The sequence below is a fragment of the Cupressus sempervirens genome, chromosome 6 (genome assembly GCF_028749045.1).
Source record: "Cupressus sempervirens isolate cs-2001-9-10 chromosome 6, ASM2874904v1, whole genome shotgun sequence".
NCBI lineage: Eukaryota > Viridiplantae > Streptophyta > Pinopsida > Cupressales > Cupressaceae > Cupressus > Cupressus sempervirens.
The window spans coordinates 161,990,411-162,062,499 of record NC_143123.1 but is presented as its reverse complement, the minus strand read 5'-3'; positions in this window follow the sequence as shown (position 1 = coordinate 162,062,499).

Sequence of the window (72,089 nt, the reverse complement as noted above, 5' to 3'; positions counted from 1 at the left end):
TGTCTATCTTGAGGTTTATGTTAATTTAGTTAATGTTAATGCTTTTGTTTCATTAAGTGAAGTGTTTACTTGCATACTAAATTAGTGTAAATAGGAGGGATTGACAGAGATAGGGCCAAAGGCACACCTAACTATTCAATCACCTTGTTGAGTAACAGAAAAGAAGAAAACAACACAGAGAACAACACTAAGGAGAGAAAGAAATTCAAAATTCTTTATTGATTCTTCAAATTATTAGCATGCATGCCCAGCTATAAGGCCTTCTAGGTTACAACCAATAAGATTTTATGAAATCCTAGACATAGAGTTTCTACAGGTCCTCAATTCGAATTTCTGGTTCTTCTACTTTGCATTCCCATCCAAACTCTCTAAGTGATACCTAACCTAAACCTAAAAATCCCTTTTATTCTTGCAAAAATAGCTTATAGAAGATTCTAGATCTTTACATAATGAAAGTTGACCTTAAAATGGTCTACACACATCCCAAGACAAGATCACTACATTAAATTCATGATTCAAATTGAATACATAAGGCATCTCAAACTAAGAACCAATCATAGACAAACTCGGTTGAAGAAGGAACCAATAATAAACAAACAACACTTACCCACCAAAGCACTTAGTCAATACTGGACAACTCGGCCAATACTGAATAAATCGGCCAACACTAAACAACTCGGCCAACACTGAACAACTTAGCAACAACCATTGGAACTTGGCACTAACAGGTAAAATGAATAAGGATGATCATGATAGCAAGGCGACCTAGGATGCTCCTACATCATTCACATTAATCAAGATAATTTACAAAATGATAAACTTGTCCAAAACCTTCAAAATATACAAGCTTGTTTAAAACCTTCGAAAACATTTTGCAAACATAAAATTCTCAAACTCGTCCCAAAACATGGAAACAAAAACTAATTACTTTAGGATCTTGTGGCATGAATCTTAGATTCTATTTTTAATATTCATCTTGTATTTTTCATTATCATGTCCTTATCATAGTCCTTGCATGCTTTCCATTTTGCACTTAGAAACTCTTTGCCTATTGCATAGTCCTTATTTTGAACCCCACACTATCCTCATTTTCTATTTAGCACCCCTTTTACATATTCTAATACTCGTTTTGATCCCATCATGATCTTCAATTTTCATATAGGTCCTTTCATATCCCTCATTTTGATCCTATCATAACCCTCATTTTCAGCATAGAACCCTCTAGTTTTTTTAAAAATCCAAACAAAATATGAGTCCTAGAGTATTCTCTTATTTGGATGAATAAAGGATCTTGACCTTGGTCTTTTTTATCATTTTCATTGAGTCAAATTTTATCTATGTCCTAATGGATTTGACTTGGTTCTTTTTTATCAAAGTTGTCCTTCTCATTTCATCCTTTTTTTTTCTTACTCAAGATCCAATATTCATCCTTGTAAGGTTAGACTCTTAGCCTTCTATTTTTCAAAGATATTTCTTAAAATTAAAACCTTCATTTGCATGTCCTTAGTTTTCATAGTCCTTATTTTAGATAACACTAGGTTGCATAACATTGTCCTTGCATTATCCTAGTTGTCAAAAACCATAGTTGTGTAAACCTTGGTTTGCATATCATTTATTGATTCCAAAGATCCAAAAAACATAGCTTCATTTTGCATTATCATTTTCAAAAATTTGCATATAATATCCCAAACATTTTTCATATCAAATCCAACAAAAAATTCCAAACATAAAAAGCCTCCAAAGTCCAAGGAGCGCCATCCAAACACCAAGATCATCCAAGTCCACTAACATTTCCAAACCTAATGTTGTTTTGCATAGTCAACCTTTTTCATAGTCTCATATTGCACTTGAGACCTTGCATATCCTAAAATATCATTAACCCCTTTTGCATAGTTGTATACATAAACCCTTAGTCTCATTTTCATAACTTGAAGTCCAAAAATTCTCAAAATACCTTATATGCACATCTCCTTAGTTGCATTTCCATAATCCAAAGTTCAAAATACCCAAAAAATTTCATACATAACCTTAGTGTGCATTTTTCATACTCCTATATTTAAAAAAAAAATAAAATAAAATACTTGCATTTGCATACATCCTTGGACACCATGCCAATTTTTGCAAGATCACAAACTTCCACAAGGCAACAAGGTCCATACCAAACCATGTACATTTCAAGTGACAAGAACTCATAGACATTTTTTGCTCCAAGATTGAACATACATTTGAAACAACAAGGCTTTGACCCAAACATCATGGGCACTTCCCAAACACCTTTTGTTCCAAAATAAGGTTTTGACCCCAACATAGCATACACTTCACATGAAGTTATCTATTTTGATCAAATTAAAATGACACCCTCAACATCTTATGATTAATCACTTGAATCTCACATTCTCCTTATTGAAAATTTGAAAATGAAACTAGACAAGGAGTCTGAAAAGGTTCAAAAGAAAATAGAATCTAATGCAAAAAGAGCCTATAACATGGCTAAATTTTATAATTGTCCAATAAAAAAATTCTAAAGCTCACATAAAATATCTCTTGGAAAAATTAAAAAAGCCAAAACTTATTGCACAACTTGTAGAGGAAAATAAAAACTTCTACCAAATATTTCTCAATCAAAACCTTAAATATGATCAATCCAATCCCATTCCATTTGGATCAAGTGATCCTCCAATAGATTTACAAACCTTTGTGTAAAAAATATAACCAACACCAAGTCCACAAACAACTTGGCCTTCAACAATACCTCAAACTGATAAAAAACACTTTGTGTCCTAAAATCCAATAAGTTTCTCTCAAACAAACACCAAATCAAACATGACAACTTTTCCACATCAAAAAAATACAATCAATCAAAATCCTTTTGAGGAACATGCTAAACCTAAAAAAATTGTACAACATGAAAATATCAATTCTATAACACCAAAAAGATAAACCAATAAACATAAATCCAAATCATATACTTTGAAGAAAACATTTCAAGATTTTATTTGAAAAATATGAGTATGAAAACTCACTCATGTCTAGAAATGGATCATCCCAAAACATTCATATAGATGCAATACATATTTCCACTCAAGAAATCAACTTTCAAGAAACATCCATGTCTTCCAATTTTCCTTCATCTCCCAAAGAATCATATGAGTATTTTCCTTCATCACCCTCAAATTTCACTTCCAATGTTGAAACCTCCCAAGGATTGTCCATACAAGGATTTCCAACTAGTCCCATTCTTGATCCAAGTTTCTTTCATGATTCCCATGTCCTATATCCAATAACATTATGTCCTCCATCTCCAAGAAATCCTATTTCAAATGTCCATCTCAAAATCCAAATTCATCGTATCCAAATACTAATCCCTTTTCAAACTTTCATACCCCATGGAAAGAGGATGATTTCAAGAGCACATAAATGAATCCTAAAATAAATCAAGATCAAGATCTTATTAATGTCCAAGCCAGTCCAATCTTTTACAAATACCTCATTTCCCTTGACCCTAACAATAACCCCATTATCCAAGATATTATGTTTCCCCTTGACCTTTCACTTTCTAAGAAAGATAAAGATTACCCTTCCTTATTTCCTAATGATCCAAATCCAAGTCAAGGTCAAAGTATCCCTTCACTCCTAGATCCTTCAAAAGATCCCTTCCTTCCTTCATGTCTACCACATGATCCCATTATTCTTATGGATCTACCACAAGATCACATAATTCCTCCATATCCTCCACAAGATCCTATCCTACTAAATGGTCCTATTACTACTCCCATTTCATTGTAGGATCTTATTATTCTTCCTATCCCCCTAATGGTTTACACAAATTTGTGCAAGATGTTCATGAACCCCTTGCACTTCAAATGGGTTCCCCTAGTTCTATTGAGTCTAGTACAATTCATTGTCCTATAAATTATTCCATATCATATACGCCCAAACATAAAATTGCATCTAGTAGTAAGTATCACCCCAGTCAAAAGCATTATCAAATCAAAGGGTCTAACACTAAAGAACAAAGTATGTCAAAACCCTTACATGTCAAAGAAGTTTCTAAAGGTAATAACCTCGGTCCTAAACCTCACTCTCAAGGAATTTGTATCCCTTCCAACTCTAGATGCAAACAATATACCTCCTCCTTCACCCCTTCCATCCACTTTAGGTCCATATATTCCTCCATTCACTAGTTCATAGTCCACTTACGCTCTCCTATATGCAAGTAAAAAAAGGCACACATCCTAGAGGCCCTTCCATCCATTCAAAAGTCCTCCACATAATTCCTATCCATCCATGAATTCAATTCCATTTCCAAGTAATTTAGATGCCAAGAATAAGATATATATCCCAATGAACCCATATGTAGTCAAAGATCAACATGTCTAGTCTAATCGACATGTAAAAATAAAGAAACACATGATCCAAAATGAAATAGAAATATCAAAAAGAAAAGTCAAAAACAATATGGGTTCCTAAATCTCTTTTATAAATAATACAATCGAAGGACCCACAAAAGAATGAAAACTCAAAGTCCATGTGGATTCCTATGACGATTCATGAAGCCCAAAGTCCCAAAGAAAGATTAAAGTTGGCATCCAAAATTTTTATCCCTCCATCAAAACCCCTTCCATCTTCCAAATCTATTTTGGGTCATTTTGTCCCAAAATCCACATTCTTTCTTCTGTCAAATCCAAAATCCTCGTTTTCTCCATCATTTCATCACCCTTCAAGGTGTGTGTCAGTGTTGTTCTTGCATCCACTTGTGTCCACCTAACATCAATCCTTCTTTCACTGTCTCCATCCTCCTACATATTTTTCCTATCCTTTTATTGAGCCTATCCAATCTCTAGCATAAATCTATTTCATCTCCATTTGTTTCATTCACTTACCAACATCTATAAGCATACTATCATGATCACGGTCCATTAGTATATATCTTCCAAGAGCCAAGCACTTGATTCCTTCATGCATGTCATGCCACACATCCATTATCTTCCAAAAAGTGTCAAACAAAGTCGAAAAATCTAAAAAAACAAAAAATAATTGCCTTGATGAAAACCTAGAAAACATGTGTCTTGGCACAAAAAAAAAGAATAAAGATAAATAATTTCATCCAATAGTGAAAACCTAGCAAACATGCACTTTGGACAAGTGCCATGATGAAACCTGGCAAATAGGTGTCATGTGTAGTCTATGAGCACCTTGCATTCCATACTTGGAGATAGGTTTCACCCATGATATCCCCTATTATTTCCTTCAATTTATCACATGTACCTTATACCATTATCCTATTAGCTTGCACATTCCTATTTTCCTTTTTGATCTTGACAAGGATACAAATAACACTAGAAGCCCTCATGTTCTATCTTCTTTACACTATCCTTATCCCTTTAGTCCATATTTGCCTATCATGTCATAACTTATATTCCATATCCCCTTTTCCATTAATGTTCTATCAAAATCCTATCCATGTCCTATCAAAATCATATCTCAATCCTTGTCTTGGTCTTGATCAGGACACAAAAATGCAAAAATATATTTTCAAAACCTCTTGGCATGTCCATCCCCATGCATCACATAACATTCCTTGAACATAGTTTCAATAGACTATCATTATCATATCTAGTCCTTGAGCTTTCATAAATCATGTCCTCCCATTCTATGGATAGTCATTTATTCTTTATCCTTTGTCCATCTAGTTTTCCACTCATCCATCCATAATTCCCTTACCTTGTTAGACACTAGGGGCATTTCTTTCTCTATACATACCTTAAAGAAGTGAAGATTTCAAAAAACAAATCAAATATGATCTTGAAGAAATTAAAAAAATCACATTTGATTCTAAAAAAATCCAAAAAATCAAATATGATTCTAAAAAACCCCCTAAAAAATCAAATAAGAACCTTAAAAAAACAAAAACTGAAAAAATGCAAAAAGTCCTAAAAATTTGGAACACAAAAGAAAGTCAAATATTTTTGAAAACCCAAAAAAATTGCAAACCCCATAGAAAATGTGCAATAAACCTTGTAAATAATCACTCCTTTTGCTAAATACTTGCACATATAGACTAAAACTTAAACATTGTGCTTCAATGAAATCATGCTTTGATGAGGTCCACACATAACTGCTTGAACCACCCTTCAAAAATGAACTTCCCAAACATCGATCAAACAAGAAAACTTTGATATCCCAAGCAAAAGTTAATAAAGTAAGTAATAATAGATCAGAATGGTTATTGGCTCATGTTTTTTAGTGAGTTTTTTATTTTTGCTTTATTTTCTTTTCATTATGTTCCTCTACTACTCGATGATAAAAACTAATTTATGAGAGTGGTCGGGATGGTTTATGATCATTTTTTTCTTTTTTTTAAATGTCCTTTGATAGTTTGGGGTACAACTCTATGTCTATGGGTAGATAAAGTCATTATTTGTCTGCATTGTGTTTGTTTATGTGAAAGGCTTACATTTTTTCTCAGGCTTCTATGCCATGATACATTGCATTCCATTTTCCATATCAAAATAAAACTCATATGACATAAAGTGCACCTATAAAAGAAAATTTTCATCTTTTAGTAACTCTCCCGAGTCTCATTTCCATCTTCCTACTAATAATTCTTCCATCAATATATCTCCTCTACATCTTTTCTTTTGAAAAAATTGTCCTTGAGTGCATTTCTTGCACAATTTTTTGAGGGGGCATCCTACCTCCTTTCAATTTCACTGGGGCATGATTTTCTTTTATCTTCATTCTTTGACACAATGCTCATAATAGTGTTGTATCAAAGAGGAGACAAATGTAGAGACTCAAAAATGGTTTGTGCCTACTCTTTTATCACTCTTTCATCCTAACTTGTCCCATTTTCTCATTTCACTAACTTTGATCTTTTGGCCAACTTGATCATCATTCAATCAAAATGAAAATCATCCTAGAATCAATTTAGAACCATTTCAATGTCATCATCTTATCATCATCGATCCTTTAGGAATTTTTACTGTATTACCTATGAATCCTTAGAGTCAATGACATACAATGATTAGACAAAGCATTAAACAAAAATAATAAGGTTAACACCTATGAGTGGAGAAAAGGAAACAAATTAAAAGACAATGCGAACCCTACAATCAACATTAAAGCATCCTTTGATGGGTAGATGTTTCCAATGATGGAGATGTATGATTAGACATGCTTCAAGCCTTCAATGGATGGAATGTGGTGTATGGCGTGAGTGTGAATTCCTACATTGTAATGACATGATTGAGTGATTTGTTCTCCAAAGGGACATTATAAGTTTTCATGAGAGTTGATACTTAAACTGTGAAGGGAGAGGGTTTCATTTATAGGCCAAGGATGGAGGGCCAAGGTGTAAGGATGGATGAAGGATGAGGGAAGGCTAGGATTGAAGGAGAAGGAAGCACATGGACTATGCTTCTTCAAATCTATAGCCATTTGAAAAACAACCTTGCTCTTTCCCCAAGCAATCTTAACATCTCCTTAGGCCAAGTACTTGACCTAGATATGGTTTCTACTTCCCTATGCTTCCTAGGAATCTATTCAATTGTTCCTAATCATTCAGTTGGCATACACCAATAAGGTATAACAACTCGCTTGTATTTATCATTCACGCAAATAACCCCAAATGGATGGATAACCATCTTGATATGTTTTTGGACTTTTTAAAAGCTTCCACACCAAAAATCATACTGAAACCCTAATCAAGTTACAATTCACAAGTCAAATCGCACTCATATGCTTGGAAAAAGGCTACAAGGATTACCCCTCCAAATGCACAAAAAGCAAGACAACTTGAAAAATCCCTTAACACTGGACAAAAAAAACTATCATTATAGATACCCTTTCCATAGATCTTGAATATTTTGAAATTCTTAAGTACCCAACTTGGCTGTACAGTGCAAGCATAATTTTAGCCTTATTTTGAGAGTTTCAAGGGTTTTAGTGTTATTTGGTGTAAAAACCTCCTTAGGGTCATTACCAAGACTTCTCCTTCAGATTGGGGTATCACATGCCTCCTTCTCACTCACCACATGCTTGGATTGATGTCTTAGTACTCTCAATCCTCTCCATAACTCATTTGCTGAGGTCTGTGATCCCTAGCCAAACTGCAATGACCTTCCTAGGGTATCACCCTAAAAATAGTTGTTTTGCTTCCCATGGGCTCTCCTTTGCTATATATTGTTTACATTAATTCTATTTCAAATCCCAAGATTCTATAGAATTCATATGGTGGGAAGTGGCCTTAGAACCCCATTTGCCCAAGTAGCTCTATTTAGAACAACAAACTATTGATTCACAAAACAATAAACTTAAACACACAAAGCTTGCTAAAATGACAAAAAAAAGAAGTAAATAATCTTTTAACAATATACCCTAACTATTCCAACACAAAAATATGTATATTTAATCCACTTTCATGCTATTAACATCGAAAACACAAAATTGCCATTCACTTGTTGTTTGCACAATCCGTACACAATCAATTCTAGTTTTTCCAACCCATGGAAAAGAATGAGTTTGGCCTTATAAAGGAATTAAAAGAGTACTTAAACCTTGTTCAAGTAGTTAAAAATATCTAACTAATAATTTTCTCTTGTTTCAAGAAAATTGCACAAAGTTGTCAATGACAACTTTTCAAGAATTGATCAATTTTTGTAATTTTGCATATTTGCTTCTCAAAATTTCTCCATGTGCTACCAACCTATCAAAAAGGCCTTATATAGGTACAAAACACCTAATAAGGACCTCCAAAAACTTCCTTTTCCTATTTATCCCTCAAAACCCAAAAATGCTCTATTAAACCAAATGAGCAATTTTTGATCAATTTCAACAACATTGTCATTTTGGGGTCTTCCAACCTATCTATCCACACCCTAGGACCAATTTGGTCCCCTTATCTATCTAGTTATATGGATAGAATCAGTACAAGCCAAACATCAAAGAATCCCTAGGTCTACCCTTAGCCTACCTAGGTGCTCCTGCACCTATAGCCTTGTGACAAGTGTCACAAGGGGATTGAATGTGAGGGGATAGTCAAAGTGGGTGATAGTGTGCAAGATTTATTTAAGAGGCCTTAAACATACTTTAAGTCATTTGAATAGGAATCCAAGATGGATGGGATATAATTTTGACTTTGGTTTTTCTTAGGACTTCTTAACCCTTGGTTAAAGTTGTGCCCATGTTTAGAGTAGGATTAGGCTTAGCTTATGAGGGAATTAGGATGAAAGTGACATGTTAGAGGGATGAAATTGGGTTGGAAATCATGAGTTGAGTTAAATAGTTTGTTAAGAGAGGTTAGCATGGGTGAATAGGTTGGATTTAGCTAATAATAGGGATTTAGGAATAGTTAGAGGTTGGTGATTTGATTTAAAATGATTTGTTAAATCAAAGGGGATTTTAGGATTAAATTAAATGTATATTATACATTTATTTCATTTAATAGGAGAATAGGGATTTAATTGATAATTTATACTTTTGATTTTTCATTTGATTATATCAATTGGACTATAGCTGATTAACTTAATTAATTAACCAGGGGATGGAATTGAATTACTTAAATATTAAATACTTACTCAATGATACCTTAGGAGATGACTAAATGGGATTACTTAAATGATGTAATCAGATTTAGGTGTTTATATTTTGCCCTCTTTGACATAGTGTTGGGACAATACTATTTCAAAGAAGTTTGAAGATAGCCGACGTGAAGAATATTTTTAAAGCAACAAAGTTTCCCTAGTCTCAAATGGAAAGAGGAGAGACCGAACTATGTGATGCCCCCTCAAGAAGGTGGTGGGGAGATAAGATGGGGCTTAGTGAGTTCTTGAAAATGTACAAGAATCTGGGGTGAGTAGGAGGACACAAATTGGGTAAGAGAGTATTAACATGAACTTATACTCTCACTACAAAAGAATGAGACAAAGGACTTGGTAAGGAATCAGGGTGGGGGGGATTGATTTTTTTTAAATGAACCTAGTGGGAGGTGGTGAGGTTGGTATGAAGGGGGTTTGGAAATGTTGAATACGGTGGAATTGTAGGATTTGATAAGAGTGTGATTGTAGGAATGAGTGGATTGGATGTTTGGGATAGGATGTTGGAAAAAGGCTTTTGATTTTGTGGAATGGAGGGGTGACAAAATCCATTGAAGCTTGAGTGGGCGATATTCCAAAGGGGAGAAATACCATGTAGTTGAGCACTTATTTTGATATAGTAATTTTGGAGCCATGCCAATGTTATGAAGAACATCAAGGCTTTTTCACCAATATTATGTAGGATTGACTTGAAACAAACATGCAAGGATTGCCCCAACATACTACATGAATCCTATAGGAATCAGAGTGGAAATGATACTAGGTAACCCACAATAAAATTATATTTCCCAAGTACATCATGTAACCACAAGTGATCATATGTTTAGAATATGCAAGGATCACATTTGGCTGACTCTTAAGAAAAAAAAAGGTGAAAGACTTGATCAAGACTGTGCTCTCAGATTGCCCCATTCGCAACACACCATGATATAAAAGATCATGGTGACCTTCAGGAAAGACCAACCAAATTTCTTGGAAAAAATAATTAAGAACCAAAATTGAAATCCAATATTGAAAGAAAGAGTAAAATCATAGAAAATAATATTTTTCCAAAGAGATCGATAGGACGGGAGACGCATGCACCAAGATCAGACAAGGGGAAAGTTGTATCCTACAAGGATCCATCGGTGGTATCCAGAGTGGTAATATTATTTAGGAAAATTAAAAAATTTAGGACAATTATTGGATGAAAAAGGATTTCACATGAGGACTTTATGAAATGCATAGCTAGGAGAACTGCAGATTCTAATCAGATGTGAACTGACACACAAAGTTGGGATATATACAATGGGACAAAGATAAGGACTAACTTTGGAGGATGTACAACTAACTAACCATGGTATTTACAAGGACCATTTTACAAAATTTTAGTATGATAGGATAGCGTGATTGATCTGATACAATACAAATGCATAAAATCTCATGATGAGGAGATAGTGTAAAATCTCAAGATGAGAAGATAATAGAAATTGTCTGATATGTTATGCTGATTATAATATAGGGGTATGCGACATGGATATGATATAGAGATATGATATAAGACTATAATATATGTGGTATGATATAACTGATAGGAGATAAGGATATGGTACATGTGGGGATGTCATAATATAATACATTGATCATATATAATTGCCAAGCTCAAAAATTGGGATAGTGGGCAGTCATCGTCGTGATGTTGGAACATCATGGGAACATGGGGAGATGGGAAATTAGATGTGGGGAAAGGGTGGGAGGGTGTGGATCACTGATAGATAATGGGAAATTCAAGTACACATGGTGTTGATTGCTAGGTTTTCACCAAGGTACCTATCCAAGGTGCTTGAATTGCCAAGTTTTCATCATTTGATGTTTATTTTTCTTTACTATTTTCTTTTTCTTTTTTGGATATTTTGATTTTTTTTGTTCCATTTTTAGAATTAGGATGATACACCAAGGGGATTAGGCATAGAAATTCTTGAGCTAAATGATTTTGGTGGGATTATTTAGAGTTTCACCTTCTAGTGTGGATAGCTAATATGCTCCTAAGCCAAAAGATGTTGTGACAACATATGGACCAAGCCATGTCGGCTCAAATTTAACCTTCTTTTCTAGATCTTCTTGGTCTTTCATTTTTTATTTGAGAACCATGTCACCTACTTGAAATTTTCATGGGTTAACCTTTCTATTGAATTTTTTCTTGAGTCAATTTTGATAATTTGTGAGGTGGTCATAGGCATGTTGTCTTCTTTCATGTAATAGATCCAATTGTGTGAGTCTAGTGACTCTGTAGTTCTTTTCTGATATTTTCCCTTGTAAAGATATGTGCAAGAATGGGAGTTCAACATTAATAGGTAGGACTCCTTCAACACCATAGACTAGGGAGCATGGAGTTGTATTTGTGGATGTATGAAATGAGGTGTGGTAAGCCCATATGGCTGGGTTGATTTGTAGATGCCAATCATGGCTGGAATCATTGACAAATTTCTTAAGGATTTTTAGTAGGTTTTTACTAGTTTCCTCAGTCTAACAATTACCTTGTGGAAAGTATGGGCTAGAGAAATAGTGATGGATATGAAGGTAGGTGCACAAATCTTGTATATTGAGGTTTTCAAAGTTACCTTCATGGTCTATAAAAATGGTAGTAGGGATACGAAGGTAGCATATAATATGATAGAGGATGAATTTAGATACCTAAACTTCTATGACAGTGACAAGTAGGATAGCCTCAACCCACTTGGTGAAGTAAGCTATAGCAGTGATGATCCACTTGTGGCCTTCCAAAGATAGGGGTGTAATAACACTGACAAGGTCAAACCCCCATCATGAAAATAGACATGGTGGTGCAATAGGTTGGAGATCTTGAGACAGACCTCATATCAAATTTGCATGTTGCTAACAAGGTAGACAATTTTTGACAAATTCACAAGCATCATGTTCAATATTAGGCCAATACTAACCTGCTCTCAAGATTTGCCATGCTAGCACCACAAAGCCTAGAATCTACCTCTTTTAATTTCATGGTGGCCTTGTTTTTGTCTAAACACTGAGAAAGAGTGTCATGATAAAATCGACAATATAAGATGCTGGTTATGATAGTATAGAAGGATGCTCTATGAATGAGGTTTTGGTGTTGGATTCATGTGTGGTGAGGGGATATGATACCATTGTTTCAATAAGCATGAATTTTATGATACCACAGGGATTGGGGACCAATCAAGATATATACTCATGTTGATTCATCATTCTTTCATGCTACTTGATTAAGAACTCATACTTTGTAGCTTCCTAAGGAATCTCCAAGAGTGAGCTGATAGTGGACATTGCATCTACATGAATTGGATCTCAGTGAAATATTGGTTTAATTGATCTACCAATTATTTTTAAGGTTGGATCTTGTCATCCTTTATTTTTAATTCATCAAGTACTTGCTTGATAATTAGTTATGAGTATTAAAAGACCTGTAGCTCTGTTATGTTCCATTTAGCTATGGTTTTGAGCCCTACAATTAGAGCTTCATATTATGACATGTTGTTGGTGCACTAGAACTACACTTTAAAAGATTTGGGAATATAGTCACCTTGAGTGGTGGCCAACAATATTCTTGCTCTAGACCCATGAGAGGTATAGGATCCATGAAAGTATAGCTTCCATGATGGTTAGTCTTCTATCATGTAGAGATGTTCATCTAGAAACTCCATAACCATAGGATACACATCAACCAATGGTGCATTAGCCAAGTGATCTGTGATGGCCTGTCCCTTGATTTCCTTCTTATCGACATATTGGTGTCAAATTCACTAAGGAGTATGACCCATTTTATGAGGTGGCCAGTGAGCGCTATGTGTAATAGCATGTATTTCAAAGAATCAATCTTGGAGATGAGTTGCATAGTATGACTCAACATGTAATGGTGAAGCTTCTAAGTGGTGAAAACCATCGCTAAATAAGCTTTTTCCATAGGAATATAATTAATCTTGTAGCCAAGTAGAGTGTGACTGATATAGTAAATGGCTCTTTCTTTTCCTTTTTCATCAAGTTGTGCTATAAGTTGTTAGAAATAAATAATACTAAGAGAGAGGGTTAATCAATATTCTACAAAATTTTGTCCATAACTAAATATTGTGAATTAATTTATAACTTGCACATGAAAGGAAACCAACAATGTTGAATAATAAATATAACCATACACAAAGAGAACTCATAAAACCATTATTTGTTAACTAGGGAAACCTTGACCAAGGGAAAATCCCGATGGGGATGATACCCACTAAATGATTCACTAAACAAAAGAATCATGTTAAGGATATTGATCCTATTAGGAGTCTATGAAGTACATATTACAAGCCTCAATTCCTTGTTAGAGGACTAGGCATTGTTAAAAGCCTCAACCCTATTAGGAGTTGGTAGATCAAATACAGTATATGCAAGAAGAGCCCACTGCCTTAACATGCGATAATCAATAAAGTTATTCACAAGTAGAGGTATACATACAATACTTTCTCACTGCCTAAACTTGCACTTTATCTAATATTACATCATATCTCACATTGCATAAGGATTGAATATCTTTCAAGATATCTTCATAATAGTTTGCATGTCATACTTCTTTCACATCAACTACCACACTATTTGCGCAAGATAAGATCTCTACTTATATCTCACAAATTAATAATTATCTACTCAATCGATCTTCATGTCTTTACACACTTGACATAATATAAAATAACTTATGGATTAATATCCATAAAGTTGGCTCATCATGACTTAGTAATTATATTTTAATCAAAATAATTCGTTAAGTTGTACACATCATATTTCTAGTATGCTATGTTCTATTCTAGCAAATACCTGAACTCATATTTTAACTGTAACTTGCATCATACTTCCTTTACACATCCACACACTAAATTACATCATCATTACATTTTCATAAAGCTAACCACAACTTTGCATTGGCTAACTCAAAGTGTGTCATCCGTACACATCAAATATGCCTTTGTTACTGATCGCATGGAGCATTAGCCTCTTAACATAAGGTCCACTATGAGTTACATTTATTAGGAAAATAAGTAGTAGTGGATGTCCTAGCCTAGCCTAGCTGGAACTAGTTCTCTAGTGGTTTCAATATAGGTCTAGTGATTCGATTGTAGGCATGTGCATTTTCTGGTGTACTACTGCAAACTATCTAACACTTAGACAATTTTCTATCTATAAATGCATAAATGAAATGTTGAATACATGTTTTCATAAATGAAAACTCTCTAGACATCTAACTAACCATATTTATAACAATCTCCCCCTTTGACATTGATGGAAACATTTGAGAAAATTGGCTAAGTCCCAAAATGATGTCATACAAAAAAAAAAAAAGTAACTACACAAAATTGACTTCAAAACATAACAGTGTTATTCATGTTCACATTGATACATAAGTGTACTCCCCCTTACATATGCATATATAATCTCCTACATACAATTTTATTTACATATATTACTCCCCCTTTGACATCAATGGCAAAGGTGTCAAAATCTACAAACAAAAACTTTGCTTATTGCTAATCAACTTGATATGCTAGAAAAATAATCAACATACACAAGTTTTAGTCACTCAAATTCTTTCTTCCAATCTTCCTTCACTATATCAGATATATTGATTAGTGTGCAAAGGGAATAGGATGTCACTTCAACTACACTCAAGTCAGTATAGGAAAATTTATCATAGGAGGCTTTAGCTGGAATGCACTCCTCCAATTGCCTCTGCAAAATGTTGATCTTAGGTGAAAAAATCTCCCTAAGAGTAGATAACCTTTTTAATACTTTTTCCTTATCAACCTCTATGCCTCTGATTGCATCATGGATCTTTTCAGTTTTAGTTCCAAAATCTTCAATGTTGGCCTTTGCAAACTGTAACCTTGTAGTGAGTGTATTAAGTTCACTCATTTGATCCTTTAAGTAATCTTCAAAAATTGTCAGGTATTTGTATGATAGTGTGCACTTTCCATACAAATTCTTACCTTTATCAATATTCTTTCTTAACTCCTTGATGCATACATCAAGTGCCTTTAAGTCATTCCTTGCATTCATCCATACTGTGTCAAAAAGTGATGCATCATGCTTTGCATATGTTTGTCCTAAAGAAACTTTAGATAATGTTGTGAATTCTTCAACCAATGACTTCACCAATTCTTTAGCCTTTGACTGCAAGTTTGGATTAGTTACAATTGTAGTAACTATCTTTTGCATTCTCTCCAGGACTTTAGTTCATGCCTTCTAAAAAGACTTCACAAATTTATTCTTTTCAAATAACTTTCTCAACGAGCTTGTTAACCCTTTCTAGTCATCATCATCATCAGATAGTGTTGTCATGAGCTTGACTACTGATTATGGGCTAGCTATAGGTACTAAAATAGATACAATTGTTAAGGCTACATGACATATGTTATCCTAACACTAAAACACTACCTTCCCAAGTTCGAACTCCATATGTATTAGTCTAAGCAAGAATATTGATTCTTGCATCACAATATTCCACCTCTGCTTTAGCTCAAAAATCTTCCTTAGTTTTCTTCCTTTTCTCTTCCTCTTACTTCTTTTTCTTTTCCTCCTCTTTCCTCTTTTCCTCTTCTCTTTATTTCTTTTCTATAACCTTTCTTTCTTCTTCTTCTCTTTTCCTCTCTATTTCTTTCTTCCTTTCTTCTTATTTCTTCTTCTCTTCTTTTCTCTTTTCTAATTCTCTCCTCTTTACTTCTTCTTTCCTCTTTTCCTCTACCTATTTCTTCCTTTCCTCTATTTCTTCTTCCTCATTAGAGCTAGTGTAGGTAGTGATATCTCGAACAACTGATAACCCATAACCTACAAAAGGATTTTCTTTTGCATCTACAGTTATGTGTGTACTATCCACTTGCATGGATTCAGTACCTATAACTATGTGAGGAGGTGATGGTGATTTTTCTATCTCCTTAACATCTTCCTCATCACTAGATGGTGTAATTTCTTGTACATATATTGGGCTTATTGGTTATGACTATGCACTTACTTCTGGCATAGAAGTTTTTTGGTTGCATTTTGTCTTCCTTGATATATTGGTTTACACTTTGACTCTTTGCTTGCCCAAAGGCTTATGCAAAACAAAAAGTTAACAATAGAATGGGTTAGTGTAGTAATCTATCAATGAGCCCTAAATTGAAAGGTATAAGTCCCTTATCTATGTAAGATATGCAATGAGTTTTTCTTTTCTATCTTAGGGGTATGCTCTTAACCAAAGAGAAGAAAAGGAAAATACTAAGTTTCTCAACACTTTAAATAACCTAGGCAAGGGAGGGGGAGAAAATCACAATACACAATCTACTCAAATCTATAAATGCAGAGATAACAAACATGCATAACTAAATGTGATAGTAGGAAGAAAGGAAAGATAAATAAATTAGCGATTCCCAGATTACAAAGTCAACTAATGTTTTGACAATACCCAGATTGTCTATTCCTCATCTGCTCCCACACCAATCTCCAACTTCCTTATGGAGAGAACTAAATTGAACACATAAATTATGATGAATATAAGACATGCTTATGCTAACGAGAGTAAAGCATACAATCTATTGAACAAAGGAAATAAAGCCAAGTTCATTCACATCCATTCAACTTTTAGAATTAACACATACATTCCATAAACTCCACTTAAACTAAATGAACAATTAAACCTAGGATGAACTCAAAGTCTCACATAGTAGTCCCAACTATAGGCATTTTTCAAAAGTAAATTTTGATGATCTTATTTACATCTTAAAAGATTATAATTATAGGCCTCTTAAAAATGGTTAGTTACATTGGATGATTGATGAGAAGGGCATCTCTAAATAGAATAACTTAAAAATAAGATAAATTCGAATCATTGTTTGTTATAGAGATTTTAGAAAAATGCCAATAATGGTGACAAAATAAGGAAGAGGGGAAGAATGATAGATGTCTAGAGAAGCATCAGAGTCATCATGCCTTCTTAGAAGTAATTGATTTGCCCGTATATGCTTTCATAGCTTCAGTTACTTTATCTAGCTCTTCAATACCTGGAATGAGGATGTTGTCAGCTTGATCATCCAGTAATCATGCATTTCAGTAAGTTCATCTATTTTTGCTACCCTTGATTATAAATTCTCCATTTCCCTCTTTATGACTGCATCAACTATTGACAATTTCTAGATCTTGGCATCTTGGAAGTTAAGTGGGTTAATAGCTTCATCAATGAATGCTAGGAACTTAGACTTCACTCTTTCTATGTCCACCAAAATTCCACTAGTAGACACAAAAGATTTTTGTTGGAAATATAAGAGGAGTAATTGAGAGGGGAGGGGTGAATTATTTACTACTAAAATAAATCCTAGATCCCTTAGATGTCAATACAGAAATGCAAACAAAAAAATTGAATATTGTTGAAGCTAAATAAACACACATGAAATGTTGTAACTCGGTGATGACTAAATTAGCTTGGTAAACACTTAACATATAAAATTTTAGATGTTGGTTGTGATTACCATTACTTTAACTAATTTTCAAACATATAAAAGAAAATGACTTGAACACAGATGACACCAAGATTTAACATGGAAATCCAATTTGGGAAAAACCACCAATTGCAACTAGTTACTTTTTTTCACTCTTCTGAAGTGAGCCCTATCAGGAGCCAACCCTAATAAAGGTACAAAACACATTGTTTGGTGTGACCCTATTAGAGGATTTAATCACCCTATTAGGAGTGGCCTTGTTAGAGGTCTTGAGACAATTCAATAGAACTACCACCTAGTTAGACGATTTTCAAATAGTAGTTAAGCCAACTCTATTAAGAGAATTAGATCACTGCTACAATGGTAAGAGAGTAACAATGAGATGGACTGATTTGAATGCAATTGATTTGCTGATTACAGATCTCTATTCTAGCTTGTACTTGATCCTTCCTGATTGAATATAGCTTTGCTGCTCCACAAAGAATATTTTTCTTATCCTTAAAATTCACTTCCTCTTCTCATCATTAAATCTTCAACAAAATCTTTATGCCTTGCACACACACTTTGAAATCACAACTTGACCTAATACTTAAATCTTTCACTTTGTCAAGTTGGCTCAAATACAACTTAGAATAATTAATATTCATCACCATAGTCGACTAGAATCAATAGACAAATAAATTAAGCTTAATATGCCAAAATAAGAAAATCCTTTGTTAGCCAACCTAGCTTAGTAGAAATTGACTCAGAAATGATTTCCTTTATTAACTAATAGAAGCTCAGTTAACACTACAAACTCGCGAAAATCCTTTGGCAATTGAGTGAGCTCGGTTAGCACTGGTTCCATCCAACTTTCCTTCATTAACCGAATGAGCTTAGTTAACACTCACTTTCTATATCTTTCCTTTGATGCCTAAGTGAGCTCTATAGATACTAAGAACTATCTTCACTGCTCGAGTGAGCTCAACACATATTGACTAATAATGATATGCCATTTGTGTAACATCAAAGACAACACTTTAATCAATTGTATCCAACAATCTCCCTCTTTGGCATTGATGACAACAAAACATGTCATAACACAATGAAATTTTGGATTTAGCCTCGAGAACTTCCTCTGTCAGTATGAGCTCTTCCTTTTACTATATTCTGTATGCAACAATTACTACCAAGTTCATTTAGAACTTTCACCCTCTTTCATATAGAAAAATTATCCCTCTTTGGTTCCTTACTTTATTTTGGTTCCAAAAATTTCTTAGAGATATGACAGTAAACTTCTCCCTCTTTGAATACACATGCCAAAAACAATAATTATGTAAATACCAATGTACCTTAAGTACTAATTCATCTGCAATATGCCCTTGCTAATTTTGCACCGATTGATTATTCTTCAACAAGTTTTGGTTGATGCATTCACTAAACTTCATTTAGTGAATTTTAGATAGAGGAGTGACCCCTAGCTTACCTCTTAGATATAGAAATGCATCCTTAGATAATGGCTTGGTGAATATGTCTACAATCTATTCCTTTGTATTAACATATTCCAATCCAACTTCTTTATCTTGCACCAATTCTCTTAAGAAGTGATATTTTATTACAATGTGCTTTGTTTTGGAATGCATTACTGAATTCTTTGATATATTGATTGCACTGGTGTTATCACAATATATGACTACTAGATCTTTGATTTCTATCTTCATTCCTTTCAAAAATTGTTTGAACCAAACAATGTTAGAATAATTGATTGTTGCTACTACATATTATGCCTCTATTGTTGATTGAGATGTACAATATTGCTTCTTGCTTGTTCAAGATAGTAGTCTTTTACTAAGAAAGAATGCTCCACCACTGGTGTTTTTTCTGTCATCAAGACTTCTTGCCCAATCACCATCAGTAAATACTTTTAAGTCTAGATTGCCTCCAAGTTTGTATCATAAACCATAGTCTTCAGTGCCTTTTAGATATCTCATGATTCTCATGATTTCCATTATGTGATTTTCCTTGGGATTTGCTGAGAATCTTGCCACTATTCCAACTATGAGAGCAATATCAAGCCTTGTGTGTACTACATAATACAATTTTACAATCATTAATATGTATGTGGTCTGATCTACTTCTTTGGAATCATCATTTTTTGGGAGCTTATGTCTAGTAGACATAGGGGTTCCAACTGGTCTTGAATCTTCCATTCCAAATTTCTTTAGTATCTCCTTGATATACTTAGATTGAGTGATATAGATACCATTTTTATTCTATTGTATCTGCAATCCAAAAAAGAATTTTATCTCACCAAACAGGGACATCTCAAATTCTTTACTCATTTCTTCTAAAAATTCTTTGCACAAGTAATCATTTCCTATAAATAGAGTATCATCAACAAATATTGTTGCCAACACAATCTTCTTATCTAGTCCTTCCTTGATATATAGACGATGATTATCATTTGTCCTTTAAAAGCCAATCTATACCAAGTAATTATGAAGTCTTTCATACCAAGCTCTAGGAGCTTGCTTGAGACCATATAATGCTTTGTGTAACTTGCAAACCATGTCTCTTTTTCTAGGATTTGCAAAACCTTCTAGTTTTTCAATATAGACTTCTTCATCAAAAATTCCATTTAAGAATGAAGATTTGACATCCATTTAATATATTTTAAATTCTTTATGTCCTACATATGCTAGTAAGGTTCTAACACCTTCTAGTCTTGCCAGAGGAGCAAAAGTCTCACCATAGTCAATACCTTCTTCTTGAGAATAACCTTTGCACACCAATCTTGCGTTGTTTCTTGAAACTTGTCCATCTTCATTTAGCTTATTTCTAAATACCCACTTTGTACCAATTACATTTTTATTCTTGGGTATAGGAACAAGAGTCCAATTTTTGTTCTTTTCTATTTGTTCTATTTTTTCATTCATTGCTTCAATCCAAATTTCATTTTCCAGAGCATCCTTAACACTTCTAGGTTCAAATTAAGCAAGTAAACATGTACCTTTTATTTTTTCTCTTGTCATTGTTCCATTTTATTTGTCTCCAATGATTTGATCAGGTGCATGATGCCTTATGACATATCTTGCTACCATAGGCTCTTTGGTCTTTGACCAAGTTCTACCATCTTCATCTTGAATTTTAGTTTCAAGCTTGGGTCCTTTTGTCTATGACTTAGGTCCATTAGGCTCGGTGTGAACTAGCTTGGTAGCCTCTAATTGTGAGATAGGTCCTTTAGACTATAGCTTAGGTTACACTGTCTGCAACTCGAAAACTACTGGGGTTTCTGGGGAGCTAGGAGATGGAGATTCTTTTCTCTTAGATAGATTTGGTAGGGTCTCAGGTTCATATTATACAAATCTTCTGTAATCTTCTAGCTCCTTGTTGCTTTCTTCTTCATTCTTTTCTTCAAACTCATCAATTCTAACACGTGCACTTTTTATAATTTTATGAGTAGACAAATTAAAACATCTGTATGCTTTACTTCTTCAAGAGTATCCTAGAAATATGACTTCACCATATTTTACATCAAATTTTCCTTTTCTAGATTCTTTCAATATATAACATTTGCTATCAAATACTTTCAAGAAACTTACATTAGGTTTGTATCCATACCATAGTTGATAAGGTGTTTTGTTTGAATCTTTCTTCAACTAAACTCTATTCAAGGTATGAACTGCAGTGCTAATAGCTTCCTTCTAGTATTTGAGAGTAACCTTCTTTTCAATCATCAGGGTTCTTGCACAATCCATGATAGATATGTTTCTTCTTTTAGCTATACCATTCTGTTGTGGTGTACCAAGAGTTGATACTTGTCTTTTAATTCCTCTTTCAATACAGAAATCATTGAATTCATGGGAGATGAATTCACCACCTCTATTTGATCTTAAGCATTTCAACCTCTTTCCAATTTCTTTTTCCAATCTTGTTAGACACCACTTGAATTTTTGAAAGGCTTATAATTTTTGTTTTAGATACATTACTATCATCATTTTAGAATAGTCATCAACAAAAAGAATGAAAAACTTTTTTCCACTATAGGTTTCTATTCCAATAGGTCCACATAAATCTGTATGAACAATTTCCTAGACTTCTTTTGACTGATCATTTTTTCTTTTGAAGCTAGTCTTTCCCATCTTACCAATTTGCCAATTCTTGCATAGACCCATGTCAGGCTTCTTCAAACTAGGAATACAACTTACTCTTCTATGTTTTCTTATCTTAACCATATTATCAAAATTTACATGACATAGGCTTTTGTGCCATAACCAAATTTCCTCTACTTGAGCAATAAACTATGAACAATCATTGAGATCAAGATAAAATAGATTACCTTTTGTTTGCTTGCCAGATCCAACTAGTAGTTTGGCCTGTCCACTCATGAATTCCACCTTAAATCCAATGTTATTCAACTATGCCACACTCAGTAGATTATACTTTAGTCCTTCATCCCAATAAGCATTGTCACATACACGTTCTTTAGTCAATGTAATGCATCCTTTTCCTTTTATGTTACAAGGTTCATTGTTTCCAAATCTCACACTACCTCCATCATAATATTCCATGTGTTCAAACTTTGCTTTGTCACTAATCATATGATGTGAGCAACCACTATCAATAATCCATATATCATTTTTTCTAACATGAGAGATAAGTGTCATCTTATCTCCCTCATCATCAAATTCAACTTTTACAAAAATATATACCATTTCATCTTCACTGTTATCAAAATATTTAGCTATAAAATAAGATTTATTACCTTTTTCCTTGAAGTTCTTGGCATCCTTCTTGCCTTTATGCTTATTTCATTTCTTTTTATCTTTGATTTCGTTATTTAGACACCTAGCAGTGATGTGACCAATTTCTTCACAACAAAAGTAGTTTAGAGGAACTTTACCTTTGTACTTTCCTCTTCCTTTGGAATATTTCCTTGCAATTAGGGCTTCAACAACTTCAAGATCACTTTCTAAACTTTCTTTTGATGTTCCATCTTCTTCACTTGCCTTTTGACTAGACTTTGATTTCTTAACTTTTTCTTTGAGTGAGAGTTTAGCTTTAAATGCAGATTCAATATTCTCTGAAGCAGGAACATAGTTATCACAGTTGTCTAGTTCAAAAGTTGTCAGTCTTCCTACTAGAGCATCCAAGCCTAATTTGTTATTTGGATCACATCTCATTTCTTAAATAGTAGATACTCTAATGGCATAAATAGGAAGAAGAGTTCTAAGAACTTTCTTACAATAGTTTCCTTCTTAATGTCTCCTCTAGATGCTTTGATTGTACTTTCATTGGCCTTGATTTTTTCCACATATTTTGCAATGTTTTCATCTTCTCTCATTCTCATTTGATCAAAATTTCCTCTAAGAATTTCTGCTTTGGCTCTTCTTACATTGTCATCTCCTCTATAGATAACTTTTAGTTTGGTCCACATTGCATGAGTAGTTTTACAATCCTTTACCTCATCAAATTCAACATAATTGAGAGTAGATGCAATATCAATCATCATGATATTATGATTCTTCTTTTTAGCAATAGCTTCAACTAACAATGTTCTAGTGGGAATCTTGTATTTAGCATCAAGATATTTTTGATTTGAATCACTAATGGTAGCCAGATGTAGCCTCATAAGTCCTTTCCATGTTGAAAAATTATCTTTGTTCAACTTAGGAATCTCTCTTTCGTAAGACATCCTAATCTTTAGCTTAGGTCCTTGAAACCTTCTCTACAAGCACCAAAAGCTCTGATACCAATTTTTAGAAATATAAGAGTAACTGAGAGGGGAGGGGTCAATTAGTTACTACTAAAATAAATCCCAAATCCCTTAGATGTTAGTACATAAATGCAAATAGAAAAACTAAATACCATTGAAGCTCAATAAACACACATGAAATGTTGCAACTCGGTAATGACTGAATTAGCTGGGTAAATGCTTAACAAATAAACTTTTAGATGTTATCTATGATTACCATTATTTTAACTGAGTTGCAAACATATAAAAGAAAATCACATGAACATAGATGACACCAATTTAACATGGAAACCCAAATTGGGAAAAATCACCAATTGCAACTAGTTACTATTTTTCACTCTTTTGAAGTGAGCCCTATTAGGAGCCAACCTTGTTAAAGGTTACAAAATACACTATTAGGTGTGACCCTATTAGAGGATTTAATCACCCTATTAGGAGTGGCCTTGTTAGAGGTCTTGAGACAATTCAATAGAACTGCCACCTGGTTAGAGGATTTGCAAAGAGCAGTTAAGCCAACTCTATTAAGAGATTTATATCACTGCTATAATGGTTAGAGAGTAACAATGAGATGACCTTATTTGAATGCAACTAACTTTTTGATTACATATCTCTATTCTAGCTTGTACTTGATCCTTCCTGATCAAATATAGCTTTGCTACTCCACAAGGATATTCTGCTTGTCCTTCAAATTCACTTCCTGTTCTCATCATTAAATCTTCAATGACATCTTCGTGCCTTGCACACAGACTTTGAAATCACAACTTGACCTAATACTTATATCTTCTAGTCTGTCAAGTCAGCTTAAATACAACTTAGAATAATTAATATTCATCACCATAGTCAGTTGGAATCAATAGACAAATCAATTAAGCTTAATATGCCAAAATAAGAAAATCCTTCCTTAGCCAACCCATCTTGGTAGAAACTGACTCAGAAATGATTTCCTTTGTTAAACAATAGAAGCTTGGTTAACATTGCAAACTCACAAAAATCCTTTGGCAACCAAGTGAGCATAGTTAGCATTAGTTCCATCCAACTTTTCTTTATTAACTGAGTTAGCTAGGTTAACACTCACTTTCTGCATCTTTCCTTTGACACTTGAGTGAACTCAGTAGATACCACCTTTTGAACTAGGCAAACATAGGAACACTCGGTAGATATTGAGAACTGTCTTTACTACTTGAGTGAGTTGGACATATACTGACTGATAATGATATGAAATTTGTGTAACATCAAAGACAACACACAATTAATCAATTATATCCAAAAAATTTGTGTGCAAGATCTTCATATATTGAAACAATTTGTCAATGATCTTTTGCACCAGGTCATGCACATCCTTGAGTTCACTTGCAGATCTCAAAGAATTTTCAATGAAAAACTCTAAGGATTGCTTCCAGTGGAATAGAGACTCTTGGCTAGTCTTTAGGATCCCATGAGAAATGGTCACATTGGTCTTCAAATCTATCACTTCTAGCAAGAGGGTTAGTTTCTCTATCAAATTTTTTGTTTCTTTTTGTATGGTTGATTGATGATCTAACATAGCCTATCTGAGCTTGTGAGCATCTAGTACCAAGCTCCCTAGATTCTCAACTAGTGGGGGACCCTGGGCCTTTATCCAGATCTACCCATGCTCGGCCTACTTTCTTGAATTGTCTTTCTTGTTGTAGCTTGAGTCATAAGTTCTTGTTCTCTTCTACATTTAGGTCAAATTGATTAGAAGATGTACTCCCAACTATGAACTTAATATACTCTATGAGCCCTCTATTGGAGGCCTTCAATATTTCCTTTTCTATTCTTAGGTCCTCCAACTTGTCCTCAATTTTTTCATTGGTGAACTTCCACATGTTCACCATGGATTCGTGAATTGGAATGCCAAGATCCAATGTTTTGATTTGTAAATCATCTTTTAAGAGCTCATGAAATCTTCATTCCTTTTGAGGCTTTGCAATTTCAACTAGCATATGGCCAATTGTTGAATCTATAGACAATGCAGTTATTGTCTTCTTCTTCTTAGTCTTCTTTGATGGCTAAGAGGAGGTGACTTGTGTGATCAATTCCTTTCATGGAATGGCATCCTTGTATCCCCTTTTCTTTCTATCAATGGTCTTCTTAAGCCAAGACTTTGTAGAGAGCACATTGATAGTAGATTGCAATATAGAAGGATCGAACAACTTCCTCAAAATCAATGGCATTGGCTTGATCTAGGAAGTAATAGGGAAGGCATTCAACTTGGTTACTAAGAGGGCCAATGTATCCCCTTTTTGAGATGCTTCATGTTCCTATGAATCCATGTGATTCATATCACCATCCAAATTGATTACTTGAATAGGGGAGGATGGCTTAGCCATTGATTTATCTTGTTCCTCCCCTTTAACCTTGTCATCTTCCCTCTCTCCCATCTTCCCAATGTTCAGAATAGGGCTAGCTCTGTAGGTTGGAGTAAGTGGCACATTCTTTTTTGGAGGCTGGTCTCCTCCTTGGCCAATGGATTGTGATGGCCCAAAAGGTGTTGTTTTAGTGGTCATTGTGGTCGTAGTCATAGCTAATTGGGCAGCTCCTATTGACACTTAATTTATTAAACTGGTAGCTCTAGTCCTTTTCTTCCTCGCCTGGGTCCATTCCACCCATTTGTCTATTCTTTTAATTATTCATTTGATGAGAGCCTCCATCATATCAATGATTGGCTTAGTAGCTGGAGTGGATAGAATTGTTGTGTTCTTGATCTTCTCATAAGATGTAGGGTGCATGTAAGCTCCATAATCTACAAGATTAGAGACATCAAGAATATCATTATACAATTTTATTTTATTAATAGTTAGCCTTAACCAAAATCTCTCCTAAGTTTGGTACTCATTAAAACACTTAGACAAGAAATCTTGAATATCTGGGACATGCCTATAAGAATACCCCAACTTTAGATGATCCTTCACAAAATTTACTAGATCATATTTAGGCTTGAGCACCTCATAATCTAATAGCTTGATCTTCCCTTCAAAAATTTTTACTAGGTTTTGGGCATCTAAACTGGAGGCACACAAATATGTTCCTAACGCACTATAGAATGGAATTCAATAATATTCTTGACATTGGAACATAGCGTGTTCACCTCTAGATTTTTTAGACATGGCCTGACTAAGACTACCTTGTCCTCTGAATATTTGGGAAATCTTTTGAGAAATCCATTATAAACTCCTATTCAAAAATAAGAAAAGCTGGATAACTAGATGAATGCGCATTCAAACTAGCTTATAGCCAAAATTACCTTAGGTGAGAATCTCCTCTAAGGACAACCTTGTAATTCCTGGCACAATCTCATCATAAAGGCGTCATTGATAGTAAAATACTCTTCATAGCTCCTTTACAGTTATAGATGCACATAGAACTCATAGACCTTGGTGCGCGCATCATAGTTTTTAATACTTGGGAGACCAAGCCACAAATGGTGTGTTTCCAAAGTATAAATCAAATAGGAAGACATAAAAAACTACTTAAACCCTCTAGCGGAATTCAACCAAGATGCAATCTCATGATAGATGATCTATTCCCAATTTATCTTCATATCTTTAGCACAAATAGCTTGTACTAGGAAGAAATGGTGCTTGATGAACTCCAAAATCTCCTCTCTTCCATTCAATCTGAGGAGGAGTGTGACGATATCCACAATCTCTCACTTTAGGTTCATGCAGACTATCAGAATGTAGTCTTTCACATTTTTTTCTTCTTTGAGTAGGTGGTTTGGAACCAAGTCCTCTGTATGTCCTCCCATCTAAGGGTCTTTTTCTCATTAAATAGGGATGTGGAGGACCTGAAATCAATGTCACAATATATCTAATATGCAGGGATGTTGAATGATGACTACATTAGTGCCTTTTTTAATTGACAAGAGGATGGACTAATTAGGAAACAAAATATGATGCATCTCTAGATTGTATCTCTCAATGTACCCCTTTACTAACTCAGGTGCATGGACGACCATTAGAAAGCTAGCTACCTCTACCAATCCACTCTCTTTGAGTTTTAGAGTGATTGGGTGAAGGGGTTGGGAATTTAGCCTCCTATGTAGATCACCCAAGTTGTAGAAATTAAATGATGTATCTGAATAATCTTTTAGCTCACTTTCCAAGCCAATTAATTTTTTGTAACCAGCAACTTTGATTATTATTTGCTACGATTGCACAGGATGTAGTTCTTGATAAATATCCATTCAAATAAACTTGTAGAAACCAATTGCTTGCAAATTTGATGAAAGTGATTTAAGGAATTAGAATGTTGGTACCACATGAACGAAATTAGTTTTGGCCAATGATTATAATGGTCATATTTGCATTTAATTCCTTAAGCAATGACTATTTAAACTTTCTATTTATTTACACTTAAATCATTAAGTTCTCGAAAGCACTCTTACTTTACTTAAAGTAAAGTGATATGACTATAGGTTATTGAATAACATAAATACATAGCTTTGAGGGAAGTGCCTCATTTTGCTCCAAAATCTATAATGAAGATATCTTTACAATACTAGCAAATGCATGAAGAGAAAGAAGCACTTAGCTTTTCCATAACATTGTTTTCCTTTCATTTAGAATTGCAACATTGAGAATAATCCTTTTTCTAGCTTGCACACTCCATTCTTCAACTTTTTGTTAAAGGCTTTAACATTACTTTTCCTTCATAATGGGTTTTCATGTTAAGCACATATTTTTTGGGATGTATCTTTTTGGCATCTCCGAAGGATATCCAAATTTTGGGTAACTTGACATTGAATTCTCAAGACCTCTAGAAAAGAATCTCATTCTATTACTTTTGAGTGGAAAACTTCTTTCTCAGTAGCATTTTTTGAATTGAGGCACAACCAACAACATTTGACTTTAAACTTCAACCTAATGGCCTTGAAATTAGATCTTGAGCATGCCTCACTTATTATGAGCCTTCTAGTAGTTTTTTCAACACTATGCTCACATTACTTGATTATTTCAGTTGAGATTTGGCTCAGGTTCATGAGGCTTCAAAAACAGAATAAAATGACTGCATTTCCATGAATATGTAGTAGCAAACCATGAACTTGTATTCCTAAGAAATATTTGACCTTATCTCCACATATCTGAATGAGAATCATGTTGTGATGTGGAGCCTAATCAGACTCGAAGGTTTATTTGGTATGGTTTTCTCCCCATATTATTTCTACGAGGGTTTTCCCCCAAGATGGGGTCAAGGGGCAACACCCTTGTAGGGTCTTGGGGCAACTTATTATCCCCACATGTACTATAACCAAAAAATTCCCTTATATTATAAAAGGTGTCAGCTGCTATTTTTCCTATTGGACAACTTATTCTAGCCCTAATTTTGTAAGCTGAAAAAGCTTGTATAAAAAAGGCTTAGTGTTAGTGATTTAATAATGTAATGGTGATATTGTAGCTTCTTGCAATGGTATTGAGCTATAAGGGATTATGGATTGTAATCACTGGATAATAATAATATTGGACTTCTTATTGGTGGATGTAGCCTAAGGATTAGGTGAGCCACATTAAATCTTGGTGTCTTGTGCTCTCTTTTATGTGATCTACTATTTATGGGTATTGGTTATATTTGTATGTAACTGTTATTTCTATCTGAGGTTAATCCTAATGAGTGGTATCAAACCCAGATGCTTGACATTTTTTTAGCTAGACTATCGTCAATTTTTTTTTTAGTTGTCCTATACAGAAAGGTGTCGTGATTGAGTGGGAGTCTCACAATTGAGTGGGAGTGATGGCAGATGAGAGTAAGCTAAAGGTGGAGAAGTTTAATGGGTGGAACTTTAAGTTATGGAAGATGAAAATTAAGGACTATCTTTATCAGAAGGATTTATGGAAGTCATTGGAAGGAAAGACCAAGAATCAGGGAACTATGACAAATGAAAACTGGGAGATTTTAAATAGAAAGGCACTTGGAAGCATTTGGTTATGCCTAGCACCATCAATGACATTTAACATTACAAAAGAAAAGATGATGGAAGAGTTGATGCAAACCCTAGAGAAACTTTATGAAGAGCCCTCCACTTCAAACAAGGTATATCTCATGAAGCATTTATTTAATATGAAGATGATAGAAGGTGGATCTATTGCAGATCATTTAAATGAGTTTAATATAGTTACTAGTTAGTTATCTTCTAAGGGTATTAATTTTGATGAAGAAATTAGAGCTCTCTTGATTTTGTGTTTTTTGTCTGAAAGCTAGAATGGCTTGGTAATGGTTGTGAGTAATTCTATTTCTGGATCTAATACCCTAAAATTTGATGATGTGATTGGTGTTATTTTGAGTGAGGAAACTCGTAGGAAAACCTTAGTTGGATCTACATCAGGAAGTGCTTTGAATGCACAAAGAAGAGGCAAAATGACTAAGAGAGGAAATAACTCTAGAAATTGTGGAATATAGGAAAGTCAAAGGGGAAGAGTTACCAATCTAGAGGACTAAGAGATTGTTGGTACTATGGTAAATCAAGGCATAAGAAGAAATATTGTTGGACTCAAAAGAACAATGAAGGAGATAAACTAGAAGGGAACAACGAAGAAAATGTGGTAAGTAACAAATTTGAAGAGGATGCTTTACTTCTTTCTTTACAAAGTATTGATGATTCACGGGTTTTAGATTCTGGTGCTTCATTTCATGCTACACGTCATAGAGGTTATTTTATTGATTATGTCCAAGGTGATTTTGGGCTTGTTTATTTGATGGATAATGAACCCTGTCAGATTGTTAGAGAGGTAAAAGTTAAGATTAAGTTGCAGAATGGGAATCATTGGCTACTACATGAAATAAGACATGTTCCAATGCTGAGTAGAAATTTAATTTTAGTAGGGCAACTCGGTGATGAGGGTTCTGTAGTTACTTTTAATGATAAAAATTGGAAGGTTTCAAAAGGTTCCCTTTTAGTAGAAAAATGTGTGAAATTAGGCACCTTATATCTTTGTATAGGTCATATTGTTCCTTCTACTTTGATTGTTTTAGAGAAAAATGAATTTTCAAGAACAATTTTTGCAGTTGAGCAAGGAGAACAATAGCTATTGTAGATTCTGATACAACACTATGGAATAATAGACTTGGGCACATGAGTGAGAAAGGTATGAAAATACTTCATTTAAAGAAATTTTTATGAGGTCTAAAATGTGTCAATATGGATTTGTATGAAGGTTGTATATGGAAAACAAAAGAGAGTGAGTTTTGTGAAGACTAGGAAGAAAAAGAAAAGTGGTAGATTAGAGCTCATGCATACAGATGTATGGAGACTAGCTCACATATCTTCCCTTGGTGACTCTCATTATTATTTTAGATTTATTGATGATGCAACTAGAAAAGTATAGGTTTATTTCCTTAGACATAAATTTGATGTATTTCAAACTTTTAAGAAATGGAAATGCTTGGTTGAAAATGAGACTGGTAAGAAATTAAAATGTCTCAGATCTAATAATGATGGTGAGTATTGCAGTCATGAATCTGAAGATTATCGCTCCACTAATGGCATTCATAGATAGAAAACTATTCCAAGGACTCCATAGGAAAATGGAGTGGCTGAATGCATGAACATGACTATAATGGAGTGTGCAAGAAGCATGAGGTTGCATACAGGGTTGCCCTTAAACATGTGGGCAAAGGTTGTCAATACTACTGCATATTTGATTAATAAAGGTCCCTCTACTCCTTTGGGTTGTGGTATTCTAAAGGAAGCATGGACTGGTAAGAAGGTAAGTTATTCTTTTCTTAAAACCTTTGGTTCTGACGCATTTGCACATATAGATTGTGACAATAGAACCAAGTAGGAAGCTAAGTCAAAGGAATGTGTATTTTTCAGATATGGAATTAATAAATTTGGTTATAAGGTTTGGGATTTTGCAAATCATAAAATTTCAAGAAGTAGGGATGTCATATTCAATGAGAAAGTGTTGTACAAAGATCTGTTGCAGCAACATGAGAAGAAAGAAGATGATTATGTAGTGTTGGATGATACTCCAAAAGTTGATGTTCCAACAATTCCTCATGATTTCAATAATTGCAACAATGAATACCAAACACCACAGTAAATGTTAGACGGTCAACAAGGCTAAGTAGACCTCTAGAAAGATTTTCTCCTTCCTTGTATTCTAATTTACTTACTAATGCTGGTGAACTTGAATGTTATGATGAAGTTGTGTAGGTGGATACAGAGATTCAATAAGAGTTTGCAATGAAAGATGAAATGGACTCTTTGCTGAAAAATAAGACTTGGAATTTATGCAAGTTGATTGCATGTAAAACGACATTATAGAATAAGTAGGTTTAAAGGTTGAAAGAAGAGGATGGAGGTAAGAAAAGATTTAAAGTAAAAAGATCTGTTGTACAAAGATCTGTTGCAGCAACATGAGAAGAAAGAAGATGATTATGTAGTGTTGGATGATACTCCAAAAGTTGATGTTCCAGCAATTCCTCATGATTTCAATAATCGCAACAACAAATACCACATACCCTAGTGAATGTTAGATGGTCAACAAGGCTAAGTAGACCTCTAGAAAGGTTTTCTCCTTCCTTGTATTCTAATTTACTTACTAATTCTGGTGAACTTGAATGTTATGATGAAGTTGTGTAGGTGAATACAAAGATTCAATAAGAGTTTTTAATGAAAGATGAAATGGACTCTTTGTTGAAAAATAAGACTTGGAATTTATGCAAGTTGACTGCATGTAAAATGGCCTTATAGAATAAGTAGGTTTAAAGGTTGAAAGAAGAGGATGGAGGTAAGAAAAGATTTAAAGTCAAGTTAGTGGTAAAAGGATTTGCACATAAAAAGGGTATTAATTTTGATGAGATATTTCCTCTTATTGTTAAAATAACTTTTATTCACACTATTTTAAGTATTGTGGCTACTAAAGATTTATATTTGGAGTAGCTTAATGTTAAAACAAACTTCCTTTATGATTATTTGGATGAAGAGATATATATAGCACAGACACATGGATTTGAGGTTAAAGGTAAAAAGAACTCAATGTGTAGATTGAAGAAAAGTTTATATGCTTCGAAGTAAGCACCTCGGCAATGGTATCTAAAATTTTAAAGTTATATGCATGAGCATGGATATAGTAGGTGTCATTTAGATTATTGTATTTATTTTAAGAGGTTGGATGATGACAACTACATTATTTTATGTTTATATGTCGATGATATGCTTGTAGCTGGGTCTAACATGGATCACATTAAGGGGTTAAAAGAATAGTTAGCACATGCATTTTCTATGAAGGATTTTGGAGCAGCAAAAAAAATCATTGGTATGAATATTTGTAGAGATAGTAAGCACAGAAAATTGACATTATCTCTAGCTAATTATATTACAAAGGTGTTGCAACATTTCTCTATGGAGAATGCTAAAGTTGTTAGCACACCCTTACCTAGTCATTTGAAGTTGACTAAGGAGATGTGTCCCAAGACACAAGAAGAGGAGGATAAGATGTCTAAGGTACCTTATGCTTCAGCTATAGGAAAATTGATGTATGTTATGGTATGTACTAGGAAAGATATTGCACATGCAGTGGGAGTTGTTTGTGTATACACTAGTCTAATATGCTAGAAATACTAATTCAATGAAAGCATTTACACATTAAACTAACATAACATATAAGAGAGACAAAGAAAAGACAAACTCAAATGAGAATGTGAGCCATGGATAGGCTCTCTCAATGAGATTGTTCTCTTGTTTTTGGGATGTGTCTATTTACGGATTGGGGATGTATGCTCAAGATGCTCAAAGTTGCTTCAATGGTGGAGATGGGTAATGTCAAATTGGTAGCTGTGTGAGCTCTCAATTTGGCATTATAAGGGTATGGGTATGGATTTTGGCTCTCAAAAGGGCATGATAACTTTAGCTCAAGGATTGTTGTTTTGAATGGCTTGGGATGGGATTCAATTTATAGGCTAAAGGCTTGAGGGATGGAGGGCTAAGATGCAAGGAGAGATGAAGGCTTAAGGAGGGCTAGGATGCACTCAAAGGAGAGCACATGGATTGTGCTTGTTTAGCACCAATGGGAAGGTGACACTTGTCACAAGGAGGATGAGTGTGAGAGGGTAGGGTAAAGGGTTGGTTAAAGGCATGATGAGTGGGGTTGAGTACGTAAGAGGGATGTAAGAGGAATGAGTGTGGAAGAGGGAAGAGTGTGGAAGATGGATGTAAGAGTCATGAGTGGGCTTGTAAGAGTCTTTTATGGTTTGTAAGAGCACTCATAACTTGGTGGTTGGGATTTTTGAGGGGAGACTTTGGTTTGGTTTAGAAAAGTCTTAAAATTGCTTAGGGAATGTGACAACATTAGGGGGTGGATTAGGCTTGGGTTTAGGATTAGATTAGGGATGTTAGAGATGTGCAAGTGGATGGCATTAATGAGGGTGGGTGAGTTAGTGGTTAAGCTTGGTTAGTATGGGTGGATGGGGTGGATTAGGCTAAATGGAGGATTAGGGATAAGTTAGGGGTTTTTGGATTTGAGGATTTTATTTATCAAATAGATTTATTTAATAAATGGAGATTTTTGGAATTAGATAGAAGAATAGGATTTAATTGATAAATGATAGGTTATTTGATTTATCAATTAGGACTATAGATGATTAATTAAATTAATCAGCTAGGGGATGGCAAAGGATTAATTAAATAAGAATTTAATTAATGATGCCTTTAGAGATGGCTAAATTAGATTACCAAAGCAGTGTAATCAAATTTAGGTGTCTATAGTTAGCAGGTATATGTGTCATCCAAAAATTAGCATTGGAATGCAGTTAAATTGATTCTTAGATATGTGAGAGGAACATCTAGTAAGTGTTTACATTTTGGGGGCTCTACTGCTAATTTATACAACTATTTTGACTTAGATTTGGAAGGGGATATTGATACCAAGAAAAGTACTACAGGTTATGTATTTACTATTGGTGGGCTAGTAGTGAGTTGGGTTTCTCGATTATAGAAGGTTAATGCTTTATCCACTACAAAGGTAGAGTATGTTGCTACTATAGAGAGAACCAAGGAGATGATCTAACTTTAGTTCTTCATGAATGAATTGATACACCCACAAAGGGATAATTATTTGTTAACAAATAGTCAGAGTGTCATTCATCTTACAAATAATTCAGCTCTGCATTCAAAGACAAAACACATACAGTTGTGGTACTATTTCATTTAGTTAGTTTTGGATGATGGATAGTTAAATCTAGAGAAGATACATATCAATGATAATCCATCAGATATGTTTACCAAGGTAGGAACAAGGAAGAATTTGAACTCTTCTTCAGCTTTGGTTTTTCTTCTTGACTAAGAAGAATAAAAGAATAGCAGAGTCCAAGGTGGTTTGATATATTCCAGTGGGAGCTATAGGTTTAGCAATGCTATGATCAGTCTCCAAGTGGGAGGTTATTGTTGTGGAGTTTGATCTATCTCCAAGTGGGAGATTTTTGTGATGTGGAGCCTAATCAAACTCAGAGGTTTATACCGTGTGGTTTTCTTCCCATATTATTTCTATGGGGGTCTGGGGGCAATGCTCCAAGATGGGGTCAAGGGGCAGTGCCCCTATAGGTTCCTAGGGAAGTGCCCTAGGTGTGCTCCTTGTTACAATACAGGGTGGGGTCGAGGGGTAATGCCCCCGTGGAGGTTTTTGGGTCCAACAACCTCAAAGCCAAAAATGCCCTAATATTATAAAAGATGTTGTCTATTATTTTTCCCATTGAACGACTTATTCTAGCCCTAATTTTGTAAGTAGAAAAAGCTTGTATAAAAAAGGCTTAGGTTTAGGGATTTCATAATGTAATGGTGATATTGTAGCTTATTGTGGTAGTATTGAGCTAGAAGGGATTTTAGATTGTAATCACTAGATAATAATAATATTGGACTTGTTGTTGGTGGATGTAGCCCAAGGATTGGGTGAACCATGTTAAATTTTGGTGTCTTGTGTTCTTTCTTATGTGATCTACTATTTTTTGGTATTGGTTATATTTGCATGTAACTGTTATTTATGTCTGATGTTAATCCTAAAACATCACCCTAACCTCTACCAGAGCTTCATTAGTCCTCAAGTGTTGGAAAAAGCACATTCACAACTCTTTTAATCACTTTATGTGGCTCCAACCATTGGATTTGTAGTTAGTGTAGTTAACTTGATGGTGAAATCAATTCATCAGCATAGAATCCATGAGATATGTAATGTTAGGACAAGATAGTAGGAAATGAAATTCAAAACACTTACTTCTCATTGGGAGGACACCAACTTACACCCCAACCATACCTAAATCACCTAATCGCTATGCACACTGAAAAAATAGGAATCCACATATAAAGATTAGGTAAATGTATTGCAAAGGTAGACCTGGGAAATGCAAAAAGAAAAGTGCTTTAGGAAAGATGAGAAATAAGTAACCTAGAAAAAACCTAGATGCCTCTTACTCACTTTAAACAATTAACTCAAGCTTAAAAGGGGAAGACTAAAACATGGAAACAACTGGCTCTAACTAGGGACTTAGGAATTTGCAAAAATGTTTGAGAAGGGACCTAGAATCTCTAGTTTCACATAGCTAGAATGGAAAAAATAACGTGGATAACTAAACTAAGAACACAATAGGAAGGAAAGATAAACTAGGAAAGTAGGAAAACAAAGCAACCTACCTAGACTAACACTAATTGTGGGCTTACCTAGTTTGAGTTGTGAACTTGGAATAACTTCAGGTCTTAGCCATTGTATAAAAATGGTAGAACCTCTCTAGAAGGATATGCCAAAATGAAAGAATTGTCATAGTTTACTTGCATGATCTTGAAAGGGCCCTTCTAGAGTGAGTAAAACTTTTGATGCATGCCCTTAGGCTCATGCCTTCTATCCCATAGTAGTACCAGGTTACCTTCCATGAATCTTCTAGTTTAGTCAAATACATGATGAACTTCTCCAATCCATTTTTGAATTGTGGATCCTCGATCATGTGCTATAGCTTGTAGATGAATAGATCAAGTAGGAGAGGAAGACTAGCTTCAACTTTGTAAGCCATTTCAAACAGGGAAATCTCAATTGCCTTCTTAGGTGTAACATTGTCTACCCAAAGTGCATCATATAATTTCTTGTACCAATTATTTTGGTTCTCAAAGACCAATTTCTTCATGATATTGGTCAAGTTTTTAGTACTTGATTATGCTTGACCATTTTCTTGAGGAAAGTAGTTAGATGAATGACATAAGTAAAATACTATTATCATAGCATAATTATTTGATTTTTGCAGAAGAAAAATAAGAAGCATTGTCCATGACAAGATTCATTGGCACTCCAAATCTTATCAAGATATTTTCTTTAATAAATTCAAAGACTACATTAGAAGTAGTTTTTTGAGTCATCTTGGCCTCCACTCATTTGGTGAAGTAGTCTGTAGTAATGATGATGTATAGATGACCAACAGATGATGGTGGACTGATTGGTTCGATGAAATCAACTCGCCACTATTGAAAAGGGCCTTCAATTACAACTGGCTTTAAAGATAGAGAAACTAATTAAGGCTTTCTTGAGAACATCTTGCACTTGTCACACTTTTCCACCAGTTGATATGCATCCTTGAACATTCTAGGCCAGTATTAGCATTGGCTCAAGATTTTTAATATTATGATTCTTGATCAAAAGTGACCACCACAAGCCTCGTTGTGGAAGCTATGAAGCAACCTTTCTTGTTGAGGTTTATCCACACACCTTAGAAAGTTCCCATCTATTGCCCTCTTATGCAGTTGATCATCATACATGACATACTTAGTTGATTTGGTTATGAGGTCTCATCCTTTCTTGTTTGTCATTCCATCAAGGAAATATTTGTAGGTTAGGAAGTAGGCAATATTTGAGAACCAGGGATCTTGAAGAATGACCATTAGTGCCTTTGTTGATTAACCTCCTTGGCTCAAGTTCTAATTTTCTACAATCATCTTGCACAGGCCATTCTCTCTCACCCACATAGTTGGCTTAGGATGATGTCATATTCTTGAAACTTTTCTATCCATGTACCTCTAGTGTTGCAATCTATCTCTTGCCGAGTCAATATGCTCTTGATAGTTGAATTAGGTACGAACACAACAAAATGATAGTGTAGTATATAAAATATGAAGGTTTTGAGAGCTCTTACTACTACATAGGCATGATTCTCCATTTAAGAATATCTAAGCTCATGCTCCTTCAGGGGGGTACTTATGAAGGCAATTAGCACTTGGACACCTTCCTTGTTCTCCTACATGAGTATTACAGGTAGTGTATGGACTGAGGTATAAGAGTAAAGAATGAACTCTTTAGTGTAATTAGGATATAACAACACAAGTACCTTGGCTATGGCATCCTTAATTTTATCAAAAGCCACTCTTCCAAAATCATTCCCCTTGAAGCTCTGACTTCCTTTCATCATGTCAATAATCCACTTGGTGATTTCAAAGAAATCAAGGATGAATTGTCTCAAGAAGTTCACCTATTCGAAGAAATATTCAACTCCAAATTTTCTTCCCAAAAAATTCAATTGTTAGATGGCTCTAATGGGTTCTAGGTCAATTGTGATGCCTTCCTGGGAAACTATATGACCTAGTATTTTAGCTTCTGTGACACAAAAGACTGGTTTCTTGGGATTGAGAGAAATCCCATGCTCTTTGCATCTTTTCAACACTTTGTCTAGGTCTTTTAGATGATTTTCTCTTTTCTTTGAGAAGACTATTAGATCATCCAACTAGATAATGATGATCTTATCCTTTAGGTCAGAAAATAAGGAGTTCATAGCCCATTGGAAGGTGGTACCCACATTAAAGAGCCCAAAGGGCATTTTTTTCTATACAAACATTCTCCAAGGAGTAGTGAATGTAGTCTTGTATTAATCTTCTAAGTTTACCTCAATTTGGTTGAAACCGAAGAATCCATCTAGCATGGGCATCATTCCAGAGCCAACAATTGTTTGCAGTAGCTGATCCATGTTAAGCAAGGCATAGTTGTTCTTTAGGCACGCTTGATTCAAATTTCTAAAATCCACGCACATTCTGATCTCCCCATTCTTTTTCCATACTAGGACAATGTTAGCTATTCATGTCGAATGATGTATGGTATAAATAATCTTGGCTTCCAACATCTTATGCACCTCCCTAAAAATGGCATTAGAGACCATAGGAATGTAGTTATGAAGCTTTTACCTAAAGGGAGCAACATTAGGCTTTAGGGAATGTACTTGAACTCACCATTTCTAAATGTCTTTAGCTCCTCGTATCCCTAGGAAAACAAATCCTAATACTCTATTAACAAACCTTTTTCCTTTCCTCTTTCTTCCTTTGAGCAACCACTACCAAGGTAAACCATTTTTGGTTTATACTCAGTGCCAATATTCATTCTTTTGTATTCTCCTAAAGTTCCACCTTTCCTTCCTCTTTCCCTTTGAATAAATGCATCATGCCTGTCAAAATGTTTCCAAATTCCATCTCTTGGTATAAAATTTGCATCTTAGGATCATCAGACTTTAAAATTATGAATTTAACCTTCTCTACAAGTTCCAACTTGATCTTCTTATTTCTCATGGGTATAATGGCATGAGACATCCCATTTCCCTACAAAAGTTTCTTCTCTAAAGCATCCCATAGCTAGTAGGAATATCTATTGCAATGATAGTCAGCTTCATTCTCTTTGTAGGATGAGTAGCCAATTCTACTTGTGCATCTTTTACTTGACCTATTAGAGAGACTTTCTTTGCATCCATGAAGTAGAAACATCTAAAGGTTTTGGTAAGAGTCAAGCCAAGGACAAATGCAACTAAAGAAGGCATGATGTTATCAGAGGCACCCAAGTCAATAATGAAGTTACTAAGCTTATGGCCATTTATGTACAAGGACACATAGAAGGGATTTGACTTTTGACTAGGGGAGGTGGTTAGATTAATGCTTCTTCCTCTTTGAAGAGCATAGGAAAAATAGGCTTTCCATCAGCTAATGGGGCACTATCCAATTGAAGTTGGTCATTACTAATGGTAGAGTTAACATTAGGCCAAGGTCTAGCATTGGCATCACTTTTACAATAATCTACTAGCTTTTGTAACTTAGTAGGATGAGTTTTGAGATACTCAAGAGGAGACACCTGAATATGCTCATCCTTATAATATTGTATAATATCAAACAAGGAATGCATTTTACCACTTGGTTTGGATTTTAATTGCTCTTTCCTCTAGGATGAAGAAGTAGATGCTTCCACTATAGTTGGCGAAGGGCTAGTGGTTGTGTTTTGGGAGGGAATAGAGTTCACTTGATTCTTCTCTCTTTGACTTCTTGTAGCCACAATCATCTAAATTTTTCCTAGGGTGGCGAAGCAATCACCTCCAACTTCTGAATCTAATTCATACTCCAAAAAGAATGTTCCAGAGTTTCCATGTGGTGTGGCGTAGAATCATCTTCACTTTTAGGATACTTGATGGTTAGCTCATTAGAAGTAGTCAGCTACTTATATCTATTCATTTTCGAGCAAGAATCACCACCATGATCAGCTCGTAGATGAAAAATGCACATGTTTTGCTTCTTTGGAGGTGCCTCAATAGCAAGCTTTTGTGTTGAGTAGATGGCATTTAATATGGCCTACCTTCATTTTGCCTTCGAGAAATATCATGATAGGGTTGCTAGAAGAAAGGGTTAGGTTTTCCTATTTGCCTCTTGATAGCAATCGTCTCATTGGAGAATTATTGAAGATGCCCCACTCCGAATCTCTCTTTTCCACTTTTTGGTTGCTATGAGATCATCCTCTAGTTCAATTTCTAGGTTTTGAGTACCCAAAAAATTAGCCACATGTGCATGACTAATCTAAAAGCTTATGTTAGAGGGCATGGAACTAATGAAGAACATCTTCCAGTTATCACTAGTAGGCTTGCTTGTAGGAGGGATTCTATTGACCAACTTATTGAATTTAGCAATAAAATCTCCCATGGGAACACTTGACTCCTTAATCTGGGTAAGTTGAGTCAAGAGAGTGTGGTCATCCTTTGTACTTTTATAGTGTTCTTCAAATTGAGTTTGCATGTCATTCTAGCTTGTGATAATTCCAATAGGGAGGGGTTGAAACCAATCAGCAACATTCTCAACCAAAGTCTCTACAAGCATCCTTACTACTACATCCTCATGCTAAGGATAAACAATACTACATGCAACAAACAAAGTTGCAGTGTACACATCAACATAGACCTTCCCATCACCATTGAATTTAGGGAATTTCTTTCTTGAGGATCTAGGAAGATCATTGTTAGCAACTAATTGTAGTGGGCCAGTGGAATTACCCCATGAAATAGACATTGAGGCAAGAAAAATAACAGGGATAGCTTGAAAGGTGATAGCAATAGGGGTGGCTACTATTAGAAACAATAGTATGCCAAGATAACTAAGAGTGGGGGAAGGGGGTTGAATCGGTTATCCAATAATTAAAACATTTATCCACCTTAAATAATCTTAACCATTCAACCAAATTAAATAGAAACCATAAAAAGATGCACATATACAATTACACTAGATATGTTAACTAGGGAAATCCTTGATCAGAGGGAAAACCTTGGTGGGAATGATGCACACAAGATTATGTACTAATATAAATATTCTTGTTAGAGGATGGACCCTATTAGGAGTCTATTACAACATTTAGTATATATGAGTCCCTATTATGAGACTTTAAATCCTTGTTAGAAGATTCCAACCCTTTTAGAAGTTGTGTCAACCTTGTTAGGAGTTGTAGAAGACAGAAGGACTCACTATCCAAATAGCTTCTAGGGCAAGATCACTGAACTCATTGTCCAACTAATCTACCAAGATAACTAAGAGCGAGGGGAGAGGTTTGAATAAGTTATCCAATAATTAAAACATTTATCCAACTTAAATAATCTTAACCATTCAACCAAAGTAAATAGCAACCATACAAAGATGCACATATACAATTACACTAGATATGTTAACTAGGGAAACACTTGATTAGAGGGAAAAAATTGATGGGAATGATGCCCACAAGATGATCTACTAACATAAATGTTCTTGTTAGAGGATGGACCCTATTAGGAGTCTATTACAACATTTAGTATATATGAGTCCCTGTTAGGAGACTTTAAATCCTTGTTAGAAGATTCCAACCCTATTAGAAGTTGTGCCAACCTTGTTAGGAGTTGTAGAAGATAGAAGGACTCACTATCCAAACAACTTATGGGGCAAGATCAGCAAACTCATTGTCCAACTAATCTCTCAACTATTCCTTGCAGAATAATTATCTGTACTATACTTTAACTTCTTTCCTCTATCCTGTCAACCAAACCAATCACTATCTGACCTTGTAGACCAAGTCACAAACCTTGGATCCAAGTATCAAACTTCATATCACATAATAAAACCTTGGTAACGAAGTTCCCTTAACATTTTCTTTCCTCTGCTTATCTTTGCATTCTGCTCTTTGCAATGATTCATACATCTCTTCTCATTTTATTCACATACTATCATGATAAAGGCAAATGCCCTTCCTTTATATCGAATCCATAAAAAAATTCCTTGAGTCAGCTATTACACCTTCTCAATTAATTATTATAGGACCTCATTAAGAATATGTTATAGTTAGTGATAACATTAAACTTCTTCCTTGTAACTTGAATAACTTTTCATACATGCAATATTATGACAAGCGATCTTAGTTACGTCATCTCCAGAATGTCTTCTTCAGATCTTTAACTTTCACTTCATAGAATAACACTCTACTAAGAGATATAACAAGTTTACTAGTACATGCCTTTGTAAACTCTATATCAGAAAAATCTTCACCAAAACTTGGATAACTTCTTCTAGACATAATATCTTGTGCTTCCAATGTTAGCTAAATATACTAGACACTTAGTAGTATCTTCTTTTAACCTCTCTTAGTGAAATTAGTCAACAATCTATCTGTACTAACTTCATCTATTTGCTATTCTTCTATCAAATACCAAAAAAAACTACTATGTTGACATTAATGACAAACATAGTCATGAATGTAAAATATCATCATGATAATGGTCTAACCATGTTTCTACAATACGCTCCCATAGGAATATCATCAGCATGCATGTTTCCAATAGGTACTTTGTGAAGTGTAAGGGCATTGCAAATTGATGGGATTGGAGCACAAAAAATAGGAGGCATAGAGGAATAGCTATAAATCCAAGAAATAGGACGATAGAAACAGAGCGCCACAAATACCTTCATACACTAGATACTGAGAGCATGTTCTTTATCTTCCTATAGGATCATCCAATATAGGGAATTTTTCTTTCTATAATTCTTCAAACACAGGGTCAACTTGCCTCTTATCTCAAGTGCTTCAGGTATATGTAGAATCCAAGGTGAACTTTTAGCTCACAATAGGTGCACTTCTCTCAATATCCTTTCCCCATAATACTCCCTCCCAATATTCAACATTGACTTCCTCTCTTTCAAGGGTGAAACTTACTCTTCTATAATGCTCTATGGATTTTCAGCTTTTCCTAGCGAGGGTATTCAACTAATTTACAATACCCTCTTGCTTGTCTTAGAAGCCGAGATTGGGTTGCACTACTAGGATTTGTCCCTCATGAGGAAACACCATTTCTCCTTAAGAGTTATTATGCATGAATCAATTATTTGAGTGCCACAAAGATAATCTCTAAGTTTCTTAGTAAAGCAAAAAATAGACCCACTTAATAGAACTTAGGACGTATTGTTTGTCCCTAGTAGATTCACCAGAAACTATTGGTTAACAGTTTGTCTTCCTCGATATATTGGTTTACACCTTGGGTAATGCCTCGCCAAGGGATCCAAATGAACTAACCTAAAATTTTACTACGTTTGCAATACATTTTTATTTTTTTAAAGAATAATATATACAACAATTATAAAATATCAGAAGTAATAACATACAATCATATGTACAAAAACATAAGATACCTCTATTATTAATTCAGTAAATCGAGAACTTCCTATCAAAGTTCAATACGAATCTTTCGTTACCTTCTACGAAATCTATGATCATTCGAATAAGAAAATGTAGAGTGGGGGAAATACTTAATAAATACATTTGAACGACCATTGGTCGTATTCGTTTTAATCGAGAAATAGAAGAAGCTATAAAAGGCTTGTGGACTTATGATATCCGACAAGAACTGTCACTATTCAGAATTTAATGTTATTAATCTTATGATCCTTTCATTGATGCAGAGATAAAGATTAAAGGAGCTTTGGAGCTTTAACCCATTGCTGATTCCTACTCCCCAACCCAAAATGGGGAGATTTTATCCAAAATGGAAATATTTTATTGATACAACCTAAATTGAAAATACCTTCTTATGATACAACCTAAATTCAAAGTACCCTTTCCTTTTGAAGTGCCCTTTTTTAATAAAGGGATGGATAAATTTTTTATGATGCACCTTATTAAAAGATTCGTAAATCAATTTGGAATGACATATACATCACATGTATTGGATCAACTGAAGATTTTAGGTTTCCATCAAGCTACTGATGCAGCTATTTCATTAGGAATTGATGATCTTTCAACAACAACAGCTAAACTATGGCACATTACATACCTTAAGGATCCCAAGATGTTGAATCACATTTAAATTTAAATAATACAAAGTCTAATAAATAACACATCTACATGAAAGAATAATTACAAGTTCAGTCTATTTAAATAATATACATTTGTTCTGAATGCCACTTGGCAATAATTGGAATGCACAATAATCCACTATACATGTGACATGGTATGAAAGGTTGAAAGAATAGACATTTATAAAATAGATTACATCATCCCTGTCAGATCCATGAAACAAAATACAAAAAAATAAGTAAAATCATCCATCATATAGATACAAGATCAAATAGAAAGGAACATCTACACAAACACATCCAACAACAATAACCAATGATCGGATACCAATGCTATAAGAGAAAACACTACCACCCAACCTCGTGGAACCCAAAAATGTCCACTCCCACTACATTGAGGAGATAAACTCAAGTCCCAAATAGGATAACAAACTCAATAGTCAAAACCAACATCTAGGTTCAAGGAATCACTTGAAAGTAAACTATCTCAAAGGGTACCAAGACACAAGTATAAACTAATCCCAGAGGCAACACAGACATGTAGGGAATCTATTATGCATGTGGGAAAGTGTCATTGCACGAGTCAACTCTAAGGTTACCTAGCTATTCTTTTAATCCTTTGGCCCCATAGTGACTCTATGCAGCACTAGTATCCTTTCATACTAGCAAGGCTTACTAACGAGTCAGCTCTAAGGTTACTTGACTAGTCTTTTAGTCCTTTGGTTCCCTAGTGACTTTCTGTGGTACCAATATCTTAGTAATTCATTTTAAACCCATTTAATGAAATATTATCACTTATTAAAATAACCTACAATGGCTTACCCAGGTAGCCTCTTTAGGGCTCCAGCCTCTATTGCAAGCCACTTCCTAACAAAACATACAAATAACCTACCCTAAGTTCAATAAAGCAAAAAGATCTCAAAAGACCATAAACCACACATCAGTTCTTAAACAAGCAACTAGAAAGTACTGATAACATTGGTCAAAATACAAGCATCACTAGAACAATCATCCTAACCACACTAATCCAAGAAAGTACACTTAAACCAATCCATGTCATAACATGACACCACTAAGAACAATACACACAAACACCTCAGTCCTATACAAGTGACTAGAAAGCAATCCAAATACAACTAATTGAAGATGCAAAGGTTATATAAGAAAGGTCACACCATTTGCCTCTATTTCAAATAAGAACACTAGAAAGCAATAATAATTGATAGATCAAAACACCTCATAGAGCATACAAGACACATTACCATGGTTGAGTATAAAAGATTGAGATCAAACATCATCATGACATCACAAAATAAAACTCCTAAACCTCTAGTAAACACCCTAATTTGGTCAAAGTACTAAGTCAACCTGACACCCAACAGTAAAATCACATGTCATAAAAACAGTACATACAAAAGTTACTTTCACAATATATTAGGTTTTGAAAATACACCAATTCCATTTTCACTTATATGTTTTCAAGTTTTCAGTTTCATTTTCAAGTATTGCAGTTCATAATGTTTTCCATCTTAATTAGGGTTCCATATTCCATTTCTCTAGTTGTCAGATTCACTATGGTTTCTGAGTTTACTAGAATTCTAGACGAGTCAACAAATCATATAAAGTTGTTTAAACACAGTTTCATAGTTCAATTTGTTATCAAACAAACACAAGATTCGATATTCAAAACTAGGCTTTCAATTTTCATTTTCCATTTCAAAGTATTGTAATGAATAAAGTTTTCAATTACAATAAAAAGGTTTATGTTTTCATTTTATGTCACAAATTCACTAAAATTCTCGATTACAATCATAGTTCAATTTTTGTCTTTTCAAAGTGTAATAATTTCTAAGGTTTTCTAATAATAAAATTTCCATAGTATTACAAATCATTTTCATATATCTAAACCATATTAACACATCCAAGTTTGTAAAAGAAAACATTAATTCTCCCAATTAATTTCTTTTATTTTTAATTTGCTTTCAAATTATATTTAAATAATAAAGTAATAAATCAAATTTTCAAATAATTAAATTTAAAACTTTAAAAATACTTATTAAAATTAATAATTATTATTATTATCAATTATTACCATAATAATTTTAAATTTATTTAACTTTGGAAAAACGTTCTCGAAAAGAAAACTTGCTAAAATAGAAACTTTCCAAAAATTGAAACTTGCTAAAAACTAAAACTTTCCAAAAATAGAAACTTTACAAAAATGGAAACCTACTAAAATAGAAACTTTCCAAGAATAGAAACCTATTAAAATAGAAACTTACCACAAATAGAAACTTGCTAAAAATAGAAACTCTCTAAAAATGGAAACTTACTAAAAACATAAACTTTCCAAAACGAGAAACCTCTAATAATTAGAACTTACTAAAAATTGAATTTTTCCAAAAATGGAAACTTACTAAAAATGGAAATTTTTCGAAAACAAAAACTTACAAAAAATGGAAACTTTTCGAACCCTCATCCCATTTTCTAATCAATCAGACAAAGATTTTAGAGCTATAATCATTCACAGATGTTTCTGAAACAAAGAACAATAAATCCACTACGAGGTTTCAGATTAAATCATAAAAAATTCTATAATGAAAAATTATTTTTCTCAAACAATGGTTCTAATCAAATTACTTCACTCAAAGACATATTAAGAACAAGGCAGAGATAATTTCAACACAAGGGTTTTTCAACCACATTTAAAAACTCTAAAAATAGATTTAGCTAGACACGAAGAAGACAAGAATTTGAAGAACGAAAATCCATAGTACAATTAAACCACAAGATCCTACCTAGATCTAATGCTAACACACAAACACACAAATGCATGAAGCACATGAGAAAACCCCTTCCTTTTGAAAAACTTCATTCTCTCTTCTCCCAAAACCTATGTAATTGCAAAATAGGCTCTAGATCTCTAATAAAGAATTCTCTACTAATTTGGGGCTCTAATTGTGCAATCAAGAAAGGGAACTCACTGATCATTTACTATTTATTACTTTATTACCTTTTACCTTTTCATGCACAACTCTTTTAGATATTTAATTACAAAATATCTTAATTACATAATTCCTTTCTCTCTTTAATTGATTTATTATATTTTAATTTCATGCATAGGCTTTATGCAATTTAACTAAAATAAACTTTATTAAATTTATGTTTTCTCTCTCTAGTAAATTATGAGATATTTTACTAATATATTTAATAATTCAACTAATAATATTATTTAGAGTTTATTATTTCAAATAAAACTCCTAAATAATAGTTATTAAATTAAATAAATATAATTACGCCTAAATTAGAACTATAACTTTATCTTTAAATTTAATTCTTTTATTTAATTAATATCTCAATTAATTAAATATAATTAAATATTGAAATTATCTTAATAATTTTTCATTAAATTAAATCATTAATTAATCTTTTAATTTGACTTAATTAATAGAAAAATCACCAAAGACCTACAAGATGAAATATGAAAACCCATCATAAAATATAACATACAAGATCAAACTCAAGGGTTATACTAATGAATTTACGTCCTATGACAAAATTCGAAAGGGTAATCATCTCAGATACTTCTCCTAATTTTCTAGGACAATTAGTTTTAAAATTAGGATTTGGACTCAAGAATTGATATCTCCTCTCTTACCATTGAGATATTGGGATAGGGTACACTCATCCTGTCAATTCAGGAAAGTTAATACTCAGTACCTACAATCTACATAAAATCCATGCATGTATAAACACATATATTCTAAACTAAATAGGCAATTATAGGAACTGGTGCATCGTGTAGATCTCGACTAGCAAGTGACTATGACTCCCTTCCTTAAGCACATCTGAAATGTCATACATAAAAAAAACATACAAGCACACCAAACACATGTAGTATAGAGTAAGTATCAATAGAAAACACTTATAAATAATCCATCTAACTAACATCATTAAATAACTTAAATTAGTTTGAATAATTATCATCAAGGTATAATCATGCATACATGAAATAACTAGTATCAAAGTAGTCTCATCAAATAATCAACTGTGTATGAAAACAATATTTAATAATCTGGAAAATATTGTCACTGATCATCAAGCATAAACATAAACTAGCCTAAAAGAGTTTGGCAAAAATAACTAAATGTAAGCTAGGGGTAGGTACTACATACACCCCCCAAGCTTAGGCTTACTCCTGGAAGCCTATAAAAAAGTAGGGATATAAATCCTGTAAATAGAATGCATCCTCCCATGTAGTTGATGACTCATCAGTAGGGTTCCATTAGACCCTTACCTGCTTTATGGTTTGACGCCTAAGGGACAACTCCCATTGCTACAGAATGTGAACTTACTCCAAAGCCAGCTGCTTGTCCTCTACCTGTAACACATTCCAATCAAGAACATGTCTCACATCAAGAATATACTATCTAAGTACAGAAACATGGAAAAACTCTTTACTTTCCCAAAGTCTTATAGAAACACAAAGTTAACAATAGAATGGGTCAATGTTGTAACCTATCAATGACCCCTTAATTGAAAGGCACAACACCCTTATGTGTGCAAGACATGCAATGAATTTGTCTTTCAGGTCTTGGGGGTATGCTCTTAACTAGAGAGCAGTAAAGGAAAATACCAAGTTGCTTAAAACTTAAAACAACCTAGGCAAGGGAGGGGAAAAAAATCACAATACACAATCTACTCAAATCTATAAATGCAAAGAAAAGGAAACTTGCAGAACTAACAACAACAATAGGAAGAAAGGAAAGATAGTGAAATTAGCAATTCCTAGATTATAAAGTCAACTAATGTTTTGATAATACCCAGATTGTCTATGCCTTAGTTGCTCCCAAACCAATCTCCAACTTCTTTATGCAAAGAACTAAACTAAACACATAGATTACAATGAATAGATGATATGCTTATTATGAAGAAAGTAAATCATACAATCTATTGAACAAAGGAAATAAAGGCAAGTTCATTCACATCCATTCAACTTTTAGAATTAACACATACATTCCATAAACTCCACTTAAAATAAATGAACAATAAAACTTAGAATGAACTCAGAGTCTCACATAGTAGTCCCAACTATAGGGGTTTGCCCAAAGTAAAATTTGACGATTTTATTTACATCTTAAAATGTTACATTTATAGGCCTCCTCAAAATGGTTAGATACATTGGATGATTGTAGAGTAGAGCAATTCATAACATAATAATATAAATATAGGATAAGCTCAAATCATTATCCATTATAGAGATTTTAGAAAAATGCCAAGAATAGTGACAAAAGAAGGAAGAGGATCATCGAATAATCATACATTTTAGTAAGTTTGTCAATTCTGGCCACCCTCGATTGGAACTTCTCCATTTCCCTCTTTATGACTGCATCAGCTGCTGACAATTCTTGGATCTTGGCCACCTAGAAGTTAAGTGGGTCAACAGCTTCGTAAATGAATGCAAGGAACTTGGACTTCATTCTTTCAATGTCCACTAGCTTGCCATTAGTAGATACAAAAGATTCTGTATGCAAGATCTTCAAATATTCAAACAATTTGACAATCATCTTTTGCACCAAGTCATGCACATCCTTAAGTTCACTTGCAGATGTAATAGAATTTTCAATGACAAACTCTAAGGATTTCTTCTAGTGGAATAGAGACTCTTGGCCAGTCTTTAGAATCTCTTGAGAAATGGTCACATTGGTCTTCATATCTATTACTTCCTGCAGAAGGGACAATTTCTCTATTAACTTGTCTATTTCTTTTTGTATGGTTGATTGATGATCTGAGGTATCCTCTTTGAGCTTGTGAGTGTCCAGTGTTGGAGTTTTGAAAAAACTACTAAGCAACAAAATGATCAATACCAAAATGATATCACTCATACAATCTAAGGACTAGCCAATTCCTATCAACAATTATAAGTGCGAACCATTTGGACCCAACTTCAACAAAACCAAGGGTGGTTTTCTACTCTCTAGGCTCTACAAAACTAGGGTGGGTATACCCAGGGATGATTCAAGACTAGGAAATACTGTATGAGGATTATTTTAGTTTCGTTTTTATTCTCATCTCAAATCCTCAAATACATGCATACATCATGAAAATTTGATAAACACATCCCATATAACAAATCTGGCCAAAATTCTTCCATAGGTCTACACATGTTCTTAGCAATAGTGGCTAACTGAAGCTAAAACATTCCATGCAAACAAGTACAGGCCAACTTTGAAAATCTTCAAGAAATAAAAGTAAAATTGATTATAGTTCTACATTTGAAAACCATTTATGACACATTTCTCTTCTAGTTGAGTCAAATTGACCAGTGCCTAATCCATTGGGGTTCAAAGTCTACTACAAATCCTTAGATCTAATTTGTTGCCTTACAACAAATATTATTAGCAATTATTATCAGAATTCATCATTCAAAAATCCTTTCCACTACTATAGAAACCTTATCAAATTCATCAAAACTTTTACTTAATCCATTGAACTAATAGCAGTGATGAACAAATATACAGCCTAACTGGATTGCATTCAATTGCACAAGACTTTACTTATACAATATCAAGATAACCATCAAATCAAAAGGAGACAAAATTTAGAAAGAACTGATATGGGGACAGCTCATAATTTGTATTCATTTTCTTTGAAAATTGTGGACATTTACAGTAAACTCAGAATGACCTTAGGAAGAAACACAAAGATCATTGTATTATTCATGTATTCTTAGGAATTAATAGAGAAAATACATCATAAATTTTCTCCAAACATTGGACCAAAAACAGACTAAGTAAATGACTTAGAAAAAATAGAATTTGGACCCTTTCTCTAGCCCTAGAATCTCACTTATATAGTGTGAGATGCAACAAGCTTCAGGCTAAGAGAAAATGACAGGTGTCATTTACAAGAAATATTTACATACACCTATCACAAAATGAAAAAAAATGTGGGTAACAGAAGATGTCCTAATCAAAACATTCTTTTTTGTGGGTTAGCTTCTATCACATGTTTTAACACTGCTGAGTTGGCTACTATTCTGATCCCTCTTTGTATACAACAACCAAATTAGCCAACGATGAAGCTTGTTCTGATGATGGTACACTAATCTCCACTTGTGGGCTTCCACCATCTTTACCTTGTATGGTGGGAGTAACTTCTACCTCTGTCTTTTCTTTGGTTGTATCAGCATCCTATGGGCCTGAGCCTACAAATGATGGTTACTGGTTATTCTTGTCTTCTTCTTCCAATTGGGCTTGTGTAGTGATGGTGTTAATGATTTGGATATCTTCATCTTGCACCTCATCACTGTCAGTTTCATTTTCATCAAACTATTCACCAGGAGCTATTTCTGCCATCCACTGGTCAAAAAGTGTGTCATCCGACCAATTGTATAGCAAAATATTCCTCTGCCTTTTTAGCACATACTCAGCTTCATTATTAATGGCAACAAATTCTTGTTTTAAATAATCAAAGAATAATTGGGCCTTCACCATTGCTTCTGTTGTGGTAGCCCACCATGCATGCCCTGTTTCATTTATGACTTGATTCATTCTTAAATAGAATAAATCATCAAGTTCCTTTGCCCATTCATCTTTTTTTTTAAAATTATTTTTCTTATCTAGGGCATGAGGAAACAAATTGAATTTTTGGCTCTTGTACTTGTTCAAGTAGCCTATTATTATTCTCTGTAAATGAATCCTTTTATTGTCAAAATCAGCAAGATCAAAAACAATGTCAAAGGTTTTTTCAATTTGATCATAGGAACCCTTTATGATAGAGAAACAAAAAAATGTCATTGCTTTCTCCCTCCTTACCCATTTATTCACAATAGGCTTTAGAGCCTCATCATTGGCTTTCAAATCCTCCCAGATACTAATCACCCTAGCCAACTGATCATGAATTAGTGGCCATTCAACTTTGTCCCCCAAATATGTGAGAGCTTTTCTTAGTTTATCTTCATATTTGGACTCCAATTCTACATGTAAGGCCCATAGTTTACCTTTTTCATCTTCAAAATCCTCAACACTGTAGTACTGTGGCCTTTGGGGTGTATCTGGTATTTCTATGAGGGGGGTGGATTTGAAGGGTTCAACTGGGGGGTGAAGGTACATTATTCTTGGCCTAGTGGATTTTTCCAATAGCTTGTTCTAGAGCTCATTTCTCTTTTTTACCTCTTTATTGTAGGCATCCACCACTATTTCATACTTTCTCTACAGCTTAGTCATCTCCTTTTCTTCCCTTTCTGCAGTAGCCAAAGAAAATTGAGAATAATCCACATTCATGTGGGCTGCCTATACATGTGAGGTATCAGCAACTCTCCTCATAATGATACTCCTTGTTAGTCCTGAATCATTAGGCTGTGATGGAGCAACCCTGGATCCTCTTCTTAATGACCACATAACAAGAGCAGCTTGGTCATTACTGAATGTAGTTCCCAAGAACTCCTTTTTATCTGGATCTTGCAATCCCAAATTATTTGACACAGAATTAAAAATCAACTCATCAGCAATATCACAATTGGGAAATAATAAAATATTTGCAACCTTTACCATCTGTCTCCCCTCTTCAAGGGTTATATTATGGAACTCTTGTATCATTTGTTCCTTTATTTGATTCTGAATGGAGGCTTCATCCATTTCTAGATGTCTGCTTTCATATTTTAACATCTTTCCTCAAAAATGTGCATGTTTGCCCTCCAAGAAAACTGATGGAAAGCCCTAGATTTTACAAAACTTTCATCAGACAAAAAATACTGACTGGCTTGTTCCAAAATAGAGTCTAATTCCCTTCCCCTAAAATTTTCTATAGTTAACTCAAAACTTGGCACATGAGGCTCCTAGGGGTTCCCTTCATCAATCTCTATCTGGGTAACAAAAACTCCCCCTTGTGATCCAATTTGTTCAATTTGCTCATCAGTGAGCTGCTCCTGCTCAATTCTCATAGGGGTTTGGGAAGGTGAGTAACTTTCATCGTGTGATTCCTCTTCCCTTATTATCTTTCTTCTCTTAGGAGAAGGTTCAGGTGGCCTTTCTTCAAAAGTAGCACTAGTAGATTCAACTATCTGTTTTCCTTTATTCACAATGGACCTTTGATCCTGAATGATAGTATATCCTAACCTCCTTTGCACAACTAGTGGTCCTACCCCTATATTGGGAGTGAAGCCCAATCTTCTCATTATTTCCCTAGCTTTATCTAGAAAAGAATCAATGAAATGTTGCTTCTTCTCATTCATTACCTCCATTATTTCGAAGAATGTACTCATAAGATTATTTATTCTATCTGCAATAGTTACAACATTACTAAGAGGGTTGTAATCTTTGTTAAAATAATTAATAAAATCCAAAACTTTTGAATAAACTCTCCATTTTTCTTTCTTTGTTTCTTGCTCCTGCAGAGAGTACTCATTCTTTATTACATCTTTAAGGAAATAGAATTCATGCTCAACTGGATGAAGCTTGATCCTATGCCTAAGGGCCAAATTAAAGAAACCTTATGCATCACAAAAATGAGATTGAGATACTACCATTTTATACTGCTCCAAAAATTTGTAGAGGAAGACCCACCCTTCCTTAGTTATTACAAACTGGTGGGCAACTATGCAAGTGGGAAAATTTGATCTTGTTCCCCTTTTGTGCAAAAAGGCTTCTTCTACTCCTCCCAACTGCCACAAGAATTCAGCTACTCCTACCTTTAAGGGCACTTGGTAAGGTAGTACATGGGGTGTTCCTTTGAATCCATAAATTCTTATAACAATTGAAACTGAATATGGGATAATATCTCCCAAATTATGTGAAACTTTCAGATTATGGGGTTTGTCCATAGGCCTAATGAGGTGCATTAGTGCCCTAGGAATTTTGGGATTGTCACTCAATAGGAGGCATCTTAGTTTGGAGGCAAAGTGCCTGTCAAATCTAACAAAACTAGCATTTTCTGCTTCCCCAGTCATATCTGCACTCCATAATTGTACTGGCAGTGCTTCCCCCTCTTGTTCTCTATTCAAAACCATTTCTTTACCAAAGTTTTTAGCCCCCTTAAATAGAAACATGTGCATCAACAGGGAGTATTGGCCCCAAACCTTCTCCACCTTGCCCTTAGCAATCCCCACCAATCCACTGTGAATCTCATTAGCCAGGTAAGAAGCAAAATAAAAAATTATTTCCACCCTGAATGAGGAGATTTGAATGATCATATACATGAAGCTCACAGGGATAAAATCTTCTTCGCCCTCTCCAAAAACTCTACACAAGGTCCTGTATATCTCTTTTGCCCTGGCATTGAAGAATGCTTTCTTGAAAGGTTCTTTAGAGGATGATGTTATTGTTGGTAGGGTTCCAATTCTACCAATGTGGGCCTTCAGTGCACCTTGTCTAACTACATCCTTCTTTGACATATATTCTTTTTCTAAATCTATCAAATCAATGGGCACATGATACCTAGTGAGAGGTCCCAAATGGAAAACTTTCCTAATCTCTTCTAGACTCATGGTGATTAGAATTTCACCATCTACTCTTCTCACTACCCTAGTGGCTTGATCATAACTTTTTGCTATGGCCTCAATGAGGTCATAATCCATAAACACACTGGGAACAACTAGCTTTCCTAGGTCAAAATTCCATATATTAGGATGTGGGGCATACAATTTTCTTTCTGCAAACTATTTCTTGAACACATTTAAACTGGTTTGCAAAGTTTGAGCGTCCTAGACCCAATTACCCTTATCATATAATCCATCAGCTATCCTCAACCTAGGGTTTAATTAGGTCAACTTTTTAACTTGCACTGTCTCTACAGTAGACTCAGGCAACAACTCAAGCAAGTCATCATGTACATTTCTATCCAAGTAATTTACTTGACTTGAAAATCCCTTCTTCAGAGGCATCTTTGATTATGCTTTACAGAACTGAAACACCTACAGAGATTACAATAGGATTACTTACTTGAATTCTGTCCTCATTTTCCTCTATATTCGTGCAAAAAATTTTGTGAACAAACTACTTCACAAACTTGCCAAACTCTAGCACAATTTTCTTCAGTAATTTCTTTTCCTCAAGAATAGCTCGAAATCTTTGTTCGCATAAGGTGAAACTAATAGAATCTTCTGTATTACACTCTATTTTTCCTCACATGCAAAGGTTTCATGTCTAATTAATACATAGAGTGGTACCACCTTCTGCATTTAAATCTATGCCATCAATCTTTAAAAATCTTGTGATCATGGGATATGGAGAAAAACAACTTGGCATCACACTTGACAAGTTGGCTAGTCGATCCAATGAAAACTACCCACGTACATAGCTCCTTCCTTGATGGCACTTCTGTCTGGACCCACTGGCGACTGAGGACATGTGTCAACAGGTCGCTACTTCACTATACATAAAGAATGAGCACCTTGCCATAGAAAAGTAGTGACAGCCATCGATTTGATCTTGATCTTGTGGATGATATATTACTATACTGCTTAGATGGATAGTGGTGGGCCCTCATTCGCTACCTCGCTATACATATCATCTGAGAAACTCTTCATGGCGAGACAACGACAACCATTGATCTAAGATTAAATCAAAGGTGGAGAAATTGCACCAAGTACCCTAAAGAGTTGTGAGTCCCATACTTGCTATGTCGCATGGATTAAACAACTTGCAACTTTCCTTGGTGAGGTAACGAGGACTATTGATTCTAGTTTGATCTGATGATCAGGATCCCTTATGTGATTTTTGAATGGGGTGTGGGTCCGGGGCACTAGTGACGTACAAAAATTTTCACAACTGGCACAAACCAAACCTTTCTTTTAATCTTAGTCACCCTTACACATCACTTGAGGTCCCACTGGATGTTCCTTTCACGGTGCCTCGCTACTTCATTAATGGCGATATGTCAAATTTTTCTGATAGCGAGGTAGTGAGCTCTGATAACTTTAATAAAACTCAGTGCCATGAAATATAATGACCTATCGAATCACCATCGCTCTTACTAACTGCTTCTGACAATAGTAGTTATTGCTTGTCATGCCACCTAGACAGACCATGGTTACCAAGAATTTTTGAGGCCACCGTGTCTTTGATTTCACGACACCTCACTATTTCCCTAATGACAAGATGCTTAGTTTTTTCCATAACGAGGTAGCGAGGCATCGAAAAGACCCTTATTCTAGCGCTGACTTCTAACTGCATCCATTGGGTCCCTTTTCCTATTTTGATAGTACTTGTAAGGTGTACGTGACTAAAAAGTCGGCCCAAAGACAAATCTCTGACCATCGTATCTTCATTTTGCGGTCCCATTTTATAACTTTTTGGCACTTGCTACCTCACTATACATAAAAAGTTCTCAAGTTCTTATAGCAAGGAAATGACAACGATAGATTTATTTAGATCAGACGGCGAGGAATCTGAGAGGAAAGGTAACTCGGGGGGGGGGGGGGGGGGCACGAAAAACAAAAAAAAAACAAAATATTCGCTCAAATTGATTTTTCAAATATTTCATGCCTAAAAATTTATGAATGGAATGAAACGTAGGGTTTTCAGAAAAAAATTCAAAGGCTAACAAAAGGATGACTTAGCTAGAAACCCTACTCACCATTAATGGATACAATCTAAATTTTCTATACCGGGACAAAGGAATTTTATCATGCAAAAATTCAGACCAATAGTGGCTTTGTCTGGGGATATTGAATCCTCTGGATTCAAATGAGGGTTTAGAATTTCTAGGAGAAGCAGACCACACACCTGAGCTTTAAAATGAGAACTTAGAGAGAGCAAGAATGTAGAACAGAAGAATATACAGGGACTGTATAGAAGAGACAAAGATTACACAAAAATGTACAAGGAAACCTAGAATATTGTTCATGGAGAAAATAAGTATTTTTCAAGAAAAATACCTTTTCAAGAATTGTCCATGAACTGGTATTCAAAATATTGTCTGATAGATCTTTGAGTACATAAGAATCCTCACCCCAAGTATTTTCAATTAGATAAGGGCCTAACCAAATAGGATCAAATTTGCCATGTTTTCCTTTATCTTCTATCCTAGCATTCCACATAAGGACCAAATCTCCACTTTCAAATTTCTTGCTCATTGTCCTCTTATCATAGAGTGCTTTAACCTGTAGTTACAACTTTTGGTTTCTGATTGATGCTTCTTTCCTAGTCTCAGTTAGCCCAACAAGTTCATCCAATCTTTCTTGCATATCATCAATAATATCTTCATCCTACATTTGAATGTAGTTATACAAACCTACCAGGTTGTTTTGGGGCATTCTTGCTTGAATTCCATACACCATATCAAAAAGAGCTACACCAATGGCTTTCTTCACAGTTACCTTGTCAACCCATATTGCTAACTATAACTTGGAATCCCATGCTTTCTTGTTATCATCCAAGGTTACCTTAATAACCTTTAACAAGCTCTTATTTGTAGATTCGGCTTGTCCATTTCCTTGTGGGTGATAAGGAGAAGATGATGATCTTGTTATTCCATATTTATCAAAAAATTGAATGATTTCTTCAAAACTGAAGCACATTGCATTGTATGTTACAATTTTCTGAGGACAACCAAATTTGGAAATAATATTATTCAATAGGAAATTGTTGACAACTTTACTTGTTGCATTTCTTGTGGGGATAGCCTCTACCCACTTTGTAAAGTAGTCAGTAGCCACTAGAATCAAAGAATAGCTAGTGCTAGACTTGGGAGAAATCTCTCCTATGAAATCCATACCCCATTGTTGAAAGGGTGCTTGGACCTCCACTGGTTTCAATGGAGTATTACCTGAGAACTTTAGTTTTCCAACAAACCTCTGACAAGGGTCACATTTCCTAATCATAATTTGAGCATCCTTGAAAAGAGAGGGCCACCAAAATCCAACCCTCATGACTTTATGTGCAATAGTCTTGGCCATATAGTGTCCTCCACACACTCCATGCATTTCATTTAAGACCTCTTTTGCCTTTTCTTGATCAATACACTTCAGCAACACTCCCTCAAAATTTCTCCACCACAAACTGCCTTGGGAAATTATGTATTAGATGGCTTGTAATTTAGTTCTCCTCTTTTCATTTTCAGGCAAATGGGGAGGAGCTTCCATGTGTTGCAGGTAATATATAACATTACTGTACCAATCACAATGATCCATGTCACATAAGTCAGATCTAAGGTCATCAATTACCACATTTATCTAATTGGCATCCAAATTAGATTCAGCCATGAGTTTAGCCAAACCTTGACCTCTTACCAACTTAGTTATCTATATTTCAATATTGAATTATTGGATCCTATTGATCCATCTACACCTTCTTCCTGATACTTCCTGTTGAGAGAATATGTCCTTCACAACTGCACTGGATACAAAGGAAATGACAATAGAACGTACTAGGTAGCATCTAAAAGCCTTTACAGCCTTCACTAAAGCATATGCCTATTTTTCATTTATCTCGTATTTCAATTCAGCAAGCTATAGTGACTTACTAAAAAAAGAAATGGGTTGTTCATGTCCTTCTTCATTTTTCTGCAACAAGATTGTTGCTATAGTGTGAAAGGATGCAAAAGAAAAAATATGCATAGGCTTTTTGTCATCTAGAGTTCTTAGTACTGGGGCATTTTTTATTGCAGTTTTAATATCCTGGAATTTTTGCGAAGGCTCGCCATTCCAACCTATAGTAGCTCCCTTCTTGAGCATCTTTGAGGTAGGTCTACTAATTTAAGCAAAATTGTTAACAAACCTTCTGAGAAAATTAACTTGGCCAAAGAAGCATTGAATTCCTTTTACATTCTTTGGCTTGGGGACTTTATCAATAGCTACTACTCTCTCAGGATCTATTTTCAGCCCATCTTTAGACACTATATGTTCTAGTAATTTTCCTTCTGTCACCCCAAATGTACATTTCTTGGGGTTCAAGGATACTCCATATTCCAGAGCTTTGATAAAAAAAATTCTCCAAATGCCTACACTGATCCTCAGCCTTCTTAGAATATGTTGTAAGATCATCTTGGTATACAACCATAAATTTGTCAATATAATCATGAAATGCCACATCCATAGCTCTTTGGAAAGTAGCTCCTGCATTAATCAAGCCAAAAGGAATCCTTACATATACATAGGTCCCCATTTGGGTTGTGAAGGCTATCTTGAATTGTTCATTTTCCTTTACTAGAACTTGATTGTACCCTGAGAAACCATCCATCATGGACATTAATTTAGATCTAGTTTCTTGTTGCAACATTGCTTCGATATTTGGTAATCCATAATTATCCTTCAAGGATGCAATGTTCAAATTCCTAAAATCCACACATAATCTTATGGCTCCATTTTTCTTTCTGATAGGTACCAAATTCGAAACCCAAGTGGAATGTCTAATTGGTTTGATTATCCCTTCATCTCTTAGTTTCATCAACTCTTCTTGCATTTTGGGAGCTAGGGTAGGGTTTACTAGTCTATTTTTCTGTATGAAAGGTTTTACATTATCTTTTAGTGGTATGACATGTTGGAAAAAATCTTCCCTATAAGCTTTAAGGTCATCATATGACCATGAAAAAACATGTCTATACTTCCTCAACAAGTCAATTAATTGTTTTCTAATTTCAACAAGCAAGTTTTGGCCAATATAAGTATTTTTTGGAGCCTCATCAATACCACGGTTTATCTCTTCTAATTCCTGAGGCTTAGGGTCCTTAACTCTTGGTTTGACTCTATCATGGTTATCAAAAATACTTTCCAAAACCACTAACCCCTTAGGCATCGTGTTGGTTTTCAACTGCATAATCTCCTAGCCAAAAATGCTTTCCTTACCATCTATGGTTTCAATTAAATCACTGCAATCCATTTCCTGACCATGGTACTTGTCTTCATTTAACAAAAAATTTATAATGTCTTTCTCATCTTCAAAGACTTGCCAATTTTCAATGTTATTAGGTATAGAAGGTCTATTTCATACCTCAATTTGAGAGATTCCTGCAAATGATATCTCCTTAGGTTTGATTGCTACATTTGTTAATAAATCTGCCATTTTATTTTGAGTCCTATCTCTCCATGAGATACCAAATGCATCAAAAGATTCCATCTGGTCCCAAACAACATTTCTATACTGCTTTAACCTCCTATTTTTGAATGCATAGGTTCCTTTTATCTGGGAGATAACTAGTTCAGAATCACCTATGACATGCAATTTCTTAATTCCATGATGTGTAGCAACTTTCAATCCTAGCAACAAGGCTTCATACTCTACTATATTATTTGTGCAAGAAAACTTTAAAGTGAATGAGTATCTGAAAGTATCTTTCTCAGGGGAAACAAAAACTACCCTTGCCCCTGCACCCTCTTTAGAACTTGCCCTATCAAAAAACATTGTCCATAATAATGGTGAGTTCGTACAACACTCAACTTCATGTTCAATTATGACAAGAAAATTCTCAACTTCTTGAATAATCAATTCAGCTCTGAAAGCATTGACACTAGTGTCCAAGAAACAAGTGGAGATTAGTGTGCCATCATCAGAACAAGCTTCATCATTGGCTAATGCATACAAAGAGGGATCATAATAGAAACCAACTCAGCAGTGTTAAAAGATGTGACAAAAGCTAACCCACCAAAAAGAATTTTTTGATTTGGACATCTTCTGTTACCCACATTTTTGTCATTTTGTGATAGGTGTATGTAAATATTTCTTGTAAAGGACACCTGTCATTTTCTCTTAGCCTGAAGCTTGTTGTATCTCACACTATATAAGTGAGATTCCAAGGCTAGAGAAAGGGTCTGAATTCTATTTTTTCTAAGTGATATACTTAATTTGTTTTTGGTCCAATGTTTGGAGAAAGTTTATGATGTATTTTCTCTATTAGTTCCTGAGAATACATGAATAATAGAATGATCTCTGTGTTTCTTCCTAAGGTCATTCTGAGTTTACTGTAAATGTATACAATTTTCAAAGAAAATGAATACAAATTATGAGTTGTCCCCATATCTGTTCTTTCTGAATTTTGTCTCCTTTTGATTACTTGGTTATCTTGATATTGTATGAGTAAAGGCTTGTGAAATTGAATGCAATCCAGTTAGGTTGTATATCTGTTCACCATTGCTATTAGTTCAATGGATTAAGTAAAAGATTTGATGAATTTGATAAGGTTACTGTAGTAGTTGAAAGGATTTTTGAATGATGAATTCTGATAGGAATTGCTGATAATATTTGTTGTAAGGCAACAAATTAGATCTAAGGATTTGTAGTAGACTCTAAACCCCAATGGATTAGGCACTGGTCAAATTGACTCAGCTGGAAGAGAAATGTGTCATAAATGGTTTTCAAATGCAGAAATATAATCAATTTTACTTTTATTTCCTGAAGATTTTCAAAGTTGGCCTGTACTTGTTTGCATGGAATGTTTTAGCTTCAATTAGCCACTATTGCTGAGAACACGTGCAAACCTATAGAAGAATTTTGGCTAGATTTGTTATATGGGATGTGTTTATCAAATTGTCATGAATTATGCATGTATTTGAGGATTTGAGATGAGAATCAAAATGAAACTAAAATAATCCTCATACGGTATTTCCTAGTCTTGAATCATCCCTAGCTATACCCACCCTAGTTTTGCAGAGCCTAGAGAGTAGAAAACCACCCTTGGTTTTGTTGAAGTTGGGTTCAAATGGTTCACACTTATAATTGTTGATAGGAATTGACTAGTCCTTAGATTGTATGAGTGATATCATTTTTGTATTGAGCATTTTGTTGCTTAGTAGTTTTTTCAAAACTCCAACATCTAGTACCAAGCTTCCTAGATTCTCAACTAGTCGGGGACCTTGGGCCTTTATCTGACCTACCCATGCTCAGCGTACTTGCCTAAATTGTCTATCTTTCTCTAACTTGAGCAGTAAGTTCATGTTCTCTTTCACATTGAGGTCGAATTGACTGGAAGAGGTACTCCCAAGTGTGGACTTTATGTACTCTAACAACTCTCTATTGGTGGCCTTCAATATTTCCTTTTCTTCTCTTAGCTCCTCCAACTTTTCCTCAATCTTTTCATTGGAAGACTTCCACATGTTCGCCATGGATTCATGAACTAGAATGCCAAGATCCAACATTTTGATTTGGAAATCATCTTTTGAGAGCTCATGAAATCTCCATTCCTTTCAAGACTCTGCAATTTCAGCTAGCATATGGCTGGTTATCAAATTTGTAGACAATATAGTGATTATCTTATACTTCTTATTCTTCTTTGATGGTTGAGAGGAGGTGACTTGTGTGATCAAGTCCTTTAATGGAGTAGGATCCTCATATCTCCTCTTCTTTCTATCAATAGTCTCCTCGAGCCAAGACTCTATAGAGAGCACATTGATAGCATAGTGCAATGTAGAAGGATCAAACAACTTCCTCAAAATCAATAGAGTTGGCTTTCTCTGGGAAGCAATAGAGAAGGTAGCATCCTTTGTTATCGAAAGAGCCAATGTATCCCCTTATTGAGATGCTTCCTATTCTTTGCCATCCATGGGATTCATATTGCCATCCAAATTGATGACATCAATTGGGGAGGATGGCTTATCCACTTATTTCTCTTATTCCTTCCCTTTATCCTTGTCATCTTCCCTCTCTCCCATATTCATAATATTCAGAAGAGGGCCAGCTTCGTAGGTTGGAGTAAGTGGCACATTCTTTTTTGGAGGTTGGTCTCCTCCTTGGCCAATGGATTGTGATGTCCCACTAGATGTTGTTGTAGTGGATGTTGTGGTCATAACTATAGCTGATTCGATGACTCCTATTGACACTCCATCTATTGAACTGGTAGCTCCAATCCTTTTATTCCTTTCTTGGGTCCACTGCATCCATTTTTCTATTATTTTAATTATTCCTTGCATGAGAACCTCCATCATATCAATGACTAGCTCAGCAAGTGGAGCAGATAGAATTGGTGTGTTCTTGATTTTATTAGAATATGTAGGGTGCATGTAGGCTCCATCATATACAAGATCAGAGACATCAACAAAATCTTTATACAGTTTTATTTCGTTAATAGTTAGCTTGACCAAAATCTCTCCCAAATTTGGTAGTCGTTGAGACACCCAGATGAGAAATCTTCAATATCCAAGACATGCCTATAGGAATCCCCCAACTTTAGATGATCCTTTTATGATAAGACAGACCTTGGTTACATTATTGGAGGGAAACCTTCCAAGAAAGTTGAAATTAGAAAATAACTAGATCTAGTTGTTGAATCCCCTAAAGAATCTGATCTAAGTAAGATTGAATCAAGCATTACTACTAAAGTATCTAAAGAGATTGAATTAGTTGATCTATCTACGAAACATGATGAGCCTAAGAAAATAGAGCAAGTTGATAAACCTAAGAAAGATGAACTACCCAGGGAAGTTAGACATGAGTTCAGAGGCAGATATTTCAAATGCAATGAAACTGGTCATATGAAAATAGATTAGATAGGTAATTCTTTTAAACCTATTGTTATAATTGTCATGGTTATGAACATAAAGTAACAAATTGCAAGAAACCTAAGTTTGATAGTAATAATGTAAATAGTAGAATGTTTAGGAACACTAACCCTATAGGTAATGAAAGAGGAAGATAACTAAGTAGATCTAATGATGGAGGAAGATCTGATGGAGAAAGGAAACAATTTGTATGTTAAAAATGTAACAATCCCATACACATTGCAAGGAATTAGAAAGCTCCTAATAGTCAAAATGGAACCAATCAAAGGAGGAATTCACTTGTATGTCAGTTATTCAATAAATTTGGACACACACTAAGATATTGTAGAATGGACAAAAGAAACTTCAACAGAAATGCTAATCACAGAAGAAACAATAACATAAATGATAGAAGGAATAATAACAAAAATGATAACAATCAGAAGGAAGCAATCAAGGAACACATGGTCCCTGGTGAAATATCTATTCATCAATTTTCTCACCACTAGAATAAATTTTCTCTAAGTGTTTCTTAGCTTGTGTCAATTTTCATTTCACAATGGTATTGTACTTTTCTAATTTTGCATGTTGAATCCTAATATAATCCACTTCAAATGTTACTTGACTCAACTAAGATCTAAGATCTATATTCTTACATTTCAGATCAAGTTCACTCTTACTACCGTCTTTCGTAAGACTCAAGTTAAGTTCCACAATTTTCAACTCATGTTTCAAGATGTCATTTTCTTTCTTGAGATTTCTTACTTCATCATTATCACTAGTCTGCACATTTGATTCCTTACCAAATTTTAGATTATCAATCTTGTGTTTCAATTTGCCAATATAAACATTTGCATCTTCATGCCTATCTTTCAAGTTATCTATTTCTTCTATAAGAAGGTCAAACTATTCAAAAGCTTCTTCAAGCTTCCTCTTTAATTGTTACATATCCATAGGGATCTTACTCAAGTTGTTAGGCCTCTTCATAGTAATTGTACTATGATACCAATTGTTTGAAATATACAATATTGAGAGAGCAAGGGGGTGAAATAGTATTCTACAAGCTTTTGTCCACAACTAAATATTATTAATAACTTTATAACTTGCAGATGAAAATAAACCAACAATGATGAACAATAAATATAACCATACACAAAGAGAACTCATAACACCATTATTTTTTAACTAGGGAAACTCTGGCCAAGGGAAAACCCCAGTGGGGATGATACCCACTAGATGATTCACTAAAAAAAAGAATCTTGTTAAGGATATTGACCCTATTAGGAGTCTATGAAGTACATATAGTGTCTTGAGTCCTTGTTATAGGACTAGGCCTTGTTAGAAGCTCAACCCTGTTAAGGTTTGCTTCAACCCTATTAGGTGTTGGTAGATCAAATATAGTGTATGCAAGAAGAGCCCACTACCCTAACATTCAATAATCAATAAATTTCTTCACAAGTATATGTATACATACAATACTTTCTGACTACTAAAACTCATACTTTATCTAATCATACATCATATCTCACATCACATAAGGCTTGAATATATTTCAAGTTATCTTCACAATATTTCAGATGTCATACTTCTTCTACATCAACTACCATACTATTTATGCAAGATAAGATCTCTACTTATATCTTGAAAATTAATAACTCTCTGCTTAGTCAGCCTTCATGTCTTCACATGCTTGACATAATATAAAATCACTTATCGATTAATATCCACAAAGTCAGCTCATCATGATTTAGTAATTATTTTTTCACCAAAATAACTCCTTAAGTTGTACAACTCATATTTCTAATATGCTTTGTTATGTTTTGTCAAATATGTGAATTGGTATTTTAACCATAACTTGTATCATATTGTCCATACACATATGTGCACTGACTTACATCATCATGACATTATCATAAAGATAACCTCAACTATGCATGAGCTAACTTATAGTGTGTCATCCGTACACATCACATCTGTCTCTGTATTGTTGTAAACTATCTAACACTTAGACAATTTTCTATATGTAAATATATAAATGAAATGTTGAATACATGTTGCCATAAATGAAAAATTTCTAGACATCTAACTAACCATATTACCAATATAAGTGTGCCTAATGTTGTTGGAGTAGTTGTTATGTATAGTATCAAGGGTCTTGCAAAAACTGGAAAAACTAAGATAGGTGGATTGGCCAAGTATTGCTTGAACTACTCAACATTGTACTAACATATAGGATCCCATCTAAAATTTTGATCTATTTTTAGAAAATGTTTAAATGGCTAACATTTATTTGCTAGCTGTGAGATGAATTGTCTTACTGATTGCAATATACACTGGAGAGAATGAAGTTGTCACAATGTCTTAGGAGGAGGCATGTTCATGATGCCCTTGACCTTTTGAGGACCGATTTCAATGCCATGTCATGATACAATATATCCTAGGAGCTTGTGAGATGTAAGACCAAAAAAGCATTTCTTGGGGTCAAGAATGAGGTGGTACTTTTATAACCAATCGAACACTTCTTCAAGGTGAGATGGGTGATACATGCCATTAATAGATTTGACCAAGATGTCATCTACATAATCTTCAAGGGTTTATGGATGAGGTCATGGAAGATGACTATCATAGCTTGCTAATAGGTTATGCCTATGTTCTTTAACCCAAATGACATCATTTTGTAGCAAAAGGTTCTCCAAGGGGTGGTGAATGTTATTTTATGTTGATCCTTTTCTACTATTTTTATTTGGTTATGCACAAGAATCTATCCATGAGGGATACTAGTTCGTAGCCAGTTGTAAGATCCACAATCATGTTGATATTTGGTAAAGGGAAGTCATTTTTGGGACAAGCCTTATTGAGATCCCTAAAATTTGTGCAAATCCTGATATCACTAGAGGGTACCATGTTGGAGATCCAATTTGAATAATCAATTGGGCAGATGATCTTTTCTTCTAGCATCTTTTCTAATTCCACTTTGACCAGTAGAGTGACCTTGGGGTGCATCTTTCAAAGTCTCTACTTGATTGGTTTGGCCTTTGGATCTACTACCAAATGATGTACCACAAATTTAGGATCTATTCATGGCATGTCCTGGTAAGACCATATGAATCGACCAATGTTTTTCAAAAGTACCTTAATGAGAAGATCTGCTTGATCTAGTGGTAAAGAAGTTGTAATGTATGTAATCTTAGGTATCTTTATAAGACTAGTGTTGACTGGCCTAGTACCATCAGTTAGGATTGATGATACTACAAGCCTATGACCTTGTCGGGGGAGGATGCAATCTCCATTCGGTCTAATTTGTAGACATAAGCTGATGGCAGTGGTGGCTTTTTGTGTACTGCCTTGGTTTTGATGAATCTTAGGAGTGCATGCTCCATAGAAATATTGTCAACATGGATTTTACCTAGTTAGTCCCAATCAACAAGTTCAAGATAAGTGAGGGGAAGATCTATGAGGTTGATGGATAGTTCACAGAGCTCAAAAGGTCCTAAGATGATTTCGTTAAGGAAAATGCCATCATTGGCTTTCTTTTCAATTTCTTCAAGGATGTCTTCAACTTCTACAAGGTTGCACTGGATGTTTAAGAAGGCATGATTATCCCTAGTAATGCCCCTAGTTGTGGGAAGTGCATAGCCTAGACCTTTCTTCTTTTCTGCTTTGTATGCTTCTACTAGTTGTCTAATGCATGAATCCTCTTTTCCTAGGTGAATACCTTGATAATCCCACTACTCAATAGCAAGTCAGTGTGAGTGTGGATATTTTTTTTTGAAGTAATCAAGGAGTTGTTTATATTTTGAAGGTGGTTCATTGTATAACTATGTATTGATGTCAAGGGTTATTTCTTCCCCATTGAGGATCCCAATGGCAACAAATGTGGTAGGCATGAGTTGTTTGAGCTAAGGAGTTGTGTCTTTCTTTAGTCCTTGATAGGTTGGGTACACTTGAGTATGTGGGTCAAGAGATAAAGCACCAACAACAAATGCATCAAAGAGACTATGTTCACCATAGCCTTGGTGGTTGATCTTAACAATGGAGAGTGCAGAGACTAAGATGGTGTCAGGGTCATGGTTGGTACCAAAAGAATTAGCAATGGTGCTACCAATCTCAATTCTAGGGAAATGATTATTATAAGATTTTTTTACCACATTGCAATATGCAAAGGGTTCTAGATTAGTGGGGATGGTTATCTCAGTGCCATGATGCAGAAATTTAATGCACTAATGCTAAGCGGATGGAACATACTTCATATCATAAATCCATGGGTGATCAAGGAGGATATTGAAGGGTAAGTTAAGATCAATCACATGGAAAACTATTTCTTGAGTAGAATGCCCAACTCTAATGGGGAGAAAGATGGTTCCTTCAGTGGTTTGCTCCAAGTTGTCATAGGCTTTAATGGTGATGACTTCATTTATGATGTTTGCCTCATTGTACACTACTTGTTTGATAAATTTTGATGTACATAGGTTTAACATCAGTCCATTATCTATCATGAATCTCTTGATAGTGAAATTGGAAACCATGATGGCTATGTGGAGTGGAAGGATGTGATCCAGTTCAACTATTGGGATATCAAAGGTTTTGAAGGATAATACACATGAGGTGGAGAGATTGCCTAACAAATTTCAAAATTCTTTAGCATTGATATTAGTAGGGATACAAGATTCATGAAGTGCACTATCAAGGATTTTTTTATAAAGTGGACTAGTGTGGAATAAATGTAGGATGGAGATTTGGTTGGGCATGTTCTCACGATGTTCCGGAATATTGTATTGTGTTGTGGAAGGAGTGAGTGTAGATGCAAGTGGCCATGTGATGTTGAGTTGGGTTCTTTCCATAGTGACTACATATTGAGTATCAAGGCCTTTGATATTGATTACATTAACAGAGGATTCTACCTAGGATAGGCAGAAAATCAAGCTACCATTGTCTAGGTATGTAAAAGTGTAATTCTAATATCTATCGTGATTGTTACCTTGCTTTCTTTGGGTATTGTTTGTTTGGTTGATGTTGTTGGTATTGTTGTTTTTTATAGGTGCCTTGACCACATTTTTTTTTTTTGTATGGTGGGAATGTATTTTGATAGATCAATAGTCCTTCATTTGGAGAAGCATATGCTCCCACTATGATTTCCTTATGATTGATTAGATCTTGCACATAATCTTTGAGTTGCATGTATCTGAGGGTGAGATACCCTTTCACATAATGAAATTTATAGATTTCATTCTCTCTATACCATGGTGCTTTAGATTTATTTGAGTACAAAAATTGTGCTTGTGGGTAGTGGATGAGAGCATTGGTTTGATTTTTTGGTACTTGATAAGTGGGAGCTAGTGTGTTATGTTGATATTGATGTTGTTGACATTGTTGATATGCTTTTCAATAGCACAAATTTGGTTGATATGATGGTTTTTTTTGTTGAGGTATTGGTTGGTAAGGAGTGTTTTATGTGTTAGATGTTATACTATTCACTTGGACATGTCAAGAGTTAGTGGCACCACCTACAATAGTATTCTTGTTTTTGTTCCAGTATCGTGGTTTGTCATTAGAGTGTCCTCACTCTTGGTTATTTTCTTTATGGAGATTTATGATTCCATCGTTAATAAAACCTCACTCAAGGCCCATGCATTTCTCTTTGATCTCTTTATATGTTTGCAGGCAATTGATGACCATGTGATGAGAGAGTCTAGGATATGCATTGTCAATGAATATTTTGACAAAGTGGCACTCTAGTATATTGCAACAAATCCATGTTGTGAGAGTTTCCCACCTTTATAAGTAATCGGTGAGGCTTTTACCCACTTTTTGTTTTGTGTGGACTAAGTCAAATATAGATGACTTGTTTTCAACAAGATGGGCATATTGTGCCATAAAGGCTTCTAAAAGATCCACAAAGGTGTTAAATGTGCCCTAGGGTATTTGACAAAACCATTTGAGAGTAGAACCTCCCAAAATTTTAGCAAAGAGGCACATGAGGAATACATCATTGTAGGCCACTTCTTGGAAATGCCTGTAAAATTATTTGACATGAGTGATTGGATCTCCTTTCCCCCTAAATTTATCAAACTTTGGGATCTGAAAGTGCTTGGCGAAGGGTGTCATTGGAATAGCTCTATCAAATGGGTATGGACAAAAATCTTCAAATTTGAAGGTCTTCAATTTAGTTCCATATTTGAGTGCCTTTAGAGTGTTCTTCATTTCTTCTTGCTTAGGGTTGAGAGGTGTTATTACTGGTGCCCCCGTTCCGAGTACCCCTAGGGCAAGGTATGTGTATGAATAGGTAGGTGAATATGGATATTTTCGATCGGTGTACTCTGGTGGGTGGAATATGAATTGAACTTTTATTTAGATGGGATTTATCAATTGTTATGGTGGTGGTTGTATGTACTACTGCATTTTATAGGTAAATTGTTAATACTGTGGTTGTTGCTAGGGTGGATAGGTGTGGGACTATTGTCTAAATGGATAATTTTTCATGGGTTCCTACACATACTATTGTTGTGGTGATTGTTGTTGGAGGGGTGGTGGTGGATATGTTGGTTCAATGCTTTAAGCTTTCACATTCTATCCAATGTAGGTTGGTTGTGCTCCTGCTTGAGAAGGCAACTAGGTGTTGAGGGGTGCCAAATAGTTGATATAGAAAACTGTCCCTATTATTAGTGGTCACTATTGTGGTATCATTTTCTTACTTCTTAAGGGTGGCATAGATAAGTAATTGGTGATGGGTGGTCGAGGATTGGTTGGTGGTGGTGGTGGTTGATGTGTTTGGAAAGTTGGTGTGAATGAAGTACTAAGTGGGAAACTTGTGGTTGGTCCCTGTGATTCTCCAAAACTCAAAGGACCAAGTGGGAATGAAATGGTGGTGTTTGGCATAGATATATATGGAATAGGGGTCACAAAAGGTGGGTTGGTAGGACATGTTGGTGGTATCCTTGTAGTGAACTATGATGTTGATTGGAAACTCTACTAAAATGTGTTGGGTGCACTACTAGTGGGATGTACAAAGTGGAAGCAAAAATTTGGGAGGTGGAAGGTCTTGCAATGTTGAATGGAATGGATGTGAATTATGAAGTGGTAGCAACACCAATGATGGAAGTGAATGAAGATGTGGGTTGTATGGTGGTAAGTTGATGAGGTTTTCTATGGACTAATGATTGGGTGATGGAGGGTTGGTTACTTTGTGGGATGGGGCACCAAGTTGGGTGGATGGTATATTGGGATCCATGAGTTCTGGTTGTACTATTTGATGTCCTCTTTCTGGTATGAAAAAGGGGTCATCAGGATCAAATGGACCAATGGGTGGTGGTAGTCTACCAATTAAGGGATGTACAAGATTTAATATGTCAAAAGGTGGTGGTCTCTCAAAGACAAAAGCATCAATGTTGTCTCTCAGAAAGTTCTCCATGATGGTTTTTCTATTTCTATCTTTGTTAGGATTGATAATGATTGCATGCCCTACATGATTCATAAAGGCATCAAAGTCTAGTGATGGACCCAAATCTTCTAGATTTTATGATGGTGGGTCATGTGTGATCATGGATACCATCAGGTATGGCTAGGTGCTAGCTGAGCCACTACTAAGACTAGGGTCAATGTCTTTCTTTTTCCTTTTGTTCTTGCCAAAATGTGTGATAGGTAACATGGAATGATAATTCTCCTAAGGATGAAGTGCAAGATGGTATGACAATGGGTGCAAATATGCAAAAGGGGTATTTTCTAAGGGATGTGACAACTATAATGCAAGGATTTCAAGGATGTAGAGATATATGATAGATGCAGAGGATGATGAAGGATCTTGCTTCTAATGATATGATATCTAGGGGACCTAAAAGGATTAGTGATGTGATGTCAAAGTAAAACAGATGTTTTCCCTATGTGTAAGCTCAAGATATGATGGTAATGTCAACTCTAGGATAGACTTATGACCTTCCAAAAGATAAATGGTGATCAAATATGGATCCCAACCTTTAGCTCAAGGTGATAAGGGACACATGTGACAAAGATAGACTACCCTAGACAATGCTTAGTCAAAGGGATAATCATGATAGTATGATGGATGTAGGATATAGGATAGACAACTCTAACAAAGTGAAACCAAATGATTAAGGATGATGAGGATGGTGAAGGATTTTGGTCTATGACTTTGATTTGGATGGGGATGGGTTTCTAGAGCATGGTCTAAGGATATTTAATCTGCAAAATGCCTAAGGAGGATGATAACCTATATGATAATTGATAGAGATACAACCCAAGTACATAATGGACACAACAAGAA